Raw genomic sequence first — 72,089 nt, 5'->3', positions numbered from 1 at the left:
TCTTAACAGCAAAACATTTTACACAAAACCAGCAGAAACTCCAAGAGGGGAAATGAAATAATTCTATTATACATACATTCCTCTCTCTTAGGAGCTCATTTACTCAGAATTCAACAGATCTGCACCTACCAATAGCAGCAAGTGGCCTGACTGATGAGTAAGTGGAATAAATCAATCAGTCCATATAATCTTGAAGTAACTTATGCAGAAAAATGATTATGACCGATGATAATTTTTTTTACAGGCTGTCCTTTCTGTTTTTCTCAGACTTCTACTTTCTGAAAAAGAACCTGTCTGATAACTTCAAATGATGTTCTTAGAAATTAACGTGTAGAACTTAGGCTGAAATCCTATACCCACTTACCTGGGAGTAAGCCCCATTCCAGGTAGACATGCATAGGATAGTGCTTTTAACTGAATGTTTTAAAAAGAATTTTTAAAGAATAAAAAAAAGACTTTGTAAAAACCACTGGGCTCTTCCCTCCCTTAACAAGGCAGAGACAGGCCATCTCTTTGCAGCAGAGGGAGAGATGGATTAAATTGTGCTGTTTGGCTAAAATTCTATACCTACTTACCTGGGAGCAAGTCCTATTGAACTCAGTATAGCTTACCTTTGAGTAGACATGCATAAGTTTCCACTGCACACCAGGTTGCTTTCAGAACTTGGAACTTCTACCACTCGGGTCAACCCATGTCAGAAGTGCTGGCTCAAGAGGCACTTGGCTTTAGAGATGCTAAGCAGTCCCTTGAATTGAATTTGGAAGCCAGCAGTTGAAGATGCGCTGAAAGAATGGAACAGGTTCTCTTCCATAGCCTACAGAATCCAAGTCCTATTTCCAGGGAGTTCACTACAGCAGTTGCTTCTCAGATATGAACAGATAGCAGCTGCCAAGTTTCTGTGATGAATAAAAAGTGAGCATGGATGATATTAATAGAAAGCAGACTCAGTCATAGCACCCACACAACTCTAGTTTGTGGACTACAGTATAGTTGAGCTTAAGAGGAAGGCACATTTGGCAAACCCTCACCGTGATCAACTCCCACCTGGAAACCTATGTCCCCACTGTCAAAGGATGTGTGGATCCAAAATTGGCCTCCACAGACTCACTGTTAAGACCATGTTCATGGAAGACAATCTTACTCAGCTATGAGTGATCACCAAAGAAGAAGGAGGGTGAGGAGTTTGTGAATTTAATTAAAAAGTAGTTGATACTGTAAAGCAGTGCAAAGTTACCAGTAGCGAGCATTGGAGAACTCCCCAAAAGGAGGCCAGAAAGTAATATGTCCTCATTAAAAAGGTAAAGGACCCCTGACAGTTAAGTCCAGTCATGAACAACTCTTGGGTTGTGGCACTCATCTTGCTTTACTGGCCGAGGGAGCCGAAGTTTGTCCATAGACAGTTTTTCTGGGTGATGTGGCCAGCATGACTAAGCCGCTTTTGGCGATACCAGAGCAGCGCATGGAAATGCCATTTACCTTCCTGCAGGAGTGATACCTATTTATCCACTTGCACTTTGACGTGCTTTCAAACTGTTAGGTTGGCAGGAGCAGGGACCAAGCAATGGGAGCTCACCCCATCGCGGGGATTTGAACCACGACCTTCCGATCGGCAAGCCCTAGGCTCAGTGGTTTAGACCACAGCGCCACCCGCATCCCGTTATGTCCCCATTAGTACTGTGGTAAAGGACAGAGTTTAAAAAGGAGAAATTAGATATGTGCAAATGTAGACAGTATAATAGGCCCAAGATATTAAAAAAACAACCGGAAAATTACTTACACTTTCCTACTTTAAAAGGAGGGCTAACAATGTTTCTGCCTTGCCCCTCAAGTTTGTGGTGTGTGTGGAAAACTCAAAACTAATACTGGTCCAGCAACAACTGATATATGAGACTCAAAAGTGTGATTTTCAGGGTTGCTCTAAGATTTTTTAATTTGAAGGGAAGGAGGCACTCATTCAAATTTCTAAAACATTCATAGAACATATCAGGAGAACCCATATTAGGTCCATAAATATTGAGCATAGCCATTACATTTCCTGCTATTTTAGCACATAAAATTAAATAGTACCCATTATCATCAGTGATGGTCTGTTGTACATCCATTGAAAAAAAAATGAGAGGCACAAATACAAGAGGGGTGACACCTGGCTTGAGAGCAGTACACGTGAAAAGGATCTAGGAGTCTTGGTTGACCACAAACCTGACATGAGCCAACAGTGTGACGCGGCAGCTAAAAAAGCCAATGCAATTCTGGGCTGCATCAATAGGAGTATAGCATCTAGATCAAGGGAAGTAATAGTGCCACTGTATTCTGCTCTGGTCAGACCTCACCTGGAGTACTGTGTCCAGTTCTGGGCACCACAGTTCAAGAAGGACACTGACAAACTGGAACGTGTCCAGAGGAGGGCAACCAAAATGGTCAAAGGCCGGGAAACGATGCCTTATGAGGAACGGCTAAGGGATCTGGGCATGTTTAGCCTGGAGAAGAGGAGGTTAAGGGGTGATATGATAGCCATGTTCAAATATATAAAAGGATGTCACATAGAGGAGGGAGAAAGGTTGTTTTCTGCTGCTCCAGAGAAGCTGAACCAGAGCAATGGATCCAAACTACAAGAAAGAAGATTCCACCTAAACATTAGGAAGAACTTCCTGACAGTAAGAGCTGTTCGACAGTCGAATTTGCTGCCAAGGAGTGTGGTGGAGTCTCCTTCTTTGGAGGTCTTCAAGCAGAGGCTTGACAACCATATGTCAGGAGTGCTCTGATGGTGTTTCCTGCTTGGCAGGGGGTTGGACTCGATGGCCCTTGTGGTCTCTTCCAACTCTATGATTCTATGATTCTATGATTCTATCCTTTATGCACCAAGAAAGTCACTCCATTAGCACCCTCCCCCCCAAGAAAAACAGGTGTTATTTTTTAAGTACGGTATTTATTGAGTTATTTGTCACATATACTTATCTCATTCTGATACTTGTTTTATCTTCACCCATTAGTTGAATTTTCTGGAGAAAACCATATTTGCTCTCAATGACTTTAAATATACTAGGATTACATTCTGCTTCTTGGTTCTCGCAGCCATTTCACATTATGACTAACTTTCTTTGGGCTTCCATTTCCAGTCTGTGCCAGGAATGGATGATTCCCTCGACATTGCAGGGAGACGCAGATAAAGAGAATGGTGGGGGCTAAACCATTCTCTGAATTCTTCTTGCGGCATGGTAGGAATGGGATTTCACCCGCATGTGCTCTGGCACTCGCTTCCCTATGGAATGTGAGAACAGGCAAAGGCACCGGGTGCAGGAACACTTTGTCTGCTGCAACCCCCCGACTCTGTTTCTGGAAGCAGAGGTTATCCTACTAACTGGATTTTATTTGGCAATTAAAGTAAAGGCACGTGCTGGAGGACATGCGATTACAAACTGCGGGACATTCAGCTGCATGGATCTAAGGTTTGAACTGAGATAAGATTTAATTCTGTGGGAAAGTCGGTTGGGGAGAGGAAAGCCCACTAAGTTTCTTCTCTACATTTATTATTTGGCAGTTAGAGAGAGACAGAGAGGAGTGAGGATGGAAGAAGTGGGGGGTAACATGAGATTACAAATAACAACAATGAAGACTGTGTGTGATTTGAAATGAAGTAGGGGGGGGGGGAGGAGGGAAACACTAATTTTTGAATGGACTATGTTGGAAATATAGAGCCAATCCCCTACTCTCCATTTTCTATAAAACAAGAGGGAAAGGAAGAAGACTGAGAGGACTTGGAATGTAATTTAAATTGAATAAATCTTAGATGTAAAGATCAAAGGAAGTTCTGGGGAGTGGAAAAAAGGCAACACAGAGCTCTTGTGAGCTGAAAAGGAGTATTTAATCATCTGCGTGCTTTGCTTGAAAACAGTCCACTCCTTGCCATTTTCTTTTCAGCTGGGGATATACCAGTGGGACAGAGTGGATTATTGCTGGCTGTTGTCTCTGCGACGGAGAGTTCAAGACTCAGCATCTCTATCCAACCTGCTACTTTGGTGGAGAAGCAGAGCACAAAGATGACTGATGGTTAAGGATAACTAAAATCTTAAACAACGAAAAGCTATTGTAATATAATGTTAACTGTAAGGAATGTAATGTCAGTTAGAAACAACTAGGAAAATAAAGCATCATCAAGAGGAAAGTTTGGACACATCAAGAATGGAGTGCAGGAAACCAGTTTTTGGAGAAATTGTATTAAATTTGTCTTAATTAGTGGCTGATTTGGTAAAATTTGGAATGACAGTGCTTTTCCCCCCTAAAAGAATGTTTAGGAGTGCTCTCATTTTCCTACTCATATTGAAATACCTCCCTCAATGAGGCCAAACTTAGATTCACAAAATGTTTTGGGGTATGTGTACTCCTGCGTCCCCCCCGAAAAAAAAACACTGCTTAGATCTAAGTCTTCCATTGACATTTAGCCTATTGTGTAAATTCAATACTATTAAATATATATATATATATATATATATATATATATATATATATATGCAGGTTTTGGTGTCCTCGGGTGTCTTCCCGTGTAAAAGTTGGGGTGTCTAGGCGACGTTTCGACGAGGTCTCACTCGTCATCTTCAGGCTGGTGCTTTCGGCTTCTTGTTACTGGAACAGAGCGGGATCTCAATGTTTGAGTTCCTATAAATACTGTAGAGGGGGTGTGGTGTCTAGCCTCCAATGTTCTGGGCAGAGAGGAAGTTCCCAGGCTAGTGTGCCTTTTCTTCTTTTGTTCCTTAATTACTTGAGAGATATCTTGAGTGATTTCTTGAGTGATATCCTGAGTACCACTTAGGTGGGTCATTAGGTGTGGATTAGTTGCTAAAGTCTTTGTGTCTTGACCTCTTGAACTTTGTGAAGAGTTTTCCTGAGAAGATGGCTGTATTGCACTTAGTTGTGCTTTGGCTTGGCTTCGTGTATAGGGGCGAGCTGTGGTTTTGTGGCTTGTGTCAGCCAGATCTGTGTAGGGATTGCAGGGGGGTGCAGCATCCGGAGGTGCCACCATGGATTGGCTACTGGATGGTGTCAGTAATTCATCTGTGGAGAGGGTCTGGGTTTGGGTCTGGTGTGGTTGATTGGTGTTGGCGTTCTGTGTGCCTCTGGATCTGGTGTCAGTTTTTGTGGGGAGGGCTAATTTCCAGATGTCTGGCAAGCGGGATGTGTCGTCACGCTTGTTCATGTTGTGAGGGTGTTTCTCTATCTCGATGGCTTCCATGATTATTCTCTTGTGGTGATGTTCCGTGTTAAAGAGCAATTTGGAATCTGCAAAATTAATTTCGTGTCCTGTTTCTTTCATGTGTTGGAAAAGAGAGGAAGTTTTTTCTTCTTTTTTGACGGCATTCTTGTGTTCTGCGATACGTGCATTTATTCGTCTGTTTGTTTGTCCAATGTACGTGGCTGGGCAGACTTTGCAGGGTATTTCATAGATCCCTTGGTTTTCCAACTGGATTTTATCCTTGGGGTTTCTGAGGATATTGGCTATTTTTTGGTTGGTGCAAAAGGCTGTTTTGATATTGTGTTTATGGAGGATTTTGCTAATTTTATCTGTAGTGCCCTTGATATAAGGAAGGAGGGCCATGCCATTGTTTTCTTCTGTGTCTTGGTTTTTGGGGGGTGTTTCTTTTTGGATTAGCTTCGTAATCCTGTTTTGCTGGTATCCATTGGCAATTAACACATTTGAGAGATTCTGTAACTCAGTTGTCAAGTGGTCTTTGTCAGCCAGGCGTTTGGTTCTGGAGATGAGAGTCTTGGCTACGGAGTTTATTTGTGCAGGGTGGTGGTGTGATTGTGCATGTAAGTAGCGGTTGGTGTGTGTTTTTTTCTGGTAGATAGTGTGTCCTAGGGAGCCATCAGGTTTTTTGTAGATTAGGACGTCAAGGAAGGGAAGTTGGTTGTTGGCTTCTATTTCCATAGTGAATTGTATTTTGGGGTGTAAGTTGTTGAGATGTGTGAGGAAGCTATCCAGTTTTTCCTTCCCGTGTGGCCAAATTACAAAGGTGTCGTCAACATATCTGAGCCAAAGTTTGGGTTTGTGTTCTGACTTGTCTAAAGCATTGGTTTCAAAGTGTTCCATGTACAGGTTTGCGATGACCGGTGAGAGGGGTGATCCCATAGGTGCTCCTTCTATCTGTTTGTATCTTTGTCCATTGTGGATGAAGTACGTGTTGGTTAGGCAGTGGTTGGTCAGGTCCAAGATGTATTCGGGGGGATTGTATTTGTTTTGAATAGCTGTCAAGGCTTCATTAATGGGCACTTGTGTGAAGAGAGATACAACATCGAAGCTCACAAGTAGGTCATTAGGATGTAGGTTTTGCTTCTTTATTGTTTCTATGAACTGGAAGGAGTTTGGTACGTGTGAAGAGATGGATTCTGCATAGGGCTGAAGTTGCTTGGCGAGAAATTTAGCGAGATTTTGTAGAGGTGAGCCTATGGAGCTGACTATTGGTCTGAGTGGTGTTCCTTCTTTGTGTATCTTGGGGAGGCCGTAGAGTTTGGGGCATCTGGATGATTTTTCTCTGGGGATGATTCTTAGCTGGATTTCTTCACTGATAGGAGAGGCTTTTATTTTGGATTTGGTGGTTTTTTCCAGATAGGTGGTGGGATCTGTTTTTATAGGTTTGTAGGCAGGATCTTGGAGTAGCTTTGATAGTTTTGCTTGGTAGTCCGATGTGTTCATCACCACTGTGGCATTACCTTTGTCTGCTGGGAGAATGATTATGTTGTTGTCTTTCCTCAGGTTGGTGAGTGCTTTCTGCAGATTCCAAATTGCTCTTTAACACGGAACATCACCACAAGAGAATAATCATGGAAGCCATCGAGATAGAGAAACACCCTCACAACATGAACAAGCGTGACGACACATCCCGCTTGCCAGACATCTGGAAATTAGCCCTCCCCACAAAAACTGACACCAGATCCAGAGGCACACAGAACGCCAACACCAATCAACCACACCAGACCCAAACCCAGACCCTCTCCACAGATGAATTACTGACACCATCCAGTAGCCAATCCATGGTGGCACCTCCGGATGCTGCACCCCCCTGCAATCCCTACACAGATCTGGCTGACACAAGCCACAAAACCACAGCTCGCCCCTATACACGAAGCCAAGCCAAAGCACAACTAAGTGCAATACAGCCATCTTCTCAGGAAAACTCTTCACAAAGTTCAAGAGGTCAAGACACAAAGACTTTAGCAACTAATCCACACCTAATGACCCACCTAAGTGGTACTCAGGATATCACTCAAGAAATCACTCAAGGTATCTCTCAAGTAATTAAGGAACAAAAGAAGAAAAGGCACACTAGCCTGGGAACTTCCTCTCTGCCCAGAACATTGGAGGCTAGACACCACACCCCCTCTACAGTATTTATAGGAACTCAAACATTGAGATCCCGCTCTGTTCCAGTAACAAGAAGCCGAAAGCACCAGCCTGAAGATGACGAGTGAGACCTCGTCGAAACGTCGCCTAGACACCCCAACTTTTACACGGGAAGACACCCGAGGACACCAAAACCTGCATTCCTGTACCCGTGAAAATCTACGAAAGCATATATATATATATATATATATATATTTGTTGTTGTTTAGTCGTGTCCGACTCTTCGTGACCCCATGGACCAGAGCACGCCAGGCACTTCTGTCTTCCACTGCCTCCCTCAGTTTAGTCAAACTCATGTTGGTAGCTTTGAGAACACCGTCCAACCATCTCATCCTCTGTTGTCCCCTTCTACAACAACAAAATGGGGACATGATTATGTGATATAAAAAAATACTAAAGGAAAGTAGAAATATAAAAAAGATCCTTAAAAGAATAAAAAGGAAAGAAACAGAAAAATAAAGAAAAATAGGAAAAAACCTAAAATTAGAAAAAATAGGAAAGTGCAACAATTAATAAAAATAGTAAGCAAAATACTATAAAAAAGGAAAAATAAGAATAGAAAATAAAAGTAAAAATATGACTTCCTGAATGTGTCAGCATCACAAAAAAGGTCCTCTCTACACTGTAAAAGTTTTCAGAGTGCTTCTTCTGAGCATTTAACAGCAAAAAGTTCTCTAGCTGGCAGTAAATCAAGAAGCTTATCAGACTGAGTCTTCAAGACGGAGCAAAGGTATGTTTTTCTTGCATCCTTCTAAAAATGCCTAAAGAGCTAGTGTGCTTTAGTGGCAGAGGCAAGCTAACAAAACAAACAAACAAAAAACCAGCAACAAAACAAAACAGCAAAGATTTGATTTGATTGCAAATAGACTTCCGCATTACCAGGAACCTTGAACTTGGTCCTGGTATTTTAAGTAAACTTTTGCTGGAAACAGTGTGAAATGTGTAATGCTCTGGCAATTTGGCTTGCATTTGAAAACTTCCTTTGTCACCCTTGGTTTTTTTTAAAAAATAATTGCTTAGAACCCCTGGCTTGTTCTAGTAGACAACATAGCATGATCTACAGAGTAATTCACAATTCAGTTGAATATAAATTGATTTTATTTGCTGATGACATTCTTTTATTTATTTCAAAACCAATTGTCATTTTAAAGACTATTTGCTTAATCTCTGCTTCTGATACTAGTGCAACTAACATTTGTTTTTGGGTATCATCCAGATGTGGTAGATTAATTTAATTTAAAAAGCTTCTATATCATCTCAGCCACTACATTTTTTGGTATGGTATATAATTCCATTTTCATATAAAAAAAGATCATTAATATCTTTTGAGCTTTTATAGACTTCATCTTCCCCTCCTGGGATCATTGCCTTATCTTTCTTTTGTTTTAATCAATTAGCCAAAATTTTACCTGGCTGTTCACCATTCTCCCAATATCTCTGTCTTACTGACACAGATGAGCATAAATTCTATTTGCTGAGATAATCTATTGTTTAATTCATATTTACTTTTTGTATTTCATTATACAATGCAGCAGTTGGATTCCTAACCATTTCCACCCATAGGTCTTTCAATTCATCTCTCAACATATTTTCCCTCTTATTTTAAAGTCTATTTTTATATGATGAGTGTGCAATTATTTGGCCCTAAGTATATGTTTTATATGCTTCCCATTCAAATATTCAGGCAGATGATGTCTTGAAATTAAATTCAAAATATTGTAGGGTCTCTGCCCGCATTTGTTGTAGAAATTTATTATCATTAAATAAGGAAACATTAAAATACTAATTTCTCAATGCCTTATCCAATTTATGAAACACACAATTCAAGATAATTGCTTACTTGTTTCACCAAACCTTTATTAGGCATTACAAAGAATAATAATTGCACTAAGATCTGATGCATAACTAATATCAATGCTACAATATTGGTGATATAGCAAAAATGGTGAATAGAAAATAATCTCGGCAGATTTTAGGCTTTGGGGAATCGGCTTCCTCCCCTGTGGTAGTAAATAAGAAGAGATCAAACAAAAGGAATGTCTTACCAGTTAGATTCTTTAATAATCACAGGGAGAGACAAAGAACCAGTCTACCTAGAATGGCGGTGCTCCCACTTAAGGCACCCTCCCTCCGTCCCTATTAATCTACGTCACTCCTACGTTTTGTAATCTGAGTTTGTAATCTCAACGCTTTCTGTTCTGAGACTTTCTGAGCTCTTCTTGACCTTGGAAAGGGTGGTGAGGGAATGCTGTCCAGAGACTGTGAATCTGTTAACTCTCTCTCCCCCAGTGTTTCTTCTCCTAGCTGTTTCCCCTCCAGTATTTCCCAGCTTCTGCCTTCTGAACTAGGCCCCTCTGCAAACCACTGTTCCAAATCTATACTGTCCTTCTGCTCCTGGGAAATTCAGGACCAGGGGGAGGGGGTGGCTCCAACCCTTCTTCCTCAGCATGGTCCCTGACAGCAGAACATTTTTTGATGGACACTTGAGAAAAATGTATATGTTCTTTTAGCAGGATGCTTTACATGACTCCAAGAATATCCCTGCAAAAAAATGAAACTACTGTACAAATTAATGGAGTGGATTTGGTATTCCGAATTTGGAAGTAGACCATTGTGCTTATTTATTGTCAAATACTAAATATTGGAAACCTACTACAGTCAAATCTTGGTTCCCAAACGCCTTCGTTATGGTACGTTTAGGCTCCTGAATGCCAAAAACCTGGAATTAAATGTTCCAGTTTTTGAATGTTTTTCAGAACCTGAATGTCCGACACAGCTTCTGCTTGAGTGCAAGAAGTTCTTGCAACCAATCGGAAGCTGAACCTTGGTTGACGAACATTTCGGAAGTCGAACAGTCTTCCAGAACTGATTGCATTTGACAGCTGAGGTTTCACTGTATCTGGTGTTAACTATGCAAACTGCGCAACTTTAGAACAAACATATACAGCAACCTGGGCAACTTTATGCAACACACAAATACAGCACCTTTAGTTGGTTGGACAATACTAGGATCAAGATATTTGAAAATTTGGGAGACTGTTGAGACAAGCCAGAAAGATATGGAATACAATGTCTAATAAAAACCAGTTTGATCCATTTTCGCACGGTAAATTGACTTTGTGGGGAAACCCAATTTTATGAACTGGAAAAAAGATGGTAATTTAGAAAAATTGGATGGAAGAGGGCATATTGACTTTGGATCAACTGATAGATGAGAAAGATGAATTTTATATGTATAGTGTTTTAGGAGATACATATAATTTCTCAGATGCATCAGATGAGATATCTGTGACGCAATTGGTCAGTTACTTAAGTATTTTTATTTATTTACTTGATGGGGGCAGCTGCCCCCATCTGCCCCCCCCGGCCGGCTACACCCATGCTTGCAGTGTCCTATTCTCACTAAGTTTTGGAAGAAAGTGTTGAACTGTATAAACTTGACTGGACAGGAAAATATAAAAATTCCAGAGGAAACTATTTTTTGAATCATCTACCTCTTATATGGAAGTCGACAACTGCAGTGCAATAATGGATTCTATGTGCCCTAATGATGGCCAATAGACTGGGATTGATGAACTGGAAGAACAGAGATATACCGGTACTCCCCTTTAATCAATGGACTGGAGACATGGCAGCACTCACAGCATATGAACAGCCTGCTTAGAGATTAGACATTGTTTGGGTAGATATATTGATATTTGGAATGAGTTTATACAGAATATAGTAGGTTAATAATTTTATATATATATATATATATATATATGCAGGTTTTGGTGTCCTCGGGTGTCTTCCCGTGTAAAAGTTGGGGTGTCTAGGCGACGTTTCGACGAGGTCTCACTCGTCATCTTCAGGCTGGTGCTTTTCGGCTTCTAGATGACGAGTGAGACCTCGTCGAAACGTCGCCTAGACACCCCAACTTTTACACGGGAAGACACCCGAGGACACCAAAACCTGCATTCCTGTACCCGTGAAAATCTACGAAAGCATATATATATATATATATATATATAAATAAAATAGCATATGTTGCACTTTTTCACTTTATTTTGTATGACTGAAATAAACTTTAAAATATTAATATTTTGGAAAATAACATAAAATATCAAAAGGAATTGTTGTTTTTTTTTAAAGTAACTGCTGTCACTGCTTTGTTAGCCTTGGACCTGATGTTTTGTTCTGCAGTGTTCTGTACAGCACATGCAATAGACAAACAAACAAACAAAGTGAAATTTTAAGGTGCTTTGGATTCATTTGGATTCAGTTCCATCATTAGTATATTCCTAAAACAAGGAACATTATTATATATATGGGAAAACAAAGGGAAAGTATTTTCTAAAAGGTTACCTTGTAACTATGGAGGAAGAAGCTAGTCCATGTCTGTTTGAACTTGTCTTTAAAGGAAATAAAAGAAGGAATGTTTTTTGCACTTTGGCCTTTTTTTGCCAATATATACCTCAAATGAACTCTTCACACTCTGTTTTGTTTCCTTTAAATAATAGACTACTATAATAGTCATGGATTTACTTAATTTAGGGGGGCAGCTGCCCCCTGCTGCCCCTTGGCTATGCCCTAGCTTGCTTTGCAGACATTAGCAAGTGATATTGTTCACCCAAAACTTTACTTCTGACTTCTGCAGCTCAAGTTGAGGTTAGAGCCCTCAGAACTCTCCCCTGACCACACCCCTCAATAGCCGTGCTCTTCACGCTTCTTGGGTGCTTTTGCCTGGATAGAATATGCCTTTGAATTGTGTCTTCTTTGTCTGGATGGAAACGTGTGTATGAGTGTGTTGTGTATAGCCTAAGTGTGTGCAGGGTGTGTGCCAGGTGTGCCCAGACAAACCTGAATGTTAAAAAAATCTGGGGATAGAGGGAAGCAGACAGAGAGAAATGCAGGCAGAATAAAAAGGCTGGAATTGATCTGGAACAGATAGGTAGCTTCTGCCTGTGCCCGTAAGTGGCAATGGGTGGCTGGCTCCAGCAGAGGCAGTGAGGAAGGAGGTGGAGGGACTTCCTCCTCTGCAGATCTATTCCAATCTTTGTATTCTGCCTGCACCTGTCTCTGTCTCATGGTTGTTTTCATCTAATCTCTGCTTGCCATCCTCTGCAGAAAAGATCTGTGGCAGTCAGGAGCTGCTTTTGTGGAGCACAAGCGAGGAGGAAGGGGAGCCATCCTGCCCTTGACCCTCCAGATGTGCCATGTGTCTCATCAGCTTGGCACACTGGCACAGGCATGGGCATAGCCAGCTCCCCGCCCGGTCAGTAAATAAAAATAATTAACTAACTGACCAGTTGTGTCACAGATAACTTGGTTCTGTCCTCCCCAACATAATTTCTGCCCCCCTAAAATAAATCCTGGCTATGCCCATGGACACAGGTCTTTTTATTGGTAAGAAAGAATATATTGCTTTGGATCCCTGACCACTTGTAGTTGGTATGTTAGCTTTTTGCCTCTCTGCCTCTTCCTTATTTCTAGTTACAGGCAGGTAGCTGTGTTGATCTGCCGAAGTCAAAACAAAATTAAAAATATCCTTGCAGTAGCACCTTAGAGACCAACTAAGTTTGTTACTGGTATGAGCTTTTGTGTGCATGCAGACTTCTTCAGATACACAGAAACAGAAGTCACCAGACCCTTATATAGAGTGAGAGGGTGGGGAAGGGTATTACTCAGAAGGGTGGTGGGAATGGGAGATTGGCACACGAAAGCTCATACCAATAATAAACTAAGTTAGTCTCTAAGGTGCTACTGGAAGGAATTTTTTTATTTTGTCCTTATTTATTTGTCTTGTTGATTTCTCCCCTCCCGACTTCCTTCACATTGAAATAAATAAGCAAATAAACAAAAATCCCTGTGTACAAACTCTAATGAAATGTGCTGTGCTTCCCTATATTGCTTACATGGGTGTAGCCAGGATTTTTGTTAGTGGGCAGGCTTCATGTTGGGGGGGGGGAGCAGAACCTCAGTTAAGTATTTTTATTTGCTTAATTTAGGGGGGCAGCTGCCCCCCTTCTGCCCCTTGGCTATGCCCATGGTTGTATAGCAACCTCAGCCCTGCAATATAGTCTATATAATACAAAGGTCAGAGCCACATCCATTTTCCACCAATGTTTGCCTCTGGCCACTGGCACACAGACCATGGAAAGTTCCCAGTGAGGGAATGTGCTCCTCAAACAGGACAAGGTGCCCCACTCCTGTGTTGAAGCAACAGGGGCAGGAAAGCCTGCTTTCTTGTTTTGTTTTTGACAAGCTACCAAACTTGCTTTGATCTTTAACAAAAGAAGTTGTTAACCGGTAGTTCTTTACCAGTAGGCTTGCGAACTTTCATCCAACTATCTCTGAAACACAAAAACAAAAAGACAAAAAAGACAAGAGTTACATGCTGCAATTACTAACAGAAGCTGAAGTGCTTAAGCTGCTTTTGCTCTTTATGTGTGGGTAAGCATATATGCAAGATCCATTGGCAGCTTGGAGATTTTCTGTATAGTTCATCATACAGTTTATATTTCATCTCAGCCACAGCCAAACTATGCCTTTAAATGCAACCTCAGCAGCCTCAGCTAGGGGATTGCCTGCCCTGTGAGAAACTAAATGTGCTTTTTCAGTTCCAGATCACTGAATGCAGTTAAACAAATCCTTATTTAAAGCCAAAGATGGGTGCTTTGCCTTATTATTTCTGAGCCTGTGTACTTGTAATGTTCTTGCAGACAATACTGTATAGGTGAACTGTTGTGGTTTATATATTCCAGTAGAGGGCAGTAGTACATGCAGTGTTCTCCTTCAAGACTGCATAGCGAAGTGGAGAAGAAAGTGAGCAGAGGGTCATAGCTATATTACAATGAGGTGTTGGAAAACGAGGCCGATAATGTATGTATATGTGTGTTTTGGTGCTACAGGAGAGCTGAGACCTTCATATGCGGTTGATTTAGAAATCAGTTCAGTTGCACTGTAAGCTACCTCAGCTATGGCTAATTATAAACACCATGTTGGAAATCCAAGTAAACCTGCAATAGGGAAATTGAGGAGATCGTGGCATTTGCAAGAAAAGAGCCTACTTAGCTCTAACCTGCAAACTAAAATATGGCTCGTTAGTCCAGTCATGTTGTTGACCTACCTTTAAATAAAAAAAGGTTTCTTTGGCAATGTCCAAAGTAAGAGGAAGAATAAGCAAGTGGTAGGTCCTGTGCACGGAAAAGACAGAGAAAAGCTATTGTGTGTCAGAGAGAAGGCAGAACTTCTCAAGACCTACTTTGCCTCTGTCTTCACCCAAAAGGAAAGTGATGCCCAACCTGGTGATAACAGAATAAATAATGTGAACGAGCTGCAGCCCAATATAGGAAAAGAGGTAGTACGGGAACACCTAGCTACTTTAAATGAATTCAAATCTCCAGGGCCTGATGAACTGCATCCAAGGGTACTAAAGGAGCTTGTGGGTGTAGTTTCAGAGCATTTATTTATGATCTTTGAGACTTCTTGGAGAACAGGTGAGGTTCCTGCAGACTGGAGGCGGGCAAATATTGTCCCCACCTTCAAAAAGGGGGAAAAGAAGACCCAGGTAACTACCAACCGGTGAGCTTGACATCGATACCAGGAAAAGTTCTAGAGCAGATAATTCAACAGTCAGTCTGTGAGCATTTAGAAAAAGATGTTGTGATTACTAAGACACAGCATAGATTTCTAAAAAGTAAGTCATACCAGAAAATCTCTGTTCTTTTTTGGATAGAGTTACAAGGCTGGTGGACCAGGGGAATGCTGTGGACATAGTGTATCTTGATTTCAGTAAGGCTTTTGACAAAGTCCGCCATGATATTATTGTGAGAAAGCTGGTAAAATGTGGGTTGAATGAGGTAACTGGTAGGTGGATTTGTAGCTGGTTTCCTGACCGAACCCAAAGAGTACTCAGTCACATAGCTGTCAGTGTTTCCCCTTTTTAAAGGGAAATTTCCTTATTATGAATAGGATTCCTCGCAAGAAAAGGGAAAAGTTGACAGCTATGCTCATTCATGATTCCTCATAATCCTGGGAAAAAGGGGTGCCGCAGGGTTCTGTCCTGGGTCCGTTGTTGTTCAGCGTCTTTATAAATGATTTGGACGAAGGAATTGAGGGGATGCTCATCAAATTTGCAGACGACACCAAATTGGGACGGGTAGCTAATGCCACAGAAGACAGAATCAGAATTCAAAATGACCTTAACAGATTAGAAAACTGGGTGAAGGTAACAATATGAATTTCAATAGAGCTAAATATAAGGCAGGAATAACCAGATGCAAAAATATAGGATGGGGGACATCTGGCTTACTTGCAGTATATGTGAAAAAGTTCTAGGGGTCTTGGTGGACCACAAGCTGAACATGTGTCCACAGGGTCATGCTGCAGAATCAAAAAACCCTAACAATATTTTAGGCTGAATCAACAGAAGGATAGTGTCCAGGTCAAGTGAAGTAATAGTACCACTCTATTTTGCCTTGGTCAGACCACACCTGGAAGACTGTGTCCAGTTCTGGGCATCACAAATTAGGAAGGATGTTGACAAGTTGGATCATGTGCAGAGGAGGGCAACGAAGATGATCAAAGGTCTAGAAGCCAAGACTTATAAGGAATGGTTGAAGGAGCTGGGTATTTTTAGCCTGGAAAGGTGTGTCTGAGAGGAGATATGATAGCCATCTTCAAATATCTCAAGGGCTGTCACATGGAAGGTTGACCAAGCTTGTTTTCTCCTCCTCTGGAAGGTAGGACTCGAACCAATGGCTTCAAGTTACAGGAAAGGAGTCCCACTAAGCATTCAGGGGAGAAAATCTGACATTAAGAGCTGTTCAGCAGTAAAGCAGACTTCCTCGGGAGGTGGACTATCCTTCCTTGGAGGTTCTTAAGCAGAGATTGAATGGTCATCTGTCATGGATGCTTTGGCTGAGATTCCTGCATAGCAGGGGGTTGGACTAGATGACTCTTGGGTCCCTTCCGATGCTAAAATTCTGATTCTTCATTTTCAGGGGAAGCATTTCTAGACCTGGTTCAGCCCCATGAGCTGGAGTCCTGGACAGCTGGTGGACCACAATTCCTCCACCTTGCCATAAAGGAAGGCTAATTTCAGAATTTCTTTTTGGTGGGGTGGGGTGGCTTGGAGGCAAAGTCATCAAGTGCTATTGTAACAAACCTCCCCCCAGATCTATCACTTTGAGGGAGACTATTTGCATGTTTGGTGGAGCAGCTTAACTGTAGCTATTGCAATATGTTGATGAATAAAGTGATGCTTGGAATGTTTGCTACTCATTCCCAGCCACCCTCATTAACTAATCACCCTGGATCACCCTGAGCAATGTGGCCTTGGGGATCAGCAGTGTAGCTGTGGTCAGGAAAGGCCAGTGAGATGATAGGCTGCTCTCTCTCCACCTGTGGAGTGAATACTAAAGAGCTGAAAAGAAATTTGACAGTTGTGCTGAACAAGTTTGCTATGTTTTACAGCAGTGATCTTGTGAAAGACATTCTATTGGCTGGAACCACACATGGGTTTGCCTTCTTTATGGTAAAGCTATAGAGACAAAAAAGGAACTGTGGGAGCCTTTTTTGCTGCCGCCTGCTGGCTGGAGTATTTCAATACATCCATTTTATTTATTTATTTGTATCTTGGCAGAGCAAGTGACATCAACTAAATATTTGATCCTGTCCTATCCCAGTTCTGGTGAATAGCACTATGGCTGCACCTGGGAGGGCAGCACAGTGACAGTGGCTGAGTGACTGAGACCACTTGCTCATTCTACAGAGTAGCACCTTGGGCTTATGCCCCAGAGTCCTGTCCTGATACACAAGTATGCACACATTGAACTAAATAGGACTTCCGAGTAGATATGCACAGAACCAGATTTTCCCACTGCTCCATGTGTTTCCAGTGTATTTCCAAGGCTATGTGGCAGGCAGAAGTTCATTGTGGCACAGAGAGTCAGTAATGGGGGAAAGTTACACCTCCCAAATTTCTGGCTGTAGTCGGTGACATCAGATGATTAATAGGTGAGTGACCCTACCCACCTGTCAAAGTGGCCCACTCTGGTCTGCTGATGTGATCCTGTTCCCCACACCTGTGTTAAAGACACAGAAGGCTAGAGGGAGGGACAGCATGTTATTTCTGCTTAGAAATCCCAAATACAAAAATTATTTCCAAGTGCATAAATCAACATAGATTTTATTGCCGTGAAATGTTCACTTAAATGTGGTCATCATCTTCAGAGACCCATGTCTCATGGACAAGTCATGTAAGGAACGGAAAGGTAAAAGAGAATGAGTTTAACCACCAAATTATAAATTGCTGTGGGGTGGAGCAGGGAAGAGGAAAGGAACAATAATCTCTGCCTTGCTTGTGACCAAGTGCTCACTCACATTTAAGTACAATCACAACAACTGCTGTACAGAACAGAACTCATCAGACAAAAGAAAAAAAATAGCTCTTTAAAAATGATTCCCCATGAAAGAAACTGAAGTTTGGTCTTTTTCTGATGTTGGGCAAAATGACCTCATCTTCCCAACCCCTCAGTCAGCGCTTCTGCAAAGTCTGCAACACAGCCAGGAGGAAGAAGCCTTTGAAATTCCACTTCCTGGATGCTGCTCGTGGGCCTGCGATTCTCTTAGTATCAGTTCCTCTTGCCCTTTTAAAGCAAACTACTGGAACAGAAGAGTTATCTTTCCAAAGGCTAAGATAAATTCAAATTTATCTGGATTAATTAGCAGCCCTTTCACATTTGTTAATTTCCGGAGCAAAAAAACAAAACAAAACAATGTTCTACAGTCTTTTCAAGGTTGGAGGGAACCACTACATGCTCAAGGAAGCATCTGAATAACAGGATGCCACCATGTGAGTGCTCCTATCAAGCGACCATGCCGGTGAGGAAATTTCAAAAGGAAGATATGAGCAGTGGGTGGTATTTACACAGAGGTCTGAGAGAGAGACTGTACACAGAATCAGGATTGGTTTTTTTTTTTTTTTGTATCTTACAGAACATCAAGCCTGACCTGCAAGAAGGTCATTTCACACATTACGCAGCAACAAAATAGTGGTTGGCCCCAAGTGTACACTCAAATGGCCCTCAAGCTACATCTAGGCTGCAGCTCACCCACTGTCTTCTAACAAGTGTACTTCGTCTGAAACACATATTTTCAAACACCTGTTTATCACATCCACACTATACATTTTTAGGCGTACACTTTTTTTTTAATTAAAAAAAAACACCATAATACAGGAAGGAGGCCCTAAGTAGGGTGCCTTTCTGGTTGGATAAAAAAGATGACTGTATTTTGCTAATGAGCTTACGTATAGATAAACATTGGCAACCAAAGGATTATAAAAGACTGAACAGTTAAGATACTTTTGAATATGAACTGGGGTGGAGCTGTGAGTGGCAATAAAGGTTTTTGCCAGGATTTCAAAATGAAGAAGAGGTCCTTAGCTTTTACCATCTGAAAATGCAGTGGTCCCATGAATACACAATTCCAAAAACCCATTCATCCCTCTCTTGATTGAATAAAAGTATTTCGAAATTACAGCCACCAAGGCTGTCCCTGGTCATTCATGCTTGTGGGTCACAGCCAGGGTGTTACAAATGATGGCTACAGGGGACCCGATACCTGCTGCACAAAAACAATAATCACCACCATATTTAACAAAAATGGTGAATCCTTAGAAGGGAGGGTTAAATGTGATTAAGTTGCACAAGAGGAGACCTCAGGTAAAACTTCTTGATACCAAGAGGTTTGTCAATTCTGTGTATATGTGTGTGAGAGAGAGTAAGGGAGAGTGAGAGAGTAAGGGAGAGCGAGAGCGCAGCTGTCTTTTGACACCTCACAAAACCCCACCATGCAGTCGACTTTGGTAAGCAGTATTATATCAGAGCCATGGACTCACATGAGATCAACCCTTCTCCATGTATTGAAAAATGGCTTGCATTTTCCAATGCACAGAAGAGGAGCCATGTTCTCATGTGAATCCAACGCTCTAGTGTTATACTGTTCAAACAAGCAGGCCACTCACATGAGTGTGTGTATGCAAACTGGGTGTGTGGAAGCAGGGGTATAGCCAAGATCTTTGTTAGTGAGGCAGAACCGACGTGATTAGTCAGTTAGTTATGTATTTCTATTGTTTTACTTGATGGGGGGAGCAGCTGTCCCCCGCCCCCTCTTGGCTACGCCCATGTGTGGAAGCATAATCAGAACCAGCTCTGTGGGATTCCTCTATATTGGCAGGAATTAAGTGTGTGATGCACAACACGTCAGGGATTTATTTTATAAACTTGTCAACATTTCAGCTGGGTTGGGCAACTGAGATTAGGGCAGATCTGCAGCAGTTAGCTGAATTATGCTAATTCCTGCATATCTAACCACTGTGTAAGGCATAGCTGGAAGGGCTAGTTGCAAAGTTAGAAATCCTATTACATTTTGATCCTGGGCATATTTCATGATGCTTTAGAGAAAAGTTTATTTTACTCTAGATTTGGGTAAGTTTTGTGAGTATTTGGAATGTCAGAAGATCATACTATTTTAAGAAGAGGAAGAAAGACAATTGAGAACAATAAGGTTGTGCTCTAGTCTCTGCAGTGAGCAAAGTGTGTGTCTCTCTGTGTGTGGCAGATTTGGTGTTCCAGGCCCAACATGCGCATATGTTAAGTGCAGGGTCTAGCTGAATGAACCTGAGCCCAGAATAGCAAACCAGACTTTCAGCAGATGTCTGGGAAAGAAAATTTTAAGTCCAACTTTATTATAAGCCACAGCTAGAAGGCTTTTCTTCCTCCTTTAATGAACCTAACAGAAACAGAATGAGCCTGGCAAAAGCTGAGGCATTAAGTGTCAGAATCATGAAACAGCTAGAAAATTATAACTCTCTGGCTGTCTTGGGCATGGCTGCTACAAATGGCTACTTCTGAATCAGATTATTGAATTGGATAATGTGCTGGTCTGTAACAAATCTTGAGTTTAGGAATGTGTGTTCTGGGGGGGGGGGCATTTGGCACTATTATGACATTTTCTGAATAAGCAGGGAAAGGGGGAACAGCATCTTCCATGCTCATGCCTTCTGGCCCTCACTCCTTATGCACATTCAGCATGGTGTCTGTACAAATGATGCCCTACACATGTGCAAACTGTTGGCTCTGTCTGTGTGATCAGGGACCTTTCCCGATTGTGTAGTCAGAGCTTACACACAGGATCTTTCAGACATTACATCAGACACACATTGGGGAAGAGCTGGCAGGAGCAATCGTACCCCCCCACCCCCACCCCGCAAGAAGAGCTGAACAGTGTGGCTGAAGCATGATCGTACAAGCCGTTGAAGGGGGAAAGAGAAACATTGTGACATCACAGCAACACACTAGATCTCTCCAGTCCCATATTCTGATCCAGCAGAGCATACAGCTGTTTGTGGTTTTCTGCAGGCACAGAAGTCAGCTGCTAAGTTTAAGGGCAGGTGGGAAAGATGGTCAGAAGCTCCAGCTCTTATTTGTTGAACTTCTCATAGCTAGTGGTAAGAAGGGTATGGACTCAGTGGCCACACCCTCCCAAGAGAAGGCACCCAGGCTGGAATGACAAATCGTTGATGGGCTTTGACATCATACTGGTGTGGATCTATCAGGAGCTCCCAGGCCTCAGTATTCAGTCCAAACAACGCAGTGCTTGTTATTTGAAATATCTTCAAGTTCTTCCACCTCCTATGCAAGACATGCTTCCATATTGTCTCTCGTGGGGGCAAGTGAAAAGAGGCACTCTTCTCTGTTTCATCCATTGAATGGGTGATGATGTGACACAAGTTCACCAGGATTCCATATTCTTTTAGTCTCCGACTAGGCTGTCCAATCAGAAAAGTGTTTCAGTGTTAGCCTGTGATAGGTTAGAATTGTGCTGCTTCTTCCAAGTCTGGAAGTGCTAAGGGGGGGGGGGAGTGTCAGTGTATCATTTGGAATGCTCAAATGTACGTGTGTGCGTGCGTGCACACACAAAACATCATTGAGAGAGAGAGAGAGAGAGAGAGAGAGAGAGAGAGAGAGAGAGAGGCTTTTAAAAAAGTGACGGTTTCATCCCACAGTTACTGTACATAGCTGTCCTTGGGGAGAGCAGGGGTGGTGGGTTTTAAAAAACCTCCCCCTCCCCAAATTCAGTTTGGTCCACTGGAGCCAAATCACTTTTGATGAGATATATAGATATAGATATATATGTAGATCTATATATATAGAGATAGATATATGTTTTAAAAAAAATATCAGCAGCAAGGTTCTCTGGAAATAGATTCTGTTTGATGTAGCTAGTCTGTCTTTTCTGTTTTGCCCTCTTTCACAGCAGCCTCTGAAGTTTTCCGCAGGGGGGTTTTCTCCGAGTTGGCGTGTCCTTGGCCGGATTCTGCTGCTCCGCCATTTTTGTGTGCCGTGTGTTTTTCCAAGTAGTTCAGCATTTCACTGAGAACAGTTTGGAAAGTGCTGAGGGCAGCACATATCGCAGGCGTCCCAAAGCCATGAGTGATCAAGCTGTAAAGGAAGGAGAAAGAGAGAGAGAGAGAAATATTGAAGAGTTTACTGCACACAGATTTTCATTTTGCTGAAATTGAAGACTTGCCCACTAAAATATTTATTACTTTTCGAGTGAGGAAGATACAAAAATAATCTATCTATCCAGGCCAGAAACATCTTCAAAGGTTGATTTTCTTGACAGAAGCTTAGGTGTTAAGTGCAGCCCTTAGGGACCAGATTTTCAGTTGGTGTAAACCGGTGTTGCTTCATTTACTGTGGCCAGGATGCCCTGGAACCCCACAGGTAGAAGAGGATGCTATGAAGTCTCCCAAAGCAATACAATGTGACGCCCAACAAAACTGCCTGTTAGGATGATGAGGAATAAAGTCCTGCAAGAAAAAGCCTCAAAGGTAGAAATATGTGTGGAATCACACATCTTGCACCCACTGGGAAACTCTGGCCCAATCAGGTACTTGTGCACGGGTGTTTATAGGTTTATAGGTAACATCCACCCTTGGCATGCTGTGGTGAGAGTCAGTGTTGCAACAAAAGTGATTCCTGCAGTAATAATGTCTGGAGCTGGAACATATACTGGGGTGGCAAAACAGGGAACAGGCAATCTTCATTCTGGGAATAGGTACGAAAGTAAAGGGTTAACCGCCCTCCCCAAATACATGGCCCTGATCCAAATCATACTTGGGATACAGTCACATGTAGTTTGGTCTTTCGTTTGGATTAAAGTTCAGGTTGCCAGTCCCCCCCCCCCCCCGGCATGTCCCCTATACCTTTAATGATTGCCTGGCTGGCAAAAATCAGCACTGAAGTTTTTGCTGGCGTGGCTATTCAACAGTGGGCAAAGCTTAACATGCTGGTTTCTGACTGTTATATAGCTATGAAATGCTGGAGGTATTTGGATACAGCTAAGCTTGCACTGGAGACAGAGGTGTAGGAAGGTCAGGTGGTAGCCGGTATGGAAAAGTTCTTGTCACCCCCCCCCCCACACACACATTGATTTTTTATTTTTTATTTGCCTGCAAAAATAGTTTTATGTTATTTCATATTTTCTTACAGAGGAATGTGGATTCTGGGCCCCTGATAACAAGTAGGCGACTGTGGACAGAAACTTAAATCTACAGGATGGATTGTGTTTTGGCTCCACTGAATTGAAATTTCAGCCTTCACGGTGTATGAAAATGGCCAAGTAAACAGTTATTTTCATGGAGGAGGGTCAAGATATTAACTGATGTGCATGAAATTTCAGATATAGCTATATAATCCCTAGTGTAGTAAGATAAGATCTTTGGAGCAGGCATTTAAAAAAAAAAAAATTATGAACCACCTTAGTAGGGCAGTAATTGTTCCTTGATAATTTGTCACCCCCTCCATGATGGCACCTGGGGTGGCCCGCCCCCCTCCTACACCCCTGACTGGAGGCTAGAGAGAGGAACCTCCTAGCTTCGTAGACTGTCATTTATCCTACGCTGACCTTCCTTCAGACGAGAATTTCTGACCTCATTTCCTACTTTCCTCTTTTCTTTGCCACCTTGGCATCTGCTTTGAGTCTCTCTCCATTTGAGAGTTACAGATAGGAAGCTGTGTTGGTCTGCCGTAGTCAAAACAAAATAAAAAAATTCCTTCCAGTAGCACCTTAAAGACCAACTAAGTTAGTTCTTGGTATGAGCTTTCGTGTGCATGCACACTTCTTCAGAGTCGTCAACAGGCTCATCACAGCTATCTGCCAATCACCCAATCCCACCAGCCTTCTGAGTAATACCCCTCCCCACCTTCTCACTATATAAAAGGGTCTGGTGACTTCTGTTTCAGTGTATCTGAAGAAGTGTGCATGCACACGAAAGCTCATACCAAGAACTAACTTAGTTGGTCTTTAAGGTGCTACTGGAAGGAATTTTTTTATTTTGTTTTGTCCATTTGAGAGGAAAGAGAAAGCAAGGCCCATTGCACCTCTTCTATACTTACCATGATACAATGCACTTTTGGGGAAATGAAAATGGATTTGTATTTGTAAAGAGTGTTCTGAGAACTTTGGTGGTGGTGGGATATTACGCCAATTTTCTCAAGTCATTATGCAGTTAAGCACATGCAGCCATGCCCAGAAGCTGGATGGGAAGGGCGTTTCCCCTTCATGTTTTAATGATATCCTTTCACTGAAGCAAAACCAGCCAAATAGGCCTCAAGACTTGGACTCTCCTTTGGCAGCAGCTACAAGGTGTCGCACACCCCACCCCACCTCTCCACCCCCAGGCTGACAGAGCTCAGTCTTATTGTGAAGGAAATAGCTTTACTCTCCATGGGAGGTGGAGGAGAAAAAGAGGAAGCCACCATCTGTCTATACCCGTTTACAGCAATGGCCAAGTCTGGATATTTCTAGCAGCAGAAGTTGCTATCAAATATTTACAGCATACTGTGGCAGGCTGATGATACTCAAAGAGAGACATGTGCCTCTGCTATGCCCTGCTCAGTGTGAAACCATCTGACTCCATGAGTGGCCCCTATGACTGCAGAAGCCCCTTCCTGCAGCCTCTACATATTACCTGCGGTTCTTCTCAGTATGTAACTTGTTCATGGTTAGAAGCTAGAATGCCACTCCTTGTGACGGAAAACACCAGGGCTTAGTGCCAAGCCTTCAGGTGCTTTAAAGCAGGCACAGCCAAGGTGGGGGCCTCTGGATGTTGCCAGACATCAACTCCCATCCGCACCAGCCGGCATGGGAGTTATAGTGCTAAATGTCCGGAGGGCCACCCTTAGAATCATAGAATCATAGAGTTGGAAGAGACCACAAGGGCCATTGAGTCCAACCTCCTGCCAAGCAGGAAACACCCTTGCTTTACATAAATTTATTTTGGGAACAAAAAGGTGAGAGCAGTCTCCAATGTTTTCTTGAAAGGATCTCCCTTGGTCCATAATCACATTTTTGTGGCTTACACACAGCACTCGCTGTTTTCCAGACGAGGATCTGCTTGCAACGAGTGTATCAGCCATGTCTCTTGCTGCATGAGGGACTGTATCGGCCACAATGTGGGCATGCTTTATGCAGGGTTTCAGCTTCTCTGGCACTGAAGCCTATGCACATAGCTCAGTCACACATGTTGGATGTGTGGATGTTGGGGGTGGGTCAGGGGAAGCTGCAGAGGCTGTGGTATTGCCCCACCACTCCTTTCTGGGCATGGCCACTCGTCCATGAATAAGAGTGTGAGGAGGGTTGTAACACTCCAGCTGCAATTTGGGTGGCTCACACAACCTTTTAAAGGTTGTATGCTCACACAACCCTTTAAAAATACATATGTTATTATTACCATTACTATTCATTATTGCTAATAATAATAATTTAAAGCATGCAAGTATATTAAAGTGATTTCAGGAGGAAGAACAAGTTGCTGAGAAGGACATGTGTCCTATAGCTACACCCACAGCACCCTCTATGCCTATTAGAACCCACACATTCCCTTAAATACTATGAAAGTGTTTTTTGGTAGTTCTACTGTTGTGTTTTAGTTAATTTTGTTTGCAGGAAATGTTGCAGGGTTATATTCAGATACCTTGTCTGAGCAGCACAAGGCAAGGGAAGTATATATGGCTCCATACATTTCCTAGCACTTCAAGAATTTAAATCCTGGAAATGTCCCATCTCTGCACTGTGCTCCATGAAGTGCTCCACCTTCAGCCACCGTTTCGTTCAAGCACATTTTTATAACTGATACCTGGGGGAAATCTTTGCACTTAGCCCATCCTGCTCTTGCTTAGAGAGACCTGCAATATCACTTATTTGATTTAACCTCTTTGGGACTGAATGCTCATTTAGGTGCAATTGGGAAAATGTCACCTAGTCCTATGTCCTTTCTTGCTTCCACATATTCTTCTTTTGTTTAGCTCGCTAGCAGAACAGCAGAAAAGAAATGACTGCTTCTCACCAGCACCACCAGAGGGCATCTGACCACTCAGGAATGACAGCACCTTGGAACGAGACAATCGTTTCCATTGCATTCTAACTGTGCAAATTTTCATGATTTTGGATTTCATGTTTAAGCCCACATATTCAACTGGATAGTTTTTCATTATGCAAAAACTGAAGTGGTTTAATTGTTTATTTACTTAAAACATTTATATCCCACCTTTCCTAGGCCAGATAACCAACAATAATTTAAAGAAAAACAAGGAAGAATAGCTAAACTATTAAATGTTGAAGAACACATACACACACAAATAAAAGCGGATCTTAAAATAATCTTAGAACAGTGTACAAACAATGCAATACAGATCGATGCAGGAATTTAAAAACCATTCATGGCCTCATGCTCCTCTAAACTGGAAGGTTTGACCATCCGGTGAAAAGTCATTAAAGGGAGGGATAAGGCAAGCCACTCTGGGGAAAATTCAAGAGCCTAAGTCTATATTATTTATATAGCAAAAAATGAGTTTACATACAAGTATTGGACAGTAACTGTATTCCAGAGAGCTATACTCTCTCCTGGATCAAATTCAAGGACATTCCTGGGCCTTGGGATCTTGTAAGATGTGGTTGTTACACAAGGACTAAACTTGGCAAAGCTCCCCAACCCAAGACCAAAAGTTCAAGTAGCCTCCTTTTATGCACCCATTGAAAGCCCTTCCCTACCACACATAGATTGGATTTAACAGATGCTAGTCTTGATATAGAACTTACTGTGACAGCATAAGCAACTTTCATCCCAGTTTCTTGAGAGGAAGCACATTGAAATCTAAAACATTCACCAGCTAGCATTTCAAGTTGACTTACAGAAGACAAATGGATTTCAAAGGTCATACCTGAAATGTGTTAAATGTCTCTGGATGTCAAGGTCCAATATTGGGGTGGGTCTTGAGGATCCCAAGGGTGATCTATCTTGACTTAGCAGGTCCTGAAATTCTTTACATATTTGCCTAGAACCAAAATGGATGCATAATGTTAAGGATATTTCATGCATGCTCCAATGTGTTGACATCTCTTAGCAGAAATGGATTCCCAGGTATGGAGCACAACTGATTAAATAGTAGCAGGTGGTACAGGTGGGAGGTGGGCTGAGAAATGAAGGCATTCTTCAAAGCTCTGCTGAAAAGAGTTTGGCACTGGCACTATTCCATTGCTTTCCATAATGCATGTTGTCAGGGGCTCAGGAGCAGAGGCACAGGGAAGAGGGGAGATGGAGAGCGAGGGGGAGGAATCCGAGGGGAGCGTAGGAGGGGACAGTGGTCCGAGGGATTCCATGAGCCTCTCCAGCGAATCGGAAGATTCACAAAAGGGGGCGCCAGTGGCCAGGGGCAGGGGGTTCCCAAGGGGAACGCCCCAGGAGCAAGGGGGCAGCAGGGACTCCCAGAGCAGTAGTTGGAAATCAGGACCAGCTTCCCCACCAGAGCAGAGTGGGGGGGAAGAGTCCCAGGTATCGGGGCCAGTGCTTTCCCCACCAGGGAGAGGAAACGAGGCAGAGCTGACCACGCCTCCATCGGAGAGTCAGGCAACGGAGGGGAAGTCAGATCCGGCCAGTGTCACGGAAGAGGGAAGCAATGATAGAAGCAGTGTAACGGTTAGGAGAAAGGTCACTGGGTTGGCGCGAGAAACAAGTTCAAATGTACAGGAGCGCGGGACAGCAGAGAATGAGGATTGGGAACCAGGTCCTAAAGCCCGCCGGAGGCAGGGGGAGGAGCTAAGCGACTCAGCGTCGGAGGAGTCCAGAAAGGGCAATGCCCCGGTGGGCAGGAGGACCCAGAGGAGGAGAGAACAGTGCAGAAGGTGGAGCAGGGCTAGGATCTTAAACTGGTGCGGAAGGGGAGGTGATTCAGACGGGACTTCGCCGATCTAAGGTCTAAGACGTAGGGCTGCACGCTCTGGCGTTGAAATGGAAACTAAACTTCAATAAATACTTATGTACATTACATCAACCTGGCGTTGGTCCTCTGTGAGCTGGCACCTAGAGGCAGCTCTGACACATGTGAAATAGCAACACTATGAAATGCATATGGAATGTGCACAGAGGCTCGTTGCTTTGCTCTACAAGTGAAACTGTGCCAGGATGTTTGAAACACACAATATTAATTTGGAGACCAGATGATCCAGCATGAGGACTATTAGCTGGCCATTGCTCTCTTACGCTGTTTAGTGATTGTATTCAAAATCAATCTACATTCCAAAAAATGTGCATATGTATGCACATGCACACACATGCACACACACACATAATACAGTGACAACAATCCAACACAAATTATGTGTGGTTATGCTGTTTTTGGAATCTACTTTAAAATGCTTCAAGTTGCAGTATTACTAAACCTTGACCATCCAGTTCCAGGCTTTGGTCAACAGAACTTCACATTTCAGTGAACAGGAAAAGCCATCAGTGGGAGGCATCTCCCTACAACCAGGACTTGCCAACCATGCTTATCTCACTCATGTCTAAATTCAGCTGCTATCAGCTTGCTTGTATGCAATTTTCATCCACTATGTCATTGAGACTACTGCATAGGATCAAAAACAGACGATCAAAGGAAATAGTGCTACATGGGCTTAGCCTCTTGGTTGCACACCATTGCACTGTTCTCTCGCCATCTCACAAGGAAGCCACACATACATAAAATATTGCCTTCTGGAGTCTACAGTGTAATTTTCAAAAGAGATGATGAGCCAGGCCCCCCCCCCTTTTGAGGCCATTATCAGAAATAAGCAACATCTCTTGGGTGCATGCCACAAACACCTCCCAGGTAGGGTTTTTGTGTGTGAATCCTTTCAGAACCTGCCTCTTAGGTTCAGATAGGAGGCCACTTCAGCTTGTGTTCAGTCCATTTTCTGAAGCTTCACATGACTTTCCTACAGACTAAAATGGGGAAGTTAACAAAAGTCTCCACCTTTTAAATTTTTTAAAGGCAGAATTGGGTGTTATATGCAGAGCTGAGTTGCTCTTGATTTCTAAACAGACTGCATGAAGCAGTGTGATTTGCCTGAGATTCATACCTCATAGAACTGTTGAATTGTAGAGTTGGAAGGCACACCAAGAGCAATCTAGTTCAAACCCCTGAGACTTTTGCACAGCCTTGCTCTCAAGTTCTACACAAATTTTTCCTGTAGACATAATTTTATCTCATGAACAATAACTTCCATATGAACTTCTGTCTCTAAGATCCAGGGAAACCTGCATTAAAGTCCACCAGTCCATATCAAGCAAATCTTTGCTCTCTAGCATTTGAGGCTTTGTCTTATTTTTCAAAAAAGGAAACAAATTATTTACAACCATTGATAGTTTAAAATGAAAGCAAATAGTATTAGTTTTTACCACTCCAATCTTTACAGTGTTAAATCATAGCTCCCAAAAGCTCTGGTGCAAATCATTAGTGTGAGCAAGCCCAGAGTAATTTTGGTCCAGTCTTTCTTTGAAGCTTGGCCACTCTTGGCGGGAAGGGGTCACTTTGAAATGGGATGTATGCTGATGTGCCTGCAGATGAAGGAATTGGTCTGTGCTAGTCCTAGGTAAATGTTTTAAGAGCCTGTTTGGTCTTTAAAATCCTGGCAGACTAATTGTTTTTTATGGCTCCTTGGGGAAGATAAAGGGCTTCAGGAGGCCTATTTGCCTCTGTTATGTTTGCGCATTTCAGAACTTCTGATTGTAATGACTGTGTGTGGCCTAATAAAAGTGGCAGCTTGTTTCTTTCCATTTTAAGCCAGTTATGTGATTTTTGGACTATTGCGTGTTGGTATAGCCAAAGGGGATTCTTTGAAGAGAGGTTATACATCAAGTAGGAAAGAGGTTTCCCTTTTCAAGGAAACAGAAAGCTTGCGACTTTCATTGAAGCCTTTGATACTGTATAAGTTATTTGCGGTCACCTGTATCTTGTCGCCAGGCAGCACGCCATGGCCGTTGGAAACGTGAAAGAGGCACAGGGGAAGGAACTCAGAAGCATTTACAGAGCAAAAAGCCTCTCTCTGTCCTTCAGTGTGAATGAATATGCAGGGCAGGTATAATGCAGAAAGTCTGGTCCCTAAACAAATTGGGCTGTTATAGTTCGACTGAGCCTCATATCTCAGGCCAACAGAACAAATTAACCTGCTTTGTCTAGCCTATCATGTGAGCTTAAATGGTTTGTGCATCGGTCTATAATGCTACAGTGCAGCATGTACTTCTTTGGGGGTCCTGTTGAAATCAGGGGAAGTTGTGTAACTGGGCTTATTCAGAATACCTGAGAGAGACTCTTACTGAAAGTGCATTAGTGAAAATAATAGCTGGTGTGCACATTGACTAGGTCTGGAGAGACATTGGTTCAGCTCCCCACATTCACGAAGATCACCAGCCTTCTTCATAGACTGTGATGAGGATAACATGGTATAATGTGACAGGGAAACGAAGGCATGTTAGGAGTAGTGTCCCTTAGGTCTGCAACATCTGGTCCTTTGCATGTTTACTCAAGTAAGTTGGGACACAGGTGGCACTGTGGGTTAAACCACAGAGCCTAGGACTTGCCGACCAGAAGGTCGGTGGTTCGAATCCCCGTGATGGGGTGAGCTCCCGTTGCTTGGTCCCTGCTCCTGCCAATCTAGCAGTTCGAAAGCACGTCAAAGTGCAAGTAGATAAATAGGTACTGCTCCTGCGGGAAGGTAAACGGTGTTTCCATATGCTGCTCTGGTTCGCCAGAAGCGGCTTATTCATGCTGGCCACATGACCAGGAAGCTGTACACCGGCTCCCTCGGCCAATAAAGTGAGATGAGCGCCGCAACCCCAGAGTCAGTCACGACTGGACCTAATGGTCAGGGGTCCCTTTACCTTTAAGCTTCTGTTGAATAAGCTTCTGCACTCCAGAATAATTGCGTTTGGGATTATTCTTGCTTGCGTATTAAAAGAAAGCAAATAAGAGACTGACGTCTGTAATGTATGTTTATGGCCCTCATTATAATAAACTAAAAAATATACAAGGTCTTTACTCCAAAATATGGCCCTTGATTTTTGAAAAAATAAAATTAAACCATTGACTTGCATAAGTAACCAAAAATATTTCAAGAAAACATTTTCCTCACCTTTTCCAGATTGCCAAAAAGTTCAAAATTCAGATAATTTCAAAAGATTTAACATCAGGAAGTCAATAGGCTGTTTCTGGCCTGCTCCTGTCTTGATGTGTGTGTGTAATAATGTCTTCTTCATGTACTTTAGTAAATTCATCACATTTGGGCACATTCAAAGAAGTTTGATATGGAGGATTGCATGTCAACTGCTATGCAGTGAGGTTTTCATGAGAATACTGTCAGTTTATATGTTTCCCATGAATCCCACTGGATAATTCCCACGACAAATTAAGCAGAGATGGATTTAGCACTGTGCGACTGGTTCTCCTGCACTGTGTGTCAAGCTGAGGGTGGCACCGTAACTTATGTTGCAGTGCATATGCAAAACAGACATGGAGAGGGCACCAAATTTTGGCCTCATGCAGGGGGCTGCGGAAATTTGAAAGACCAAAGTCCGCCCCTGGTACAGGAGCACTGCAGGATTGGCTCATGTGCCTGGTTTGTTCAGCATGTCTATGACATGCAGGTGATCAGTTCTGATTATGCCCAGTAGAGGGCAATAATAACATAACAGAAAAGAAGCAACAGTCCATCTGTCTGCCATTCATCAGTCAGCTGATTCCAGTGATGTGTCAGCAGCAGACATCTGTTAAAAAACATCCAAGTCATCTTTCTCCACACAAATGGAATTGGTGATTTTGCATTTCTAATATTATAGTGCTCATGCAAGGAGACCGCTCATGTGAGCACTATATTTTCAGAACTGATACGAAGTGCTATTCTATTTAATATTTACGTATTTGTGTCACTAAATTCAACACAATGTACTTCCCAGGAAGTGTGTTTCAAACTGCAGCCTCTGTGGCTAATGCATTTATGTATCGTGGAACAAAAACACTCTAAACGTTTGCAGAGGGTGCATGTGCCCCCCCCTCCACTATGTTTTGGGCTGACCCATGGTCAGGTTACAAACCAGCAGGAAAATAATCTGGCTCTTCCTTACTTTGTTGCTAGGATCATCTTTTTCCTTGCTGTCTGTTCCTTCTGTTCCATGTGCTGTCTGGCAAGATGCTCCCCAACCGCCTTAGCTGGGAATTCAGTTTCACAAGTGTAGCCAAAATCCCTGGCCAAATGTAAAGCTTCTCCTGCAAGCAAACAAAAACAACTGGGTCATTTTACATTTAGTCTTTGGTACTTTACTTAGAATGTACAGACACGGTCTCTCTCAACATAGATAGATAAATAGTTATGATTTAAAGCATCTGTACCTGCTCTTCAATCAAGAAAGATGCCAGAGCAGATTGCATAAGAGTAGTAAGAAACAAAACAACAACATATTTTTGTTGTTGAAATATGGCATCAAAAATAAAATAAAATACTGATAACCCTGAAGAATGGCAACCACCAAAATCAAAGACTGGACTTTGACAAACTTAAACTTTGGCTGGGTTTTTAATCCTTGCTCACAAGACATTATCCAAAATGTATATCTATCCTGTACTTTGTGTTTAGATACGACTGTCTGATGCCTTGTTTCTCAAACCAGCTTCCCACCAGCTTAAATTGTTCTTAAGCCATTCCTCATTTGTCTCTAGCCAAGGCATGAACACCTTTGCATGGGGCAAAGACATCCCTGCTCAGTCAACACCTCCTGGTGTGTACAGTACACAGACAGAAATTGACCTGATTCATAGAAGGGATTCCGAGGATCATCTAGTCCATCTCCCTGCAATGCAGGAATATGCAGTTGTCCCATAGGAGGATCAAACCTGCAACCTTGGGGTTATCAGCACCATGCTCTAACCAACTGAGCTATTACTGCTCTAAGGCAGTAATGTGAGCACACCCTCACTTTGGATCCAAACCTAACGTATACTTTGTCTTTTGGCAAAGAAGTACTGCAGCTTTTCAAACCAGGCAATGTTCAGATATGCTGTAAGTAGCACTATGGGATGACTCTCTTCCATGGGCATAGTAGTGAGGTGACATATTAAAGCCCACAACTTGAGTAGGGACAATCACAAGTTCACCACCAGCACATCATCCTCATCAACAACTCATCAAAAGGTAAGGTTACCAGATTTTTTCTCAATGAATCCAGGGACACTTTTCAACTTGAATAGATTTTGTCAGGGGACTGATTTGTAAATCTGGGGACTGTCCCCGGGGAATGGGGACATCTGGTAACCTTATCAAAAGGTCCCATGCAATTGGGCCCAAAAATGTGGCTCTGGGCCTTTAAATATTACAGCAGCATCAGGGAATGAATCCACAAAGAAACTGGTCCAATGCTTATACTTTAAAGATCCATCACTTTAATATTGTTTTCTTTCTTAAGGCTATGATGTTGTGAGGGGGGTATATGGAGTATTAGGGGAGAGGTAGTACCTCTGGTGGGGGATACATTCCACCTTTGTTCCCCACCCTACACTCAGCTCTCACCTGTGGCTCCCAGAAGCTGTCAGCATGCAACAGTAGCCATATCCCAGGAATGGCTTCGACTAGCCAGCTAAACCAGGTGAGGGCAGCCAATGGGTCTCAAACCTTCAATGACTTAGGGACTTCCCCAGCATGTGAAGATAGACTGTGGTGCTGTGGTCTAAACTACTGAGCCTAGGGCTTGCCGATCGGAAGGTCGGCAGTTTGAAACCCCGCGACAGGGTGAGCTCCCGTTGCTCAGTACCAGCTCGTCACAGTGCAAGTAGATAAATAGATACCACTCTGGTGGGAAGGTAAATGGTGTTTCCGTGCACTACTCTGGTTCACCAGTCATGCTGGCCACATGACCCGGAAAAACTGCCTGCGGACAAACACCAGCTCCCTCGGTCAGTAAAGCGAGATGAACGCTGCAACCCCAGAGTCGTTCACAAGTGGACTTAACTGTCAGGGGTCCTTTACCTTAATAGTGGGTCCAATGGTCCAATGGTTGTATTGCCAGATCAGATATGGCCAGTAGGTGGTGCTTCCTGTTTTCACGTTTATTGTAGCTTTAAATCTTTATATTTTTATCTGTATAATGAGGGCTTCATCATATAGCTAACTTACAATGTGGAACTGGTGCTAGATGTTGCTATATATCTGTCAATATAATTAGGACTATATATGATAAGGGCAGGGACGCAGGTGGCGCTGTGGGTTAAGCCACAGAGCCTAGGACTCGCCGATCAGAAGGTCAGCGGTTTGAATCCCCACGATGGGGTGAGCTCCCGTTGCTCGGTCCCTGCTCCTTCCAACCTAGCAGTTCAAAAGTACATCAAAGACAAAGGGAAGGTAAACAGCATTTCCATGCACTGCTCTGGTTTGCCAGAAGTGGCTTAGTCATGCTGGCCACATGACCCGGAAGCTGTATGCCGGCTCCCTTGGCCAATAAAGTGAGATGAGTGCCACAACCCCAGAGTCGGCCGCGACTGGACCTAATGGTCAGGGGTCCCTTTACCTTTACCATTATGATAAGGGCTTGGCAACTTAATGAGAATTTGGCCAGCTGCCAGACACCTGCCAGTTTGACAAGTTACCATGCCCAAGACATGTACTTGGCTCAGCCTGAAGGACAGCTGACGTCATGCACCCTAATTGACCAGACATAAGGCTGGCAGTGCATTCATGCCCAAGTGGGGAGGAAGGTTCACATAATGTAGAACACCTGCATAGCCTGGCATTGCGCCCTCGCTAGGGCTATAAAAGCTCCTAACTTCAGAGGCTGAGTGAGTCCTCGCGTTCTACAGGTAAACTTCGGACATTGGTCCCATCAGCTGAGGGAAGGTTCTGATGCTCATGGGGACTCTGCAGCAAATGAGATGAACCATGAACTTCGTTTTTGCAGTTATCTCCCTAAATATCCTGAAGTGCCATTTTTGCTTATCTTAATTGCTATTTAGTGTTAAGTCTTTGTTTTTGTAAGTCTTTATATTGTAGAGCTTATTAGACTCTATTTGGTAGTATTATTATGTGTTATTGCTAATAATTGTCAATCAATAAATCATTTTCTTCTTCATCTAACAGTCTACTAGTCCTCCATCTGCTGGGATCCAAAAGAACTCCTTGCTTGCTATAACTACTAGGCAGCATAGCAAGACAGAGGTTTCTGCACATGCTGTAGATGGACGTAAGGGGCAGATGGGGCTTGTCAACCTGAGAAGGTAGCCCATCTAGAAGGAAAACTCTGACCCTGAACCTCCACTGCCTTGTGGGAGAAGAAAAGGCTAAGGAGTAAACCCAACACAATCTAGAGTGGAGTTGGTTGGATGGTGCCTTGTACGCTTTCTCCCAGCAACTCCTGCAGCCAAGCTGGTGCTCTGCTTTCCTTTGGACCACATCAGCGAGGCTGAGAGGGGGTCTTGTCTTCTGGGCGGCTCAAGACCACCATACACACTTCCCAGGCTTGTGTCCCAGGGAGGTCACTTTGGTGCTGCTAACACAATAGTTTGACTTCACCCCCAGAGGCACACTCCATTGTCTTGAGGCAGATGGATGTCAACAACAATGCTGTTGTATTATGATTATAGGAAATTTTCTATAATTATGAATGAAGAAATGTTTTTTTTTCAAATATTAAAGAATAGCATTAAAAAAACAGCTACCAATGACTGGTTGGTAGCCTCTGTTTATTAAAATGTAAGTTAACTCTTTAGAGAATCCATTTCTTTTTGAATTTGGATAAGAGTAAATTGGTTGAAGTTTGCATTCTATATGGAAATTAAATCAATTAATTCATTATGTGTTCAGCTATAAAACATGCAGCCAAATAAAGGCCCTAAGATGGACAAAATATAATTCTGATTACTTTTGTGTTGCTTGTTTAGAAACAGAGAATTTTCATACAGAATTTTATAGTTTCATTGGGCTCAATTGCATAACTGTGTAGTAGTTAAAACATCAGGAGGACATATCATACTGAGCTGCAGATATTAATTTTAGAGACAATTTGTTTTCTTTACCCCATCCCTTTACAAGACAAAACACATATTTTCAACAAACAGGTCAACATGTGTCTCTTTTGGCTGCTTAAAGGGCACTACCACATTCACAGCTTCTCTCTCCTTCTCCTACTCTGTAGCCTTTATTTTCACAGTCTTCATTCTTCTGTCTTCTCATGGGGATGGAAAAGCAACCTATTTCTCTCCCCCCACCCCCATTCCTTAAACAGCTAATGCTGCAGGAGTGCTGATCATTATGCAGGTAAAGCCAGAGAGAAGAGGAGAGGAAATCCATGGATAAGCTTCCTCCTAGGATTGTTGTTTCCAGCTTTCACTCGAGATAGGAGCATCCCTCAGTCTTGGGGAGGCCCAGGAGAGCTTCTTGCTGCTCCTTGCACCTGCCAGCTGAAGCCTGTCAAGGTACACAACCTGGTCCCTGCTGTGGGGCCTTCCAGAAATCTCTGCCTTAGCCCAGCAAACTGTCCTTTTCAATCTTGCAAAGCTCCCTGGCCAATTGTCAAGCAATACAGAAAAAGTCTTGCTTCTTCAGCATCAGCTCTAGCTGTAAATAAAGCAGCCTGTTCCCCCAGATTGTAGTGAAAACAACGAGCAGTGCAGCATGGCTGCTCTAGCAGTCAGCACTGTGTGTGGGGTCCTCTGAGCAAAGTTGCTGTGGCATTTCAAGATGGCTGTGCCGACAGATTAAAAGGCAGTCCCTTCCCCTAAAGCCCACCATGGGCCAACCAATCCTCCTGCTCTTGTCTACTCTGATTGACAACAGCTGGTCAAAGCTTGAGCCTAAGTGTATTTGGGCTGATCATCAATTACAGTACTACCATAGTGGCAAAGGGAGCAAGTTTCCTGGACTTTGCTGCAGGAGCCCCTGGTTTGAGACCCATCTCCTTAAAACTCCATGTTAGGCTCCTGCCTTCTCAGATGGAGTCGGTTGATGAAAGTCTGCTCTGTCTCTTGCACAGGTGCCTGCTCAAGTCCCTGCTGGGGCTTTTACTGCCTACAAGAGAGCGGGGCTGTACCACACTTGTAGAACACACACTTGGCATGCAGAAGCTCCTGAGTTCAATTCTTAACCTCTCCAAATAGAACTGGGAGAAACACTTGTCTGGAATCCTTGAGAGCTGCTGTTGAGCTGGATGGACAAATGACCTGACTCAGCATAAGACAGCTTTCTGTGTTCGTTAGTTAAATAGTCTGCCATCTTGCCACACTCTCAGGGCAGGTGCCTCATTGACATGTTGAGAACAAAGCATGGAAACTTCAGAAACAACAGTTGTCATTCATTGCTAGTAGGAAAAATGTATCTGTTGATCTTTTGTTTTCATCTGCAGTTACAGTAACATGCTGGAACCAAAACCACTTCAAAAATTCAAGAAGGCAACAAGTAAGGTATTTATATCATGATATTACAAAGCATACCTTCTACTAAGGATGTTAGGAGGGTGACATTTGCTGCTTTCCTCCTCCCTGCTGGCAGATTGAGCCCCAGCCTGTCCAATTTTTCTCTTAAGCAGCGTCCTCCATTCTTGGATTTTGCTCTGTCAGGGAAAGGGGAGGGAATGGAAATACAAAGATTCAATGTTATCCTTTCCCAGTTTTTCTTACTTAAAATAATTCCTCAAATGAGTATCTAAGAGCTGCATGTTCCCAATTTGCAGTGCAAGGCCCTCCTCAGCAGGAATTGATAGGTACTCTCAGCAGCTGGAGCTAGTAAATGAGAAGAATGATGTTGCTGAGGGCTAAATGGCATGTTAAGTGGGGAAGCCATGACTTGATGTTGCTTTCTTTCCCCATAGGAACCATTGTGAGTAGCAATTGAATCAGTGCCATAGTGTACATGAGTGTGCATGTGGCTAACCTTTCCCCACAAACTGATTTCATGGTGCAGATCACTTAGTGGGGCTTCCAAAAATGTCCTCAACCAAATTTCTCCCCAGATTTTTGGAGTTTTGAATGATCAGGTCTTTTTTCCCAAAGTGAAACTGACACATTTGATTTTTCTCCCCATTGTTCCTTTTTGATTTTCAGATTTGTACAGCACACTTTGTACACACAGCCTGTTCCTTCAGTTTATTTGCATGCCCTCGCTTCTGCATCACAGATGTGCAAATGCTATGTGCATTGATAAAATACATCAACAAAACAAATGTGATATGATAGTACCTACAATTGTAATAGAAGGCTTTTTTTGTGCCGTGTTTGACCAATCTATGACAGTGTATGGGCACACTGGAAAGAAACTTGATGCAGTCATATCAAGATTGTTTTGGGGGCAGTGTGCTTTATAAATGCGTTAATGTGCACTGGTAACAAAAGCCGAGATACTACAAATGAATGAGGAAAAATAGACTGTGGAAAACTGCACATGTCCCAAATTCCAAATTAAATTTTACAAATGCCTCTACTTAAACTGGATTCAGGAAAAGTGAAATTTGGAGCACAGCAAATCAGAGAAACAAATAAAGCAAGAGAACGAACAGAGGAAATCCTCTCATCTCTAAAACCACTCCTCTGAAAGGGACATTAGGCGGGGAACTGAAAGCATGCAGGTACAATATGAGTAAAATTTGGGGTTTCTGATGTACTGGCATTCTCTCTTGACTTCTACTTAGAAAGGGTTATCAAACAAAAAGTAGTGTTACAAAAATAGTCCTGTTCCTCTCACAGATTTATGGGTTTCAGAAGGGACCCCCTGAATGATACTAGTAAAAAGGAAGAAAATGAATGACTTTGATTCTATTAACAGAGCTTTGCACAAAGAAGAGCAAGAATCTTCCCACCCTTCACCAATTTAATTACTCCATGGCTTTTGCTATTAACTACATCATTTGTTTCGTGTTTAATTTGAGAAAGTCACATTTCTTTGGTCATTTTTTCATGCAAAGTCATTTTGTTTCAGCACTCATGTTTGTTTCCCCCTTCAATTAAACTTGTAACTCCCCTTCCCCTGCCATCTGGGTCAACAGTGATCACAGAGCTGATTTTGAAGCCTGTTCCTTGTGACTGCCACTTCATTTTGCCAGAATACCCCAGATCTTATATTGTTCTGTAGGCTTTCTTGTGGGAGGAGCGGCATAAATTAATGGCGGCCACCATTAGGAATGACCATCGTGTGAATCAGCTGTCATTTCTCTCCCAAATATATTGAAGTGATGCATCATCTAAGCCAGGCTTCCTCAAACTCGGCCCTCCAGATGTTTTATGGCCTACAACTCCCATGATTCCTAGCTAGCAGGACCAGTGGTCAGGGATGATGGGAATTGTAGTCTCAAAACATCTGGAGGGCCGAGTTTGAGGAAGCCTGATCTAAGCACTGTGGAGAAAATAAAAGGTAGAGTGGCCATTGAAACAATGTGTCTGCAGGAACTATCAGTCAAAAGTTCAAATAGGTCTAAGTGTGGTAACAAAAGCTGAGCCCATTCATGCCCATTCATTATTTAATGCATTCATTCTGAAACAAATGAAAATTTAACCAAATGAACTCCATTTTATATACATTCCATAGAGATGATGCCTAGCTGGTGATTGGGAGAGGAGGGATATTGTTTCTATTTTATTTTTGGACACAAAAGTTGTCTAACAGATAAAACCACAGCCAACAATTAAAATGCTACAACAAAAAGCTGCTTATGTTTCCTCTATTATTTCTGGTCTTCCTTGTTGAGGCAATCATTTTTTTGATGTTGCTGTCAGTCAGAGGGACAGGTTCAGATGAAGTAATCACTTCAGGAAACAGATTCCAGAGGAGACACCATTTCTCTGCTTCTGACCAATCTGTCTCAGTGTTCCCTTTTCCATGAAGAGCCTGAGGTACATAAAGGTCTGAAGAACTCACCTCTTATAAGCCCAGCCAAGCTGAACAGGCACTATGACATGCCATCCAAGGCCCCACTGAGTCCAACTCAAGCGTCCCTATATCTACCCCATGCAGTTGCACACAGCTTTCCCTTACCTTCTCAAAATCCCTCCTAACAGAGAGGCATTGAGGCATTCTGGTGGGGACAAGCGTCTCTTCACTTCTGCGATGGTCACTTTGTATTTGGAAGTGGAGCTGAGTAAAGATAAACGGCCAGGAACCGAGCAAAAGAGGTCTGTGGGATTGACTACACACGTGCCACCTGAAAAGGTATACATGACATGCGTTAGGGGGAGGCTCAGAGCAGGAGTTTTCAGGATAAAATGTTCCTGGAACACATTTGAGGGGAAGTTTAGCTTAATTCGGGAATTATGCCTGAATGGGGGGTGGGAGCACAAGTAAGGTCCGTGGGGCCAAGCACACCAGCCCTGCTGCCAACACTCACCTGTGTGCTTGCTCTGCCTGTTCCATCCCTGACCTTCCTGTATTGAGTGGGAAGGTAGGGAAGGGAATTCTAAGCACATCTGATTGAACACAATTAGAAGTCTCCTTGGAATAATGCAAGGTTCTCAGTTACAGGGAAGTTTCTAAGCACATTCGGCTAAATGCACTTATAAATCTCCTTTAGACTTTCCATCCCCAAGACTGCTGGCGATGGAACTGACATGCTCAGTGACATGCAATCCTTTTCCATGGGTTGATCATTTTAATGTCTGAATAGGGTTTTTTATGTCTTTCCCAGTTTTGTCCATTTTAAAAGCACAATTTCATAGAAGAACTTGTTATTGTTTTTTTAAAAAGTACCTCCAAAACTATAGCAAACAAAGAATTTGCACAACATGTAAGAACTTCAAATAGCTAGTCACACCAGGCTATTTGCAACCAATTACAATGATTTCTTCCCTTTTTATATTTTGGTTCTGGAGGATCTCTTCTTCTTCCAGGAAAATATTTTTGCATATTTATTTCGGGCTTTTTGTTCTGTGATTTCTTCCCAGAACTGCCACTTGCAACTGTGACCTGACCTCTGGCATGATAGTGATACTTAGGCATCATCAATACTACAGCTGCAATTCTTGGAGTCTATCACTTCAGACAGAGGATTGCCCTTCTCTGTACATAGACAATTAGATGTCAGGGAGAAGGTTTCTAGCATTCTATTTTTCTGTGCATGTATCTCCCCCAATAAAAGCATTCAGGCACACTTTCTGCAGTCTGAAGAGGGGCACTCTTTCCACAGGAGCTGCTGTTTGTGTAGGCTAAGCTTTGCAGTGGTAAAAATTATTAAAACAGGTTTAAAATGCTACTTGTATTCTATATTAGCATGCGGTAGATGTTTAGATTAATACAAGTGATACATACACAAGTGGTTTACCAAAGGGTATTTGGGAAGGAAGACGACAATCCAGGTAACTAACGTGTACCACTATTTGTATCATGTACATTCTGCTTTTTATTACATTTGTAGAAGTTAACATTATTCTTTGAAGCAGAGTTTATAGCAATTACATTCCATGGATTTACACAAGGCAACGGCACACTTGAAAATATTTGCAATGTTCCCAGAGAAGGCATTCATTAATTGTTGTAGTCCATGCCTTTCTCCTTTTTACATTTTGTTTTCACAATTTCTAAGTCATGATTTCTGTATTTATGCCTAGTGCATTCAAGTGGTTAATCATGATTTCTCCCTGTAAAAGCCAGTCTCTCAATATCTCCATCGCATTGTGAGGAAAAGGAACAAAATGTAGGCTGTGCTGAGAGAAGCAGCCCATCCCACTTAATGGCTTGATTTGCGGTGACTGGGATAGAGAACTGGGTGAGGCCTCCATTGCAATGATGTCTCCAAGGGCACTTCTTTCCTTTCCCCCATATAAGTGAATGGGAAATGTAAGGTCTGCTCTAGAAGGCAAACTACCCTTCCACACTCACAGTGGGTGCCTCAACCCTTACAAACAGGGATCCCCTGGGAAGCAAAATGCCCCTCCAAAGTGCCCCTGTTCTATTTATGGGCATAACAATTTGCCTGCCTGACTGCCTGACTTTATCTATGCCACTTTCCATAATTTCTGATTTCACCCTGCCTCCTCTGACAAAGACCACATGTGCAGTTTACAAGGAGACAAGCTTCTTGCTTGCTTCCTGCTCAGGGGTCCCAGCAATCTATGGCCAACCCACCCTGTCACTATAATAGGGGCTTCACTAGAAAATATATCTGTGTCTATATCTCTGTCCCTATCTAACTAGTGATTTTATAAACTGCCATTTGGAAAAGAAGAAAAAAACGAGGTCTCAGATTAAACGGCCAACAATGAAAGACCAATAAAATTCTGAAACTCAGTTATCTTAATAAATGTGAGTATTTTCAAAGGAAAACACAGGCTTCATAACTAGTTGAACTCTATGTGTGTGTGGGGGGGGGATATTTTGTTTTTCCAAACTCTCCCCCTGCCAAATTGTACCTTATGCTTTTTCACCTACATATAGTTTTGAATAAATAATAGTCTTCCCATGTATCCAGATTTCAGTTCAGCAAGATAATGTGTAAATGATGTTAATTATATTGGAAGGTACTATTTATTTCAGCTCTTGATATATTTGCTCGTAGGCAGGTAGAGAATTACCTGCAGCCATAGATCTTTATATTACAATGCAAGAGACAAATTAAGTCTACATTTTACAAACAATGAGGAAGTGCAGCAATGAAATATTAATATTTCTCTTTTACAATCCAACCCATATGTGCACAAACAATTTGTGCTGAATAAATAATTGCTCCTTTAATAAGAAAACATTTTGTTCCCACCTGATTTATCCTTTTCAGCACAGGCTTTATCATTCAGCAAAATGCATCAATTCCAGAAAGGCCACAGTAGTCTTCTAAAATGAAACTGACTCAAAAAGCGATGCCTTGTAAAACAACACTGAGCAGAAACAATGGCCAGATCCAAAGAATTGCTAACTTGAGGTCCCCTTGGGGGTTTCAGTGTGCCCAGTGGGATTTTGGACATTTTCTCCTGGAGTGACAGGCCCCTGCCTGCCACATCTCAAAGTACATTTGAAAGCCCTCACCGTTTTCAAAAGTGTTTTGCCTTGAGGTATGAGCTACTGCTATAGCACAGGTCCAAATCAGCATTGGGCATGCAGAGCTAGCTGTATCATTGGATCATGGCCAATGAGGATAGGAAGGAGAAGGGAAATGTCGTGGGAATGTAAAAGGTATTACTTATCCAATGACATAAGGGCAGGATGGTAAATGGAACTTCCCAGTGAACTATAATGAAGATATGAAGCAGGGTCTGTCCAAATTATGGCTTAAGCCTGCTGGGCAGGCTTCATGGGAAACCTCAGCCCACCCACTGAACAAAGGGAAAGCCTGGCTCTGGAGGAAAGAGCCAGCAGCCAGTTCTTGAGCATCTCCAGGGGTGCTGCCCTCAGCTGACTCCTTGGTTTCTCCTCAGCATCCTTGAGGTTTGGATGCCCGACTTCTCTTCTGTCACTGTCCTTTGATACTACGCTCTTCCCCACCATTCTTAACATGCTTGATAGGAGAAAAATGTTCCCTGGAGGCTTCCCAAGGTTGCCCAACACTAGGACCAGCCCTGATGAAGTGGGGCAAGTTCCCTAACTGCACGTAAGTAGGCAATGCACCATTTTCAAGGGTGAAGTGGTAGGCACACAATTCTTTTCTCTCTTCAGGAGAATTGAAGGTGGTATGATAGGGACACATTTTATTCCACTGTCATGACTGTTCAAGCAGATGTTAGGGTGCCGAACTACAAAAGGGCAAAAACTGCTTTTCAGAATCAGCAATGGGACGGAAAATGTAAGTGACTGCATTAGGAGCCATGATGGCCCTGTGGTGCCACTCCCAGGAGAAGAAAAACTACCATTTGTCTCTAGTCTGAACACAGCGCACTGAAATGATGTTTTGGAGAAACTTCTGTATTCTACTAATCCCACTCTTTATAAGCAGCATAATATGGATTGAAAAGTTATATTCACATTAATGATTGAATTCCATGCCTCATTTTTCATGCTTTATGACCCGAAACATTCCCAGCTTCAAAAACTCTGGAATATGAGATGATTCTTAAACACCGTGTCCCAGTCTCTATCATAGCACCTTAGAGCCAAAGCTTTGATCCACAAACCGTGAAGTGACATGAAGCAGTTGCCTTGGGCAGCAGATTCCTGGTGCCATGCCTTTTCTGCACCTCCTGTATCTATTTATGTACACATTTTGAAACATCAAGTCATCACGAAGCATGGGGTGTGGGTTGGTGGACTTTGTGTGTAATGTGCGAAAACATCCAGAATGGTATATGCCAATTGTCACCACTAAAGGCTGGATTAACTACTATATACTAACAGCTGGAGCCAGAGAAGAACTCTGCTCATGAAATGGACCTTTTTTGGACTCCCCTTCCATTGCAGCCCCTGATAACTCCAAAAGTCGCTCCTGATGGTCAAGATGAAGGCGGCTGAAGGGATGGGGTGTTAATGGGATTTGGGGAGGAACTACAGCTTTAGATCTAAGCCTAACAACTCAGACAAAAAGGGCATCCTGCTAGATCATAATTAGCAAGAAATGTGGGGCAGGAAGCCAGGTTTTATTTAGTCACTGAATTCACCATCGGATTCTGCATTCCTGTGACAAATATCTATGCCCTTTCCAGTATTAACTGTCTAGAATTCAAGTCAGTATTTACTGAAGAATGGTTTTTATAGTGGCTTCTGGCACTTTGAGTCTTTATGATTGATGTTTCTATCCCAAACTGTGAAAGCTAGAACTATCTATTTAAAAATAAATAAAAATGAAACCAAACTCTCCTGTGATGGCATATGATTTCTTGGCTAATGAAGGTTTCAGTCTGTACATTTTAAACAAGAAAAAAAATCATTCCATGAAGGAGCCATCCAACTATCTGCCATATACTTCAGTTCTCGTCCAAAAAACACCTGGGAAGCAGACGTTCAACTTTTATCCTAAAATCCTAGCTGGATTCCAAAATAGATTTCATTGTTTCCGTGTAGCTAGCATAGCATAGATGGGTTTTCTTTCATGACATGTGGACTTCACAACTATCCTATGCTAGCTACATGGAAACAAGTCTCATTGTGCTCAGTGGGATTTACACCCAGGAAAGTGTGGAAAGGATTGCAATCTTTTTTTAAAAAAGGTGTTTCTAAAACATTTTAGAGCAAGCTTTGGCATAACACAAGGAAGAATTTGATGAAATGTGATGTCTAGGCTTGCAAGCAGGGCTGTCTTTACCCAGGGGTGCAAGGGGTGCAGGGCACTCAGGCACCAAATTTTGGGCGCGGGTCAAATGTATACCTACTGTATACCTACTGTCCCTCTCGATCGGCGGCAGTGAAAAGGAAAGGAGCAAAAGTCCCTGCCCTGCTCCTCCATCGCTCTGTTACTCAGCAGCATCAAATATCCCCGATGAGTCAGGAAACAAAAGCAGTTTTTTTCGCTGCGTCGTTGTTACAGGTGAGTGATTGCCGCCCCCCAAAAAACTCCAAAACTTTGAGTTCACCCCCCTAAAAAAAGGTCAACAATGTTGCCTTCCCCCCTCCCCAAAAAAGCTCAATAAAAGTTAATTTGGGGATGGCTAAACTAAATTTGGGGTGCTGGACAGATCTTTGTACCCTGGTGGCCCACATGCTAAAGACGGCCTTGCTTGCAAGCCTATGCACATGTACTTGGGACTAGCGCTCACAGATCTGTGAGGTCCCTTCCTGAGCAGAGGTGGATTTAGGAGAGTGCGGCTGGTTCCGCAGCACTGGGCACGGAGCCTTGGGGGTGATGCAGGAAGCGCCACAACTGTGATTTAGAATGGAGTGTGAGAGGAAGGGGATGCACCACATTTTGCTGTTGTGCAGGGTGCTGCTGATTTTGAGACCCCAAGTTCCACCACTGTTGATCCAGCCTGCATATCCTCGGATAGCAGCAGTACAGTAAAAGATGGAATAAATCAATCCCTTCTTTGGAACAAGGTGGGACACAGTGCAGTGAGTGGAGGAGGAGGCATGAATCATGGAGCTGTTTATAGAGTGGTACCTCAGGTTAAGTACTTAATTCGTTCCAGAGGTCTGTTCTTAATCTGAAACTGTTCTTAACCTGAAGCACCACTTTAGCTAATGGGGCCTCCTGCTGCTGCCGCACCACCAGAGCCCGATTTCTGTTCTTATCCTGAAGCACTATTTCTGGGTTAGCGGAGTCTGTAACCTGAAGTGTATGTAACCTGAAGCGTATGTAACCTGAGGTACCACTGTAATAAGGAATAGTACAGAGGGAGTGAAGGAAGAACAACCTTTTTTTCTAAACTAAAAAGGTAAATCTCTTTAGCTTTTCTTTCTAAGGAAGATAATGCTATGGTCAATTCAATTGCCTTTTGCTGCTCTATAATATGCTTTTTGAGATTGGGTGACCTTGAATACAAACAACATTCTAAAATATCACCATAACATGTGCCAACATTACAGCCCTGCTTTGTTGTATCATTGGGAAGTATTTATGTGCTGGTACAGCAAACTGCATAATGACTGCTAACCTCGGCCACAATAAAGAGGTCCTTTCTTGGTGTGCCCAAAAGTTTATATAGGCTTCAAAAACCAACACCTTTCTTGGAATGACAAACATATTGACCAACATTTTTTTTCTCGTAAGCACACTTTCCACCCACCAGGCGCTGTAAGTATCTCACAGATATAGAATCATAGAATTGCAGAGAATCTAGGGATCCTGAGGGTCATCTAGTGGGAATCTCAACTAAAGCATCCATAACAGATGGATGCTTAAAAACCTCCAAAGAAAGAGAGTCCATACCCTCCTAAGGGAGTCCATTCCACAGTCTAACAGCTCTTACTAGCAGAAAGTTCTTCCCAGTGTTTAGTCAAAATCTCCTTTCTTGCAACTTGACCCCACTGGTTCTGTTCCTACCCTCTGGAACAGCAGAAAACAAGCTTGTTCCATCCTCCATAGTGGGAAATAACACAGAAATAAGGGGAAGGTTCAGGCTAATTAAGATTGGGCTGCTATTTGGAAGTTCAGTTGAAAACAATGTGCCACAGAATACAACAGGAATACATGGACGTAGCCAGGGTTTATTTTAGGGGGGGCAGTGATGCAATTGGTCCGTTAGGTATCCGTTAGGTAAGTATTTCTATTTATTGACTGGGGGGGCAACAGCTGCCCCCTAGCACCTCCTGGCTACATTCACACAGGAATGTGGCAAGTGCCTTGCACCAAATTAAGAGGTGTGCCCACCTAGCTAGCAGTTGTCCAGGTCCCAGGCAGAGGCCATTTCACATGTCAGCTTCTACCTTTCAATCTGAGATGCCTGTCAGGATGGACAGTGCTGGGTTAGATGGATAAATAGCCCATCACTTCATATGGATTTTCAAGGGTAAGGGTTTTGGTTTTTGGTTTTAATCATTTGGGGGGTTAGGAATGGTAGAAAAATTGTGACTTGAAACAGTGTTGTTTTTTTAAAAAAACCTCTGTTTCTCATTCCATTGTCACAATATCCTTGCATTCTACTCATCTATGATTAAATTTCCATGCAGATCTGGCTGAAAACATCATGCTGCCTATTCCACCATCCAAATCTGTCCCCCTGCAGAGATTTTTTTAATATTTTTTTTTTTACAAAATGGTGAGTTCAGCTTAAGGATATGTTTGTGGGGGTGCTCTATCCAATTCCCTTATTTTCTGAGGGCTTGCTCTGCTTTGATGGTGCCACTCCTCCAAAATTCCAGTTTAACTAGGAGAATTTTAAAAACCTTTTGCTGGGACTGGAAAACGCACAATTTGCCTCCACTTTCAGTTCCTACAGTTCATGGTCATTGGTCTTCCCCATCTACTTTATGAATACAGTATACACATGCCTGTGTAGAAAACATTGCAGAAAAGCAACCCCGAAGTTGTCGTTCCATGATTGTATCAAGATTCTTTTTGTGCAATGTTTTGCTGGTGTGCACAAACGTGCTCCTTTCCATTAGTAAAAGATTGCACAAAGGAAAATCAATACAACTCTGTGTACAATTCTATCAATGCAATTAATTAATGCACGCACACACACACACACACACACACACACATACTGGTAATGCAGGACAGAGTGAAGACAAGAAGGAACTTAAGCAAATCATGGACACACAGCACTGTATAGAAAATTTGGGAACAAAAAATTGGAGGAATGGAGGACTCTGAATACATTGATTCTCTTTCAAAAACAAGCCTGCACAATTCAGAATGCCAAGAAAATTCAGAGGAGGATTATTTTGGAAACACCTCTAATTCAAGCACATGAGAGATCAGCCATGTCTCCACACCACAAGACAAAGACCAAATAAAATGCATATTTGCTGCCATGTAACATGAAGCAGCACATAGAGTGAAGAAGCATCCTTAATTCCACCACCTTTAGGACAGGAATAAAGTTAGCATAGCCTCAGTATTTCAGTTGAATTGCAATAATTCTCTAGCACTTTATAACCTCTCATTACAGAACTGATCTGAGTTGCATTAGTTTTGTAGAAACCAAATAACAGCTTTGTCATAAACACGTTCCTTAAAACACAAATTCCCAAAGGCCTTCATTCCACACAATTGGTGTAATCTTGAAAAAGTTACCTACACCTCAGTCTTATGGAAACCACAGCCCCTTGCCTATGATGGGGTGGGGGTGGGGAAAGAAGGAATCTCCAGTAAGCAAGGTTTACTTTGGAGTAAACTTTGATGCTTGTCTGTGTATTTCATCTCCCTAGGTAAGTAGGATTTAGCACGCCACACTTCCTCTGGACTTCCTCCATGCAGCGGGACTTGTAGAAATTGCGTTTGGGACTGCAGCCTATTCTTACTTGGCCAGAGAAAGCAACACAGCCCACCCGACCTGTTACATCTAAACGTTTGGGATGAGGCGGGTTTACATCCCTGCTTGGGAAGGCGCTTAGTGGAGCCTACCGTGAGCCCAACCCAAGAGAAGACCGATTCAACGCAGGCTGCCATCATTTGGGAGCAATCCCCCAAAACACAGCGGGGCTTTCTCCAAGGAAGGCATGCAAAGGATCGGGCTGTGCTCCTATGGTGAGCAACGCAAGGGGATTGCTGCGACGGACTTCTGAACCGAAGAGGCTTCCGAACGCTTGAGCACAGCGATGGAAGTGAATGGGGGAAATGGCTTGGAATCCTAATACAGTACTCCCTCGTTTGGGGCGGGATTTCCCAAGACGTTCCCGTGACCCGCGAGTCCCAAGCCCAGGCAAATGTTGAGATACTCGGCTGCTAATCTTTCAGCCAAGCCAAGCAACCCTAACCCCCCGCCCCGCAAGCTGTACCCTCTTAAAACCCAGCCGCGCTTATTCCAGCCGCTCCCTCCTCCGCATGGGCGCGTTTCTTGCGGCCTCCTTCATGAACCATTCAGGCTTTTCCCCACACCCCGCCTCACGTCTCTCCTTTCCTGCCCCCCTTCCTCTCTTTTTATTGTTGTGACTCCATTTGAAACCAGCTCGGCTGGAACTATTAATTAAACAAGCGCATTAGGGCTTTTAAATGGGACTCAATTTGCTTCCTGGAAAAAAAAGAGAGAGAGAGAGAGAGAGAGAGAGAGAGAGAGAGAGAGAGAGAGAGAGAGAGAAAAGAGACAGCAGCGTTAATGACAATACATTAAGGGCAAATTATACGTATTATGGGATTATCAAGATTTGGCCAGATAAGAGCTAAAGAGTGGGGAGGGAATTGGAATCTAAGGGGGCCGACAGAGAACGGCTGGCGAAGCAAGCCAGCCTCGCCCGGTCTCCTCAGGTTGCTTTCTCAGAGACCGGGACACTAGCTCAGCACAGTTACGCGCGCCTAAACCCCGCGGATGCGCAACGGGTGATGGTGGGTGTCGGAGGTGTTATAATAATTCTAAGGTGTCATAAATAAAATGAATCTTCATAAGTGCACAAGGTAAACACAAACACATGATAAAAACCACATGTCTGAAATAGTACAGAAAAGAAATCCAAAAGCCATCTGGACTCTTAATGACCCATATATTTCCTCTGCAGAAGGAAGTATATTGGAAAAAACCTCTCCCAGTAGTTCTTTTCGCTTACAAATCTAGTGAAAAGAGAATATTTTGTGAATGAATAGAGGAGGTCTTGGGACAATGGTTTCAGGAACTAACGTATTTACCATTTAAAAGATGGCCCAGACTGGCCGAGGTGGGGCGATCAGGAAACAATATCAGGTATCTTGACAAACAGGAGACAAGCCACACTCCCAAATTTCTGTTGTAGACCGCCTCTTTCTGAGATGCGTGTGTGATGCTTCTGGTGGTGTTTAGGCAATTTCTAAGTGTTTAAACACACCTTTGTCCGGGGTCCTCCTCTTCTCTGATCGATCATGGACTTAGGAGACACTGAACCCCCTTCATGTTGAGCTGTAAAAGCCAAGACCATCCCACCCACCCCCGTAAAACAGGGTTCTCAGTTGTGCCCTGCATTCCGCAGAGACTCCACGCCGGCTTCGGGAAAGCGTCCGTGGGGCTTCCTTGCTAAGGGTTTCAGGGGTTTGAAATGGAGGGAGCAGAAATTAATATTATTTGTTTTTACTTCAATATTTAAAGATGGAAAGGAAAGCGGTTGAGGACTAGAGCTAGGCGTAACTTGGAGTCGAGAAGAGAGAAGGACTCAGGGAGAGGACTATGAGACAGAAGAGGCCTGTGGTGGATCAGGTCTAACAGAGCACATCCTTTCAAAAAGATTAACCTCTTGGACATGTTTCTGCTGGAATATGTACTGTTGTAAAATGTGTACACATTTTTTAAACCCACTCCCACATTAAAAACAATAGTCAAATAGAATTCAACAGAACAGCTATAGTGAAGCAAAAATAGACAACAGAATGTGGGTGTAGGACTCTCGCGTTGGACGCCTTGCGCCCATAGGAGCCAACATCTGGGGCCCAGGAACCTTCGGCCCCCTCCAATAAAATATTGGATGGGGCCATACCCCCCCCCCCAAATTAATGGGCAATGCCATTCAAATAGTGTCTTGTGATTGATTATTAGGGAGGCTTACCAGCCCCCCAATAGTTTATTTAAGTTGGCACCCCTGCTTTCGCCCTAGGAAGAGGGATCGGATTAGCTGGATTTATTTCCCAGTAAATATGCCTACGATCCGCTCAACATCACCTCATCCCTAACCTTGCCGGGTGGTTTAGTCCAGGGGTGTCCAAACGTTTTTCAAAGAGGGTCAGATTTGATGAAATGAACATGCATGAGGGCCGACCAAAGTTGTTGACCTTTTTTTAGAACCACAAAGGGGGAACTGCCTGTGGGGGCCCAATTAAACCGACCGGCGGCCGGATTAGGCCCCCCAAACGGACTTTGGACATGCCTGGTTTAGGCAAACTGGTGGTTCAGCCATTCCTTCCAGTTTAGGTATGGGACGTAGTAACGCTGGCCTGCCTCACAGGTTTGTTGTGAAACGATTGCTGAGCTAAATGTGGCTAATGCTTTTGAGAGTACTCGAGAAAAACGCTGTGGTGCTAAAGTCACAAACCAGCCGGAGTCAAGCATTTTAAGCCACTGATTCGAATAAAATAGTTAAGCACATGTTTTGTTGTTGAAATTAATTTAACGAAGTCCGATCTTCTGGATATCAGCTTGGAAGTGAGCCTTACTGCCAAATAAATGCAAAAGGGTCGCGTAGGATTGAATCCTATATGTAATTCTTTCACAGAATAGCCGTTTGGATATGATAGACAGGTCTTATCTTTTCCCGCGCCGATATGGAGAATATTCTGCGAGATATACTAACAAAGTCCCTTTAGGTTTTACCTTCTGTTTAGGCGTTTACAGTAAAACAAACGGTGGCTCGTCTGTCCCATCTGGTTTCTCCGCCTAATTCCCTATTCTCTACACCCAGTATGAACAGGGTCTTTTCTAACACGACATATGCGTCGTGATATATTCTGCCAGAATGTACCATAAATGCAAAACTTGGAGCTATCCTTAAAAAGGAAGAAAGAAAGAGATTGTTTGGTCTTAGATATTTGCCCCCTAGAGCTTCACTCCACCCCTTAATAAAAACTCTCTCCACCCCTCTCCCCCCGCACCCAATGAATGAGTCATTAGGCTGCAGTTTCATCATTAAGTGCCTCAAATTAAAATTGCAGATCAAAGGACCACGATCAAACTCCGGATTGCAAGGGATAGGCAGCGCCTTAAGTAAACACATAAAAGGCAGAAGGCAGAGAAGGGGGGCGTCTATCCAGGCTCTCTATTGGTTAGGCTGTTTTTTTGGTGACTGATACTCAGACTTTTAAGAGCCTTTCTATTTTTTTATTTTTTTTTAATCAAATAAGATCTGACAATGTTTCTAGATTCGCATTAATGCCTCAGCCTTCTCATGTCAGTCACCTCTAAGCGATTTGACAAACTCAAGATCTCTTAAAACGGGAAGAGTTCAGATCATATTAATTCTCCAAAAATGTTTTGATTCAAAGTAGTTTGTATTTTACGTTGCCAAGGGCAATCGAGAAAGAGAGTGTGCCGATAGCCCGGGCCTTCTTTTTCTCTTCATGGCCCAGAGGCGATAGCAGTATTTAAGCTTCTGAAATTAGCCTGGGGCAGGGAAAGATGGATGATCACAAAGCGAAACAAGAACCGCCCCCCCTTTCTCCTTTTTTTTTTTTAGTTTGCCATTTCATAAAACGACACAGGAGGGCCAAGTGTCACCGTGTTGTCTTTTTTTTTTAAAAAAAGGACTCCAAAATATTTAGCGCAGAAGCCACCAGGCTATCCCTCTTATTTACTCATTCCAAGGTAGGCAAGCAAAACATACGAGACTCTTTAAAAAGAAAAAAAGCAGGTTCCAGGCTGATAATTGTCGTTTAGAAAGGAATTCTAAAAACAAAAAACTGATTTCTAAGAAACTATAAAAAAAGAGGGGAGGAAAACTGGGCGTGGCGGCGGGGAGTGAAAAAGATGTTTCTTTTTGCCGCCATCCTCAGCAATGATTAAAAATTGCAGACGACTCTTGTAAATAGGAGGTTTGCATCTTCAGGAGAGATTTCTTTTGAAAGGGCCGATCTGAATATTCAACTTTTAAGGCAAAGCTTCACTCGTCTGTATGTACAACATTAATATGATCTCTGCAGAATTTGGGCCCTCAGAAAGATTACCATATCAAAGCAGACGCCTGCGGCTAGAGAAGCTATCGATACGCTCGCAGTAGGTAAAGTAAAGATTATTGGTTGTGATGGTGCGAGGAGCGGAGCTCCGGGCGAAATCCTGCACACCATTAACTGGAAGTGATAGCGGTGGGAGCTCGGCCACCGAATCGGGGGCAAATATTGGCTCTGGCTGGTAATTAGCTCGCCAACACCTCAGTCCTGCAGCCCCGACCTCCTCCCGCCCCCCTCACCGCCACCGCCCAAACCCACACAAAAGAAAAGGCCCCTTCCTGCCCGGGTCTCATTAAAAAGCAAACACTCCACATCAGGGCACCTCCAATGTCTCAGCTGGGACAGGCCTAGTCGGAGGAGGAGGAGGAGGCAGGCAAGAGGCTGCATTTTGAGCAGACGGGGGCGGGCGGGCTTGGGCCGAGGACTTTGTTGGAAGCGGGGGGGGGAGTAGGGGCACTTGGTTAGTTTTCGAAGAACAATTGGGCAATCTTGGCTGTAGGGCCAGAAGGCCCGGTTTGAAATGTACATGGATTTCCCCACTTTCTTTCTGTTTTATACCTTCTATAGTCCTTACCAGTTTTCCTCACTAATAAACAGTATTAGTATTTTGGAGTCGTCCTTTCAACTCGTTCATTTTCCTCTATATTGAAATTAAAGGGTTTTTTAAATGTCTTTATGGAGTTAGATTTTCCTTCCTCTTTCCTCCTGCTTCTTCCCAAAGTGAAATCTTTTCTCTCTCCCCCCCCCTCGAATCCCCTCCCTTTCTTCTTAAAGCCGCTTTCCCCCCTCAGATAATGACACCAAACGCTTAAAATATGAGGGGAGCCCGGCTTCATATATTTGCATCGATGCAGCGAGAGAGAGAAAAGAAAAGGCCCCGCTGATTTATGCGGAAGGTTCCACAGCGCTCGGGATCCGCGCGCCTTGATGACTGCTAACACTTTTTCCCTAAGACTCACTTGACAAAATATTTATTATGTATTTCGAGGACTCATTTGAAACGTATAGGTTCGTCTTTGATATTTGTCCCTGATTTCACAAGAGGCGTTGCGCGGAGGGCGGGGGATGGGGGCTCAAGGTGTCGGAGCCATTCAGCTCTTAAGATGAGTAGAGAAACAGCCTCCTTGCATTTTCATGCTGGATTTCACCATCAGCCTTTAAATCCTTGAATGACTCGGTCGCCTTTTGAAAAACGGAACGGTAAGGAGGGAGAGAGCAGCCCTGCTTAACTACAATCAGTCGCTCAGGTAATTGGAAGCTCCTTGCCAGGAGAGAGCTGGAGACGGCATCAACTCGATAAGAAGGACTCGAGAGGAAAAACCTCCTTCAGATGGGAGATTAGAGTCCAGTCAAGCAGTTACAGACACAGCACCTCAGTTGATGGGGATTCAGCATTTGCCCGTTTCTCCCGTCAGGATCCAGCACTTGCTTATAATGAATATGAACCAAAATACAAGAAACCAACATGCAACTCCTCTCCCCCCCCCTCTGGCGCTAAGGAAGGTGGAGATGTTTGAATGAGAATGCATAACATATTGTCAAAACATTCCATATGGATTACTCCAGAGAAATAGACCCTTGCTCTTTTTCCAGTATGCAAGCAACAAACGTAACTTAAAAAAAATAAATGTGTCACCCCTGGCTCCATTTATATTTCTTAGCTCTATTTATATTTCTTAAACCACACAATAATACCGCACATTAAGACGATTCTAAAAATCAGAAGGTACAGCCTTGTGTAAAGGGTGAGGGGAAACAACCGATTTACAATCCATTGAAACGGGAAAAAAAATAGATTTGGGGCCCTTTATGGTTGATATTACAGTTTACGTTTCTGCAGACCTTGATCAAAGTGTTAACAATAATATAAAAGGAATCCATCCGTTTGTTTAGAAGAAAATGACGTGGCTTTCACAGATCCCCAGTTCCTAGAAGAATTGTAACCCTCAACATTCATAAGGGTTTTGGAGTTGGGACTGTTATAAAGTAGCCGCAGGCGCTCAACGGTCAAGCTTCCTCGCTGTTAGGAAAACTCACCGCCAAGGAGCTGTCCATTTCAGCACCAGAAGTATCCCTGCCACCGCCTCCTTACCCGCACCTTTAGAATATCTGCAGTCCGACAGGATTCAAAAGACATTTCACCACTAGCGTGTTGCTGTGCGCTCTTTCCATAGTTTTATGCGTCAAATAAGTTGTAATGACCTTATTACTATTTCAGTAACTTTAACCAAGACGGAAGAAAATTTCCCCTTGCTCATTTTGGTTTACCCTTCCTCCAAATGACAACAAATAAAATAAACAAAACTATCTGAAAAACGTAAATTATACTTGAAGCAATCCTGTTGGAATCAGCCTATATTACAACACGTGGCCCAAATGGGCTAGGAAGCGCTCAGCGTAAGCACAGGATGGTTTCAATAGTTTCATCTTGTCTCCCAGTCATCGGTGATATATGGGGAAAACCCCATTTAACTTCATCCCTTCATTAATTTGTTCATATTTCGGGAAAAGATGTCCCCCCCCCCGTTTTCAGATGTAACTTTTGCATAAATTCTGTTCTCTGACATTTTTATTATCCTTCATTGTGATCAGACCGGTAACATATTGGCCTCACTACAGAGCCTTCTGCCTAAAATACTTGCGATTCACGCAAGTTAATGAACTGACCCACCCCACCCCTTTCATTCACCCAGTGCATTTACAGTGCACTCCTATACATGTCTACTCAGGAGTAAGCCTCATTGGATTCACCGGTTGCCGTAGGATCGAAATGTGAGCTTATGGCTGGTATTACTCCCCGCCCTGCAAAAGCCAGTAATTCGGGTTTCTGATACAGAGTAGGCTAGAAGACCACATCCTGATTTTTACAAAAGCTACGCTTCGGTTTTAAAAATTCCATCGCAAATTGTCATTGAAGCCCTACTAGTCTCTCTCCCCCCCCCCCCTACGTAAATAGTACCAGCAGCATACCGAGTTGAAAAGTTTACAAAACACACGCGCACGCACAAAATGAAATGGGAAACGCAGGTGGCAAAAACAGCATCGCAAGATCATCCCAAGTAGAAAACATAGCGGAGTGGGGCGGGGGTCGTCTTTCATTTCCTAGAGCTGCACACTAAACATGATGGCAACGTTTCCTTAACGCCTCTTCTGTTTCTATTGGGGTGGGGGCAATTACATGGATATAAAACGCACCCAGAACCCGGTCACAAACTCCGCTATTTGTTTGGAAGTTGGCCCTAGTGGTTATTACACAATTTTAAGGCTTTCTGTTAAAATAATAAGTAAAAATGTAGGACTCGCAACTTGCTTACCTCTCCTTATCACCCCACCTTGGCCGTTCAACACTAGCCCACACTGGGTCTCCACTGAGCCCTTGAATGAAGAAAATAAAATAAAATCAGATAAAGATCCGTACAGATAAATTGCATGGCTGGATGCATCGAACGTGATGCGTTTTAGAAGTGACTATGTTCAGATTGCAACTCAAAGAATATATCTCCTACGAAATATTTCAAAAACCATAGAATAGCACAGCTTCTTCCCAGAACAAACAAACTCTGTTCTCAGATATGATCTTTTGTCTGAATGATTGATTGGCAGGCAAAGAGGAAGAGAGTCAGTATGGAAAGTTTTTGAAGGGATGTTGTGGAGGAGGAAAAAGAACAATTTTAAAAGAAAGTGGCAGCATACCTGTGGAACATATATACCCCTTTCAAGGTCCATGTCTAACGTGTTAAGTGAACGTAGCATTCACATGTCACACAGCTAGGACCAGTTTGCAGAGACTGGTAAAAGCCAGACTTAGAAATGGGAGTTATAAAAACGGCGACAGAAGGGGAACAATCGGGTGTTTCTCGATTTCTCGACTGGACTAAATTCGAGACTACGCTGTTCAGGGAACCATTCCAACGACTGAGAATTTTGCTATCAACTTCAGTGGGATTTCAACATGCTCTGGTCAAAACACTTTACAAACTGAGTTCCATATACTCTGGTTTCGCTTTATGTTGGGATACGAATTCTATCGAGAAGAAATCCCCCCCTTTTTTCTGTCTATGTGTGTGTACATTTCTTCCACGCAACCTCTCAGTCCTTTTGTCCAGTGGCAATGTGTTAAAAGATGCATTTTCCTTTACAAACAAACGAGGTACTGGACATGAAAGAGGCCTCTTAAGGGTGTTAACCTACTCAACAGCCCGTGAAGAGTTAAGTACATGCGGAGAAAGAGTCGGTGCATAATAATATAAAGCCCACTTTACAAAAACAACCTTTACAGTCCCGTCTCTCTCTTCCCCAAGCCCACCCCCCCCCCGTTTTTCGGCATATTGACGCTGGCCTAGAAAACCCCTTTCAAGGCCTCTTTTGAGTTTTAGTGTTCTGCCTTAAAGTGATTATGAAATCAATATGGGGAAAAACTAGGCGACTGAGCATAAATTAAAGCGGTGATGGGAAAAGGTGTGACAGTTTCCTTTGTTGCCCATGGAAAATCTTTTTAGGGGTCTCAAAGATGCCCATTCCGGCTCCAAGACTCCTTGCATCTGTTAGGCTGGCTTAAACAGCCTTCCAAACTATTGGACTTTCACTTAACATTCTGAGCAGGGGAAAGTATATTTACATTTCTTGCATTAGAAATGAGGCATATGTTGATGAAGAAAGTGGAAAGCGGGCGGGGGCGGAGATGAAAAAGAAAAGGGAAAGACTGGCTATGACTTGGAGTTCTTCCTCCAATCTTGGTCGGGCAGCAACCCATTTTGTCACCAAAAAACCTCCCCTATAAAACATAAGAAGCTGAAATCAACAAGCTTCTTTTCAAGCGTCGAAAAGAAAAAGCTACACAAATCAATGCAAATTCACAAATAGTGGTTCCCCCGCCTCCCCCTCGCGCCACTTTCGAAACCCCACATTTGTAACTGTGAAGAAACTGAAGACGATATAAGGAAATAAGGAAATATACTCATGTATACTGAGTATAACAGACATTATGCATCATGCATAACTCAAAACCAAAACAGGGTTTTGTTAAATTTGATTTTTTGTGGCATTTTTTTGGTAGCGCTTCGACGCCCCCGCCCCCCACAAAGCGTTAAAAACAGAAAGAAGGAAAGACGACCTCGTCTTATTCTCTCCACTATTTAAATTTAAGATAAAAAATGATTTTTTAAAGTCGTTAAAATGATTCCTAAGCATGAACCTCCCATCTCAGTCTCGGCAAAAGGAGGTTGGAAGGGAAGCGCGTTGTTTGGTCGGATGACATTGCATAAGTGACCAGTTGAATGGCACTAAGTCGAAAATTGGATAAACTATGGTGCTTTTTTGCACAGGATTTAGGCATTGTGCGCTGCCTTGCAAACGTCTCTAATCCCTCCTTTTGAAAAAAAAATACAAGGCTTTGTGCTCCGCATAAAAAAAAAATGTACAGCTAAAAAAATCAGCAGCAGACGTGGTTATATAAAAAAAGGAGAGTAAATAGGTCTTAGTGAAGCGAAATAGTGAATGGCAGATTTGGGAGAAGGAGTGATGAGGAGGAACATAAGGGAAGCCCTGTTGAAAATGGGGAGGGGGCGGGTAGAGACAGAAGCGTGGAAAATGATTGAGTGAATTTCAATGCAGAAAGTCAGGTTTTAGGGAACTGTTCTTCATGGGCCCAAATGATTTTATTCTTGTGCAAATTCCAAAATATGTGTGTGGGAGGCCTTCCTTTTATATGGTACACATTCAAACATTTTCTTTATCCTCAGAGAGGAAAATATATATTTTTTTCTGATAAGAAATCTGGGGACGGGTTTGAGGGGAGAAGAAAGGACAATAAAAGCAATTTAGAATTTACTCTCTGTAAGTAAATAGAACCCACTTCATTAAGTGAAACTACACTCCTTCCTAATAGGCTTGATAGAATTTCACGTTCTCTCTCTTTTACAGTAACGTTATAACTATGTATTAGTTATTATAACTATAATTAGTTATTATAATACATTATATGTATTAAAAGTAGTTAATTCCATCAAAACGCACCTTCCCTTGATGCTGATAGCTTCTTGACTAGGAAACGTTCGAATTTTGTAAAACTAGAGATTTGTGTGTGTCACAGACAGCGAAAGAGAGGTATAACAGAAATAAACAGATGAGTATGTTGGAGATGAAGAGAAAAACAGGTGTTTGCGTTGGAGGGGGAGAGAAATTTAGGGAAGAGACGTGCATGCGTATGTGAACACCGGGGGGGGGGGGGGGAGAGCGGATGATTGGGTTAACGAATGGATGGATTTGCAGATCTATTTCAATATTTTACAGCTGGTTTTTAATGTTTCTGCTGGCTCCCTCACTGCCGTAGGTAGGTCCCGCAGTCGCCTTCCATGAGCCTCTGCTCTTGTACCGTTCTCTTTAAGAGATATTTCTGTCTCTCTGGTTCAGTTTTAATTTTGCAGAGCGGAGTGGGGGGTGTTTGGAGGGATGCGATTGTCTTTAGGGGAGCGACATTTGATTTCAGCCTATCTAATCTGGATTAGCTAATGTCCCCGCCCGCCCTCGGCCGCAGGCAGCTCGCAGGTGAGAGGCTCCTCCGCCCGCGCAGCACTTTCTCTCCTGACCAGAAGGTCGCCGAGCTCTCTCTCGACAGCCGGGGGCCGGGTGGGTGGCAGGCGAGTGCGGGCCAGGGGTGGGAGCAGGAGCCGGGCGGCGGCGAGGGCGGGGGGTGCGGCGGGAAGGCGACGTGTGATTTACCTGCAGGTCGTCTGCTCCCGAGGCGGCCAGCCCAAGGCTTGGTCCTGGCAGGAGTCTTTGATCGGGGTGCATCCCATACTGGGAGCCATGGCTCATAAGAGACAGGTCGTGGCGACGGTAAGCGTCTAGGCAGCCCAGCTCCCTCCTCTGCTCGTCCAAGCAGGAGGACTTGAGCGCCCGGGCATTGTGCAGGTTGATAAAGTCGGTGGGTTCTCCATGGTGGATCTGCTGGTAGTACTGCTGCGAGTGGTGGAGCGAGTTCAAGGAGTAGGCGTCGGGGTTGACGGCCGGGTGGCTGTGTTGGAACTCGTAGTGGAAGGACTGGTGGTGCAGGGGGGTGTACTGGTGATTGGTGGAGAAGTAGGGGGAGGCGAACTCAGTGCCGGTGGTGGAGTAAGTGAGGGGCGACGTGGAGGAGTAGGCGACGGTGGAGTTGGCCACAGACTCCAGGCATCCCAGCTGCATCAAACGGTAGCTGTTTGATCCATCATGACGTATCTGAAAGGAAGAAGGGAAAAGGTAACCCAAATACTGCAGGCTGGTCATCGGAGAAGAGCGGGGCTCCAAACAGCACCCTGTCCCGCCTAGCTCCCCCCCCCCCAACCCTAGCCAAAGCTCCTCTAGAGTTAGCGCCGGCAACCCCATACACCTTGGGCTGGTGCCCCGCAAGTCTGCACTAGAGGTTTAAAGAGGGAGCGAGAGAGAGACCCCTACGTAGAAAAGCGAGGCGTCCACACAGCTTGGAAAAGAAAGCTGCTACTTCACTGTGATGGCTGCTTGCGGAGGAAACCCAAAGTTACCCAACACAAACGCTGCAAAACTCCATATCCGTCTCAAGCGCAGAAGGGCAGATCTCCTCCTCTTACGGTCCTAACTCTCTCAGCAGACATAGGTCTCTCTCGATAGACACCAGGCACCGCGTCTCTCTCGGTGTGGCTCGACTCCCTACATGCCTTTAACCCTTCTTGGTAAAAGATCTAGGTCCAAAACCTTCCCCTTCCGACAACCTGGGTAGGAGTCGATCGTTTGCTGGCCCCCGGATTCCCATTGCGCGCTCTCGCTCTCGCTCTTTTTCTCTCTCTCCGGCTATTATTAATAGTATTTGCCACCTTCCGTTTCACGGCATTATTGGGGCCATTAGCCTGCTTTCTTTCCGGCAACCGTTTGAATGCGGCAATGGGTTTGCCCCTTTCCTGGCGACAGATGTCATAACGAATTTTCGCCCTTTACTTCTCAAAGTTCTCTCTGAAGCCGGATTATAATTAAATGTAACGGTCCAATGTGGATTAACAAAAAAATGGAAACAACCACACACAGGCACACTCGACCGTACACACACACACACGCATGCATAGGCACACACATCCGCACACACGCGCGCACACACACATCCGCACACACGCACACAGACACACACAAAATACCTCCGCATCGTGGACGAGTCCTGGAAAAGTAGTTGACATTTTGGGTTCTCCGAAAGAGGCTCTGATTAAATCCCTTCTCCAAATTTAAAAGGAAAGAAAAGACACCAAAGCAACCACCAAACCACGAACAGTTTTTAAAAATCAAAAAATTGCAGTCCTCTCCTGTTTCCCACAGACGTGAAAAATATATATACATATAGAGAGTATTTCTATCTAAACACAAAGAGGCTTTGCAACGTGTCTGCATAGGTCTCCCGCTTTTTTCCACCGTGCACCCTTTTAAAAACCTGTAGGAACAATTTTTCCCTCTGCACAAAAGCAGCTCCCCGGATCAGATTTTGTACTTGCAGGGTATTTCTTTGGCTGATGTCGTAGGTCCCTTGGTAATATAGAAGTTTTGAAAATTAAGCATCAGCACTGAGAACTGGGAGGACAATAGATAGAGCAGCTTCATCCCAGGAGACAAGGAATAAATATTGTATCTTCGCCTAATAAGGAACTGTAGGTTCTTTCAACGTTTTTATACATTTTTCCTTCACTCTTTTAGAAGGCTTCCCCCCACTTTACTCAGGCTAATGTGGGACCTAATCTTTTCGAAAGGGGCCTTTTTAGGAACATATGATTGAGGTGAACTAGAGCTAATACATAAAACAAACTAGATTAATTAAAACCATCCTTTTTCAGTTGGTGAGTATTTCTTCTTGCTGGCTGTGGCTATCCACCCCCCCCCCACTCATATTGACCAAAACACAAGATTAGCATGTATGTAACTGGATTTCCCCCGTCCTCCGAATTACACCAGCGCATTTATATTTCTTAGAGAAAATATTAAATCGAATTGAAGTCCACCTCCACGCCCCCCCCCCGCCACCTTAGTCAGACTGTTCGATATGGGACAACTTAGATGAAATCACCCTGGGTTTTGAAACAGAATTTCAAAGAAACAACTTATCTGAAATGTGTCACTGCGGTTAAGTGTCGCTGCCGTGCATTAGAGAGAAAGATATATATATATAATATAAATACATACATATATATACATATAGGGCGAAACCGGGAGCAGGAAGACACCCCCGCGCGCCCCCGCACCCACACAATGACACGGGGTAAGAGATCTAAAAACCTGGAGATTTGTGAGCGAAAAGGTGAGAAAGATTTGGAGCCTGCCGCCCCAACTTGGAAGTGTCTATTTGAAGTGCGATTTGTTTTATTTTTCAGACAGTTAATTATGGCCGAGTTAGCATTATGGCCGAGTTTAAAACTACGTGCATCTATTTATTTGCAACCATCCCGGGAGTTAATTTCTGGGGGCGCGTCCGCTTTCTGCGGGAGAATCATCTAAGCCCGGTTTTCTGCTCGGAGGAACCGCAACTGAAGATTCTCGCTCGTCAGGGCGCGCCTGGCGAATGCTCCAAGGAAGGATCTGAGGCAAATGGCATTTCCTGCCGCTGCTGTGCCTCTCTGCTGATGGCGAGCTTAAATTACAAGCCTTGGAGACAGAAGCGGGTGTAACTCGCTTTTAATTGCCATTTAATTTGGTTCGCTTTTAAGTATTTAAACCGCGAAGGTGTCTTAATAATAAGCCGCAGGCAAACAGACATGTGGCTCTTTTTTAAGGTCCAGGTTTGGGGAGTGTTTATTGGTATCTGTTCATGCAGGCTAACAGGAGCTGTCATTCAAGCCTCTATTCTTTATCCAAATGGACAAAGGCACACGACTAGAATTGAAATGCATTGTCTGAAATGGAAAAGTGCGATTATCCAGACCGGCACAGGGGTCAGCAGCAAGCACTTTTTGTTGCCTCCCCAACCTTCTCTTTAACGGGATGGGGTGGGGTGGGGGGTTCAAAATCTCCTTCGCAGAAAGAAAAAAGAAAGAAAGAAATTACACCCTGACATTTTAAACAGGAAATTCCATTAATTACTGACATCTCTGATGTTTCTTTTCCCAGGCTTTGGGCAACTTTGGTGGTAAAGATTAGGAAATGGGAGACAGTACATAAATCAGTGAAATCTTTCCCCTGCAAAGACTGAGTTTGTCCAGTGATCAGCCTACCCCAGTTAAGACGCTCCCGTCCACCCCCTTCCTAAGCGGAGGCGCCTTCAGAAAAGAGCAGGGACTCCTCTCAAGTCACCTCCTTTTAAAGGATCCTGCTTCCCCATCAGACGGATCCTGCTTTTCCCACCAGTCTCTTGGGATAACCACGATTATTCACCCCACCCTGGTTTATGACCATCTATAATGCCGAAGGGTATTGTTTTGGTTTATGAGAGCCTGGATCGTCCTTCTGGCTCGCAAGAGTAGATGAGCACGTCGGAAGCGTGGAACAAAGAAAGAAAGAAAGAAAGAAAGAAAGAAAGAAAGAAAGAAAGAAAGACTAAACCCAAAGAAAGGAGACATCTTGTTCATGGCTAGGTTCCACTCAAATGCGTCTATTCAAGTGTAACATCGGACAACTAAATACTTGATTTGTTTGTGTGGAAACCTTACCCACGTCAAACTGGATTTCCAGGAGAATGTGCGGAGGATAGCATCGTTACAGCCCGATTCTCTATACTTCCCTCTCACCTGGAAGGTAACCCCTACGGATTTCAAGTGAGGTTCTGCTGCTTTAAAAGCAGTTTAGTTTTGCACACCTCAGGTGTGATTCCTCTTGTCATCAACTGGACGTACTTCTAAGTGAGCGCCTTGAGAGTAAGATGGAAATAGACAGGAAGCGAACCTAGGTCGCTTACTTGGAGATGAGATCCGTAGGAAATAAGTTCCAAGTTGGTGATGGCCACCAACTTGGATGACTTTAAAAGAGAATTAGGGAAATTCAGGGAGGAGGAGAGGGCGACCAACGGCTACGAGCCGTGATGGCTTTGTTCTGCCTCCATTGCCAGGGGCAGGGCGATGCATCTGAATCCCGGAATGGCAGGTGGGCAGAGGGCGCTTGCGCTCAGGTCCTGTCTGCGCGCTTCTCATCAGCATCGAACTGACCAGTGTGAGACAGAATGCTGGACTAGATGAACCAGCGACCTGATCCAGCAGACTCTTCGTATGTTCTTGAAATCAAGCGTAGGTTAGTAATTGGTCGGTTGCTGCAAGGTCTTAAGAGTTGAGGATCTGGTTCACATTCAGTCACGAAACTCTGTAGGTAAGGGTTCTGACAACCTGGTGTGATATGACACTTAATCATTGTTTCCCCCCAACGTCATAGAAAGTGTCAGTTCGACGCCGGAAAAGCGAGTGGAGAAAACGCGCGACGTCCTTTCCCATGCTGGCAAAGAAAACAGCCAAATGGAGACAAAGTTTGCATGTTTTATCTTACTTGTCCATGTTTAGGCTGGAGAGCTGTTTTCACTTTCCTACAGCCTAAACAAGGCAAGACAGGCGTGCAGAAATGAGACTGACAGTTTCCTAGGCATGGAAACAACTTCCTCGACAAAGCAGTGACTCCTCAGGAAGAGGATTTAACTCCTCCCTTTCCACAACAACAACAACAAAAGGCACTCCTCCACCGTCGCGTAAACACTAGCGGGGTTACCAAATACAGGATCAGACCGGCAACAAGGACCAAGATTTCTGTCCGGACTAGCGAAAACGTTTAAAGAACAGCCAGACAGAACAGATGAATTTGTCCTGCTAGTTCTTTTAATATGGAACGTAAGAAGCTGCCTTCTGCCCAGTTCGGACGTGGCTCCATCTACAATGAGAGGCAGCGGCCCTCCGGGGCCTCGGAAGGGTCTTTTCCATACACACACACACACACCGGAAATGTCGGGGGTTGAACCTGGCTGGGATCATCTGCACGCAAAGATGCGTTACCGCTGAGCTACAGTCCTTCCTACGCCCTCGATTTGTGTTGCCCTCGAAACAAACCATTAAACACAGCCTCTCCTCCACAATCTTGGCCAAATCCATATTGATGAACGGAGTCAAAGCTGTGAAGCAACCGACTGATTGCTTCTTAAAAGCAAGGAAACGCCTTGTTTCCTGCTATGTCAATCCCGTCCTAAGCAAAGCAATGCTAGACTATCAGCCTAAGGACGCAATAATTGAATGCGTTACAGTTAACAGATGCAGGTCTACTCCGAAGTAAGTCCCACTGGGATCAATGAGAATTCCTCGCAAGTAAGTGTGTACTGAAGGGGACTCCCAAGGTGTAGTTTAGTTTTCTAGCTAGCCTATTTAGATGAGAGATGGGCAATCTGTGGCTCTCCTGATGGTGCTGGACACCAACTCCATTCAGCCCAGGCCGAACGTGATTGTGGAAGCATAGGCCACATCTGCCACAATTATTCAGTAGCAGCCAGCTTCCAAGCTGTGTGCTCAGTCTGCCAAGTAATTCCAACAGGAAGTTGTAATTCAACATCCTTGGGCCCACAAGTTGGTTCCCTCTCTCTTCTTTGGGGGATCGGCCCCTTTATAGCACTTCTGACCACCAAACACGGACAGGCTTAAGCCAACAGTGAGACGCGGCAGCTAAAAAAGCCAATGCAATTCTGGGCTGCATCAATAGGAGTATAGCATCTAGATCAAGGGAAGTAATAGTGCCACTGTATTCTGCTCTGGTCAGACCTCACCTGGAGTACTGTGTCCAGTTCTGGGCACCACAGTTCAAGAAGGACACTGACAAACTGGAACGTGTCCAGAGGAGGGCAACCAAAATGGTCAAAGGCCTGGAAACGATGCCTTATGAGGAACGGCTAAGGGAGCTGGGCATGTTTAGCCTGGAGAAGAGGAGGTTAAGGGGTGATATGATAGCCATGTTCAAATATATAAAAGGATGTCACATAGAGGAGGGAGAAAGGTTGTTTTCTGCTGCTCCAGAGAAGTGGACACGGAGCAATGGATCCAAACTACAAGAAAGAAGATTCCACCTAAACATTAGGAAGAACTTCCTGACAGTAAGAGCTGTTCGACAGTGGAATTTGCTGCCAAGGAGTGTGGTGGAGTCTCCTTCTTTGGAGGTCTTTAAGCAGAGGATTGTCAACCATATGTCAGGAGTGCTCTGATGGTGTTTCCTGCTTGGCAGGGGTTTGGACTCGATGGCCCTTGTGGTCTCTTCCAACTCTATGATTCTATGATTCTAAGCAAAACTGGAGTCTAACAGGGAAATGCTGTTCAACCAAATGCTGTTGTTTTACACAGGAGCCACACATCTGCACAGTCCTGCCTTCCATGGACCACTCCTGAGCCATCCATTGTCTCTGCCTTTAGAGACAGAAGAAATCTATTTGTCTTTCGTCTATCCTTAGCTGAAGAGCAAACTGTACTGGGGATATGAAACCTACCCTCTCTCCCACTCCCTTCATAAATACAAGAGCAGGAAGCAAAGTCTCTAATTCAACTATATGCCAGGTCCCTTGGCAAGTGCCAACTTGAATAAAATATTGGGGGAGGCAGGTAGGCCCCATGCTGCATAATTGATCACATGATGTGGTGGGCACACACCATTTGAATGGGAATTCACCTCAACTTGGGAGGGGTGGCCCCCTCAAATATTTTCTTGGGGGGCTGAAGGGACCTCAGCCTCTAGGATTTGGCTCCTATGCAAGGTGCTGTAGTAATGGTAAAGACTTCAACACACCTCCTTCCCTGCTCTATATTTGTCCCAGATTTCCTCATTTTCCATCATTATATGCTGAAGTCACTTTGCTTACTGCGATGTTATTTAAGCTCTTTTTAACTAATCTGCATAAGCATTGGGCTTGGACCATGCATAACCTTTAATGATCTTGAACTCATTTATTCTGCAGCCCACAATAATGGTTTCTCAAGGTGTACCCTATCTATGATTTTGTCTTTTATGTGGCTTTCAGCATCTTTTATCTATACTGTCAAGGGAAACTGTTCTTTCAGCAGAATCCTTTCCTGCCTTTGGGAACTTTCCCAAGATCTTTATTGGGAGACTAACCTAAATGCGAGAAAGAGCTCTACTCATTGCTGTGAATTGTTGTCTCAGTCACAGGAAACAAGCGTCTACAAGTTGAGAAATGTAGAACTAGTTTTCCCTGCTATTGTTTTTTTATTTTATCAACAAATGTGTGGTTGTCTTTCTTAAGCTACCAATGGGTTTTAATGCAACCACTCATTCAGACAATATTTAGTTTACTTTGGAATATGAATATTCACTTTAAATATGTACTGCTCTTACCACAATCCTTTCAGAAAGATCCTACTTGCTTCGCTATGTCCACTCCACCAAAGAGACATGGAAACATTGATCTTCCTTCCACTCATACCTGTGAATAGTGATGCAATAGTGATGCAATAGTCTTGCAATCCTCTCAGCTCAGGATCATGCTGATAATTTTGGATTCGTCTGAGATGCCCTTCTTGATGTGCCATCGCTTATTAGAGATAATTTTTTGTCCCCCCTCCATCCGGGAATATACAGTTAACTGTGGGAGACTTGAGGTTAGAATATTATTGGATTATACCAATAGCATTCACCACTTTGTGGTGGAGATTCACACAAAGAGAGACTGCTGCAGCCTCCAGCAGCAAGGGAAAAATCTCTTCAGCAGCATCAAGTAGAATCCCAGCTTCTACTGATTGTTCTTATGCACTAGTGTTATGTGGATTTTCTTCCTAATTAGTGTTTAACCACTACGGATCGGGGGGCAGGGAGGGAGGGGTTTTCATTGATATATACTTTCCCATTCTCTTAGATTGATACACATATTCACAGGATATATACACTAAAGGGATGGCTTTGAAATTGAACAGAATAGGCACCCTGAAAAACAGGTACCCCTTTGAAGACTCATAATGGAATCTCTCCTAGGAAGATTCCAAGCCCATGATAGCCCCAATATCAGCAGTTATGGCTTGGAGTGGTAGAGAGTGCTAAGAGAGTAGTCCAAGGTAGAACTGTATATAAGCATGTGGAATATATATATAAGCAAATATATATATATATATATATATATATATATATATATATATGAAAAATGCAGATGGTTGCCCTCAAAGCCACCATGATGATGTGTCTCAAGATGTGTGTTGCCACATCGTTTTGCCAGCAATGCTAAACCAGGAACATCTGGAGAGGAGAGGACCTCACACAGGATGTACCAGCTAGCACAGATTTGGGATTTTTTTAAATAGCACAGTTGTTGTGGCACCTATGGTGATCTACACAATCTGCCCTTTAAGCTGGGTCATCTTGTGAGTGATGTGCTATTTCATTGTCTTCAAATTCACAATGCCTTCAGTATAGAAGTGCCTCCAGATTTTCTGAGAGTGACTGATCCAAACACTACTTGTTTTGTAGTCTCTTAGGAAAAAAAGGGGGGTAACTATACAAAGGATTATCAAGGATTTCCAGACCAGGCTCTCCATAAAAGTACTCCTGGCTGAGAAAACATCACACCAGATGCAGAGCAGCTTTTTCATCAAGAAGACTATTCTGACATTGTTTTCAAGATGCATTTTAATATTTGAGTCAGTATCCAGTCATTAAACTTCTCTCTGGTAGCTGAGAATGAAAACATCTGTAGACTCTGATGTATTAAAGATGTACCGTATATTAGGAGTGTCTATAATTGATGGAGACATTCCAATAAATAATACAGTGTCAGAATCTTTAGATTATTGAGGCTCATCTACAGTGCTCATATATTTATGCACCACCAGTAATAGCAAACATGTCTCCTTCTCTAATTAAACACACAGCACCACCATGGTATGTTTGAATAACATAAGACTATAGCACAAATGTGAAAATAATTCATGTCAAAGATTTGGGTGCTTAGCTTATGAGTCCTCTTAGTGTCAACTCTTTTTTGTAGTGAAATAAGTTGGTGATCATTGATGTGAATGTCAACATCTGCTAGATTTTGGATAATCATTCTAATGTATCATGCAAATAAGTATTTTGACTTGCTTTTGTTCTTACAGTTGTAGATCTATGCTTTACTAGTAACACTCTTCATGTGTCAGTCTAATGCTATTAATGTTTTTAAGCCACTATTTTCTCAAGTGTATGAGCAGCTTGAATAAATTTTATGATTAAGGTGGGGGGTTTTTGTAAAAATAAAATAAAATTGAACACATATTTATTCATGGGCTTGAAACATAAGGCTTTTATTGACCCAAGAATCCAGGATGGTTGCAAAGGAACCACTGAATATATATTTTTCCTTGACTGATTCAGAATTCATGCCTTCCTGCTATTAAAATGCATATGCTGCATTCCCCAGACTGAAGCCAGCTACTTCAGAGACACTGGAGTCCATCAGGGAATATGTATTTATGTTTTAAAAACATAATTTAATTTCCCCATTGATTGTAACAGCTCATGGATAAAATCAAGGTTTTCCCCTCCCATAATTATCACTTAAAATTAACAAGTAAAATGTATATGGAAAACAAAATAATGTCCTCAGCAACCCAGCAATGAGAGGGTAGTGGTAAGTTTGTTTTATTTTTTAAATCCACAAGGTTTGATTCTGAAATGAATTTTTTCTTCTTACGTTTTCCTTTCTTAAAAAAACTTTTGGCAACAGCCAATAGAGATTCATAACGGTCCTGCTGATAGTACAAACCATGAATTCAATTCTGCAAACCTAGTAATCCCTGCTTAAGCTAGTTGTCTTCCTGACCCTATTGGAGTCCTTGACCTGGGTGAAGGTTGAAGGGCCGAAGCCCTAGAACTCTGAAACTCTTGAGGCTTGAAGGGTTTGGCCCAAAGCTCATTGCAAGTCAGATCCTCTTCAATTGAATGCACTAGGCTTGAGCTGAGGCCTTGAGCAAATGTTTGAATTTTCATTGTGCTTTAAATGAAAGAATGAAAGAGTAAATGGCGAAGCAATGACTGCTCACATTAAAGGAATGGATTTTTAAGCATTTGGGGCCATTTCACACAGTACAGCACAGAGCAAAATTTGGGTTTGCTGTCAAGTAAGGACCAAACTACATGTTACATGCACTTGCATCTTTAATTGCCTCATTCCCTTCAGGAGAAGTATATAAACTCTCTTTGGGTGGCAACTGGACGTGCAGAAGTGGTGGAGGGAAACTGTTTCAGGGTGCCTCCACATGGGGGTTTTATGCTGCAAGTGTCATTCAGGTTTGATTTTTTTCTGTGTGCCCAATGGGCATGCAGCTACCCACCACTCCTGTATTAGTCGTAGGTTTTTGTTTTTGTTTTAAAAAAGCTATTCCACTGCTTCCCAACCACAACAGTGGGTGGTCCTTGATGGAATGTTTCTGTGATATGTTCCTCTCAGTCACTACTTCCACATCTTTAGTTAACTTTCCTTGTTCTGGACATGCATACAGGAATTTCTTCTTTAAAAATTGCGCAGGAAGTACGCAACAGCAAGTGTTATGAACCCTTCGTTATCATGTCTCACATTGAGCAAAACTGGCTTATGCTATTTTAATTTGGAGGTGGGAGGTGACATCAATGTCCATTTATTTTCTTTTTAAAAGAAGTTAATTAATAATTATGACTTTGGGTGTGTAATGGTTTTGGTTTTATTTAATGGATTTTCTCCAGTAAGAGGAAATCTGGATTAAATGTAAAAAAGGAGAGAAAATGGGATGGAATTTTGATGACAATGACATCATGTCAATGGTGTGAAAAATAAGCATGTGTGAGTAGCACCAATATCAAAGCAAACCTCTATCCAGAAGTGCCCTAACACTTTCCCAGCCCACTGTTTTTCTGCTCCAAATTACTCCTAAATGTCTTCCCCTGCAGAGAAAAAAAAGGTTTTTTTCTCATTATATGAGATTGCATATAATGTATAGTTTGGTTCTTGATCTTAAAGGATATAGTATGAAGTCACCCCGAAAGATCCTTTCAGGATTTTCAGCAGTACCATTTCCTTGGTTCTGTATAGATCAGTGTATAACAGGAAAATAAAACATATTATTGTTTGCAAACAGCAACCCCTGTGAAGACTTTCTGAGTGAACCTATCACCACTGCTTGAAATGGCAGCTGAAGAAAAGGATGACTTTGGAACCCTAATCTGAAAGCATTAGATATTTACAGGATGTTGAGATCTGCAACCTTGTCTGAAAGGCTGTAAATATGAGCTCACTCTGCAGTCTTTGGCATCACTAAGTAATTAATTTAAGCATAAAATTGCATTTCCTAAATCAAGCCAGTAACAATAGGAAACCACCCACACAATGCATCTTTACTTTCAACAGGGTATCATTCAAATCAAATGTGTTCAGGAATGTGACCATAAAACTCAGAATTAGAATCAGGGCTATTTTCAAAACCTGAGATTTATGTTAGCTGATAAAAATCAAAGTAACTCCATGAATATTCTCAATGCTGTTATATTTCAGGGCATCAGAACATCAGAATATTTATCAGCACTTTGTTTCCAAGCCTCAATCCCTATTTCAATCAACAACAATTGATTTCCACTGAGTGGTTCTGTCCATAGTCTATCCATGTGGGAAGCTGTGGTCATTTATGTACATGCTAATTCTACTGAAGTTAGTGGTACTGATTCAAGTTTAACTGAGAAAATCCGTGCCTTAATTTATGCCTTACTATATCAGTAATATGCTAGCAGTGACCCTATCAGCTTGAGCCCAAACATACTTACAGGGAAGTAACCCCATCACTTCCAGTGGAATTTACTTCCAAGAATATGTGCTTAGGGGTGGGATGTACATTTGAATCCCCAAGGTTATTAGGGATGAGTCATTGTGAGTAATGTACAGCAAATCTAAAGGCTGATTTTTATTTATATAATTAATTGGGGTGGGAGATGATGAATTATATCTCTCCGCTCTCTTCCTTCAAATCCCTCCTCAATACCCACCTGTTCTATAAAGGTTTTTTGTGCATAATATCTTTCTCTTCACTCCCCACTGAACCTGAATTTGTGCATATCCCCCCCCCCCCCGCTATCCTTGCTCCCACCACCTTCCGCCTACACTGGTGTTTCCTCCTCTGCTGAAATGTAAATTGTAAGCTGCTTGGGGTTGAGAAACAGTTACCAACAATCTCTTTGTCCTTGCTTTAAATTTTAATTATTCTGGAGCAGAATGACTCTAAATCATTGAAGTATTACTTGTTTTCCTGCAGGATGTTTCCCCAAATCTAAAAGGTACCCTTCTTTATT

General features: G+C 43.1%; 1 protein-coding gene across 2 annotated transcripts; it reads right to left on the bottom strand.

Moving 5' to 3' along the window:
- Positions 1–21,569: 21,569 nt before the first annotated feature.
- Positions 21,570–61,287, bottom strand: TFAP2D (transcription factor AP-2 delta). Of its 2 annotated transcripts, XM_083730568.1 has the most exons (8): positions 61,004–61,287; positions 59,580–60,077; positions 56,174–56,234; positions 39,767–39,932; positions 37,234–37,352; positions 31,887–32,028; positions 26,671–26,784; positions 21,570–21,885 (listed from the first exon to the last, which is right to left on the bottom strand). In XM_083730568.1, exons 1-8 carry the CDS (start codon positions 61,040–61,042, stop codon positions 21,666–21,668), a joined length of 1,359 nt encoding a protein of 452 aa, XP_083586694.1. In that variant the 5' UTR covers positions 61,043–61,287; the 3' UTR covers positions 21,570–21,665. The 2 variants fall into 2 exon arrangements, with proteins under 2 accessions (XP_083586694.1, XP_083586693.1); XM_083730567.1 differs by lacking the exon at positions 61,004–61,287 and having other exon boundaries at positions 59,580–60,140.
- Between the last annotated feature and the right edge of the window lie 10,802 nt (positions 61,288–72,089).

The sequence above is a fragment of the Podarcis gaigeae genome (assembly GCF_964106915.1).
Source record: "Podarcis gaigeae genome assembly, chromosome: 3".
Classification (NCBI taxonomy): Eukaryota; Metazoa; Chordata; class Lepidosauria; order Squamata; family Lacertidae; genus Podarcis; species Podarcis gaigeae.
The sequence above is the reverse complement of the archived record's forward strand: the minus strand, read 5'-3'. Positions and strand labels throughout refer to the sequence as shown.

Bases quoted from the DNA above. Each gene is read 5' to 3' on its own strand.
- TFAP2D (XM_083730567.1), bottom strand. From the start codon at position 60,125: ATGACCAGCCTGCAGTATTTGGGTTACCTTTTCCCTTCTTCCTTTCAG. The intron at 39,933-56,173 runs GTAAGCAAGTTG...ATACCTTTTCAG, and splicing joins AGGTGGGGTGATAAGGAGAG to GTGGCACGTGTGTAGTCAAT. The intron at 32,029-37,233 runs GTATGCTTTGTA...GTTTGCTTGCAG, and splicing joins CCTAACATCCTTAGTAGAAG to GAGAAGCTTTACATTTGGCC.